At 42.1% G+C, this 71,325-nt stretch overlaps 2 protein-coding genes across 2 annotated transcripts in view; one reads left to right on the plus strand and one right to left on the minus strand.

The window, feature by feature from the left end:
- The first annotated feature begins 15,191 nt into the window (after positions 1–15,191).
- Positions 15,192–49,107, plus strand: MED14 (mediator complex subunit 14). Its single transcript, XM_027884998.1, has 31 exons — positions 15,192–15,367; positions 17,369–17,395; positions 20,522–20,627; positions 21,302–21,475; positions 21,897–22,026; positions 23,744–23,872; positions 24,239–24,346; positions 25,156–25,288; positions 25,839–25,989; positions 28,416–28,527; positions 29,149–29,274; positions 30,129–30,207; positions 31,763–31,922; positions 32,289–32,483; positions 33,094–33,228; positions 33,632–33,708; positions 35,055–35,215; positions 35,495–35,641; positions 35,729–35,820; positions 37,066–37,218; positions 37,422–37,691; positions 38,762–38,917; positions 39,449–39,560; positions 40,180–40,311; positions 41,378–41,560; positions 42,233–42,468; positions 43,142–43,321; positions 43,517–43,624; positions 44,095–44,220; positions 44,820–45,009; positions 48,492–49,107. The coding sequence occupies exons 1-31, from the start codon at positions 15,192–15,194 to the stop codon at positions 48,563–48,565; spliced, it is 4,338 nt and encodes a 1,445-aa protein (XP_027740799.1). The 3' UTR covers positions 48,566–49,107.
- A 13,823-nt stretch (positions 49,108–62,930) lies between these two features.
- ATP6AP2 (ATPase H+ transporting accessory protein 2) overlaps positions 62,931–71,325 on the minus strand; it is a 9,841-nt gene continuing 1,446 nt past the window's right edge. Inside the window, exons 2-9 of the mRNA XM_027885119.1 lie at positions 69,716–69,846; positions 67,965–68,093; positions 66,706–66,801; positions 66,374–66,511; positions 65,997–66,050; positions 65,413–65,562; positions 64,530–64,646; positions 62,931–64,017 (exon numbers count right to left, since the gene is read on the minus strand). Coding sequence (XP_027740920.1) covers positions 63,823–64,017; positions 64,530–64,646; positions 65,413–65,562; positions 65,997–66,050; positions 66,374–66,511; positions 66,706–66,801; positions 67,965–68,093; positions 69,716–69,846 — 1,010 coding nt within the window. The 3' untranslated portion in view covers positions 62,931–63,822. The remainder of the gene's footprint in view (positions 64,018–64,529; positions 64,647–65,412; positions 65,563–65,996; positions 66,051–66,373; positions 66,512–66,705; positions 66,802–67,964; positions 68,094–69,715; positions 69,847–71,325) is intronic.

The following is a 71,325-nucleotide window of genomic DNA, read 5'->3' on the forward strand; positions in this document are numbered from 1 at the left end:
CTGAATGCACATACTGATAATGGCATCATCATCCTCACAGCAGATGCCCGTTAAATTTGGGCATAGCCCACCGGAATGAAACAAAGTTTGTTTGTAATTTGGGATGTGCCAATGGGGAAAAAAATCCCACTTTAAAAATAATCTAAAAACCATGCTATATTTAGGCGAGTATAAGAGTGTATGTTTGGTGAATGATAAATAAAAAATACTAGGAATGAGCTGGAGGGTTATTTTTTAACATTTCCCTTCCACATGAGCAGAATGTTAATTGTGTCCTTGATGTGCCAATATCAGTTATACACCGAGGATAATTCCTTTAAGATGCTTTTTTAAACTTAAAAGTCAGAACACATACAGCAAGGTGAACATGCTGTTGAAGTAGGAACACCATCACTTCCCTTACAGTGACAGTGTCACTATCAGTGACACACTCCCAAAAAAGATGTATTCTTCCACAAAAGCTTTCCCAGTAACATTGGGAAGCTGCTGGCAGGATATTCTCTGAGGTCACATACCCTGATGCGCCAATATCAAGGGCATAAAACCCCAGGATGTCCCAGATATCTGTTAGTTTGGGTGCTGGTCAAAGTTACCCTTTGCAGGCCTTTGCATATCTATCAGAAATGGAACATGGAGTCTTGGAGTGTGTTAGAGACAGTTTTATAAACAGCAAGGAGGAGAGAGGTGCAAGTCTTTCCTTTTCTTCACTTGATTTCAGGACTGGGGGTGAGCTGGGAAAGCCTTGCCACGGTCTTTACAGTGAGTAAAGGCATTTTTCCCTCTGCTGTTATCAGCCAGAGGTGATATCCATGTGACTGCTCTGCATTCAGCTGGCACCTCTGACAGTCTTGCCTGCACTCTGTCCACCAGCACTTGAAAGTGGCCTTTAACCTCAGATTAAAGGGATGACTCTAGAGTGCTGAGGGACAGCTGCTCCACCAAGTCATGCCCACAGGAAGGTTGTGGTAGCCTAGAGAGAATTCCTACAGGTAGATAAGCACATTTGGAATAAGAGTTTGTGATGATCTGGGGGAAAATCCAGGACACCCACAACAAATCTGCAGCAACCTACTGATGGGCATTAATAAGAGAAACGTTTTGCCTAATGCCAGAGAAGATTTTAAAATGGACAGAGAAAAAAGAAATGGTTTTGCAAAATACTAAAACCTAAAACAAAACAAAACAAAAACCTCCACAATCCAGTGAAATTTGGTACAGTCCTCTGCTTACTGTGCCATTACACTCCCTGATATCAACTGTACAGGCGGCAGCTCACATGCACATGTGAGTGAGGGTGGCAGCACTCAGGAGAATGAGAATTGAGCCTCTTTCTCTCTGGCTGCCTTTTAATGAATGAAAAGTGAAAATTCAAAGCCTTGCCATGTGATACTGATCTCCACATTTGGCATCTGGGATTAATTCTGCAGGCCTGCTGCGTGTGGATCCCCCTCCACACCTCTGCCAGAGCAGCAGGCACGGGGAGTGCAGCATCCAGCCCCAGGTGCTGCTGTTTTCCTGCTTCCTGGGGATGTTGTCTCCTCACAGCCAGGAGGAAAAACAAAACAAACATCCAAGCAGGCAGCGGCAGAACTGGTTTATAGACTTAAAATGCAGAATAGGCTACAGCAACACCTGCCTACCAAACTATTGCATTTGCTAAATATTTAGGCAGATAATGCAAATAATTGCAGCTAAAGCCATTTCCTTCTGAGAAAAGAATAAGGAGTGACAGGGCAGGCCACTGTTTGGCTCATGTTAGGCATATTAAATGAATCTTAGCTGGTGTTGATAAGTCTGCCAATCCACAAGAGGGGGGAAAAAAGCCTTAAAGGAAATAAGCAGAGCAGGAAAAAGAAAATCTGTATTCAGGACAGAGCTCTAGGTACTGGATTGCAGCACTGATGGAGAGAGTGGAGGTGAAAGGGAAAAGCACAGACTATTCCATAGCCTGTCTTGATTATCAGGCAAAGTGGCTGAGACAGTATGAATTATTTGACTTTGAGTAGGTGTGTAAATAGCAAGTAAATGTTATCTCTGATCCTTTTAAGATTTGTTAACAGCTTTTTTAGATTAGGGTATTAAGAAACATACCGGAAAGCTGATGATATACCTGGAAAGAGTGCAGAGCAGCTACCTCTGCTGTTTGTCATGGATGGGTATCCAATACAGGGACAGGAAGACAATCCTTACCTGAAGGAGTGGAGGGTACTGAGAGGGTGGTGAGCTAACCCCACTTCCTTTGCTCTAGCTAAGGTAGCATTTTTAGAAGCAACCAAGTGCAGTCCTGGTTGAGAAGCTGTGGTGGTTTTAATCTAGGCCTTCCCTGGTTACCAGTTTGTAACCAAGGAAGGGGCAGTGTTCCCAGTATTCCATACGATTTTTACATAAATCATGGTATAAATAAGAAGGGAGGAACGGCCTTCGTTCTTCTTCTCTTCCACCGGAGTTCAGGAACAGTGGGTCCCTGCGTTGGTCTTGCTTATCAAGGCTGAGACCTGCAGCATCCACTAACCTGCCTCGTGGAAGATTGGAGAGTGCTGGCAGTGTCTGCCAATCCTGCTTTCTAAGGGATGTGGTGGGATTTGTTTTACTGGTTATTTTACTAGTTCTCGGGTTTGATTGCGCATATCTATTCGGTGTCCCTTTTTGTTTCCTTTTGTCCCTTTTTCCCCTTTCCCTATCCCTTTGGGGGGTGTTTGGATTCCCTTTTGCTGTGTACATAGCATCTTAACTGCAATATACATAAAATATATTTTTTATATAACTAGCTTGATTTTCGGATTCTTCAATTTGCATAGTTTTTTTTCCTTTGCCCTGGGGGAGGTAGGAAGGGGGAAGAGAGGGGCTGCTACTGGGCTTTGGGCATTTGGCAGGGAGCCAAGTCCGAACCATCACAGAAGCCAAATGTCTGAGTTAGATCCATGTGGTGCCAGACTTAATACCTCTGGCAGAGCCATGTTTTCATGACTGTACAGACTTCTGGACTGGAACTGGACAGTAAGACTTATGTCAGAGTAACTAAGTGCCATACAAAAGTAAATATTTAGACATCTACACGTACAAATGCACACTTGATAGGTTTATGAATGCGCTTATGCAGTTAGGCACTTTCTCTTTAATCAGTGATAACCTTAAGTAATGAAATAATTCAGAAATCCCACCACCCATGGTATTTGTTCTTCCACCTTCTAGTCTATAAGGCCCACCCCACTGACTGTCAGCTGTGCAGCTCAGTTCCCTCTGAAAATGGGATGGAGGCTTGTGCATCATGTACATTGTTTGTTTATTTTAATTTCTGTTGTTTTCAGACACCTGAAAAAGGGATTGAATTGAAGTTATGGTGCAGAATCTCTGACAGGGCAGCACTTGTATGGCTGCCCACATCAGCCTCAGGCCAAGACTCCCTTTCTCATCCATTGCTTCAAGACTTTATGCTGTGAGAAAAGACAGAAGATGTCCAAGGCAAGGAAAGATACAGAAAGGTGGTGGCATGTCCAGGGCAGCAAGGAGCACAGCTCTGGCATCAGTCCTGGCTGTGGTCCACGGTCAGTGGCTCAAAGCCACTTGGAAGGGCTGGCCATGCTGCTGCACAGCCCTGGCACAAAGCAAGCTTATGCAGTTTGCCAGGGATGTTGACCCATAAGGTCCTACAGAAAGCAGCATCTCCTGCAGCAATGGAGGGTAATGGTGTTTGACCTGGCAGAGATGTTTACAAGTCAGTCTGGAGACTCCCAGGTTCATAATAATGAGGTTTCTGGTGCAACTGCCCAAATTTTCCTTTTAACTCTCTCCTCCTTGCGTTAACTTAGGTAGGCTTGGGCTTACACACACAACTGCAACAAGCTCTAGGCTCAGTCACTGGCCTGGCTGTCGATAACAGTCAGATGACAGCCTGGCCTACTTTATATGTGAACAGCATCTCGCAGCTGAATAAATGGTTGATTGAGAGCAATCTCTGCAGAGCAATCTGTGGGGACTGTCCTACCTGTGACTGATAGGCAGACTGTGCCCCTTCCTTACCACCTGAGGGATTTGCACTTGACCAGAGTTATAAGTGTACTTACGAATTCCAAACTTTGTTATTGTAATTCCCTGTTCCTGCATATACAATCGCCAAGTTTAAAGTGAAAATCGATTCAGAACATCACATCTGAAAGGCACAGCCTGCAACCAACAATCCCTCATCCTTTATATCCCATTCTCACCACTGCTGCTACCCTGAACACTGAAAAAAATTGAAAAATCCTATTTTCCATTCCAGTGCTCTCCAGGAGAGAGCATAATCTATCCAAGGGCTGGCTGCCCAGCTTGTCATTTGGATCTCCCACAGCAGCTCCAGTGGGCAACTGCAAAGAGAAAGTCTGTGTCAGGGCAACAACTGGATCTTTCAGTAGTGGACAGGAACAAGCTACATTTGTTTTGAAGGGAATTTCAAGACAGTGTCTTCAGTTCTAACCCTACTATTTACCATTTGTGAGGGATTACCTAGAGCTGGATAATGAGTGCTAAAGAGCCACATACTTAGAAAAGGTGAGAAGAAATTGTAGACATACAAAATATGCAGGTTTGGACATACATTTCCAAGAATTCTTTAAGAAGCTGCTCAATCTACCTGGTATGATAATACAACTTTATATTCTAGGAATATCATATAAAGGTTTGAACTACTTCAGGAAAAAAAGAAGAGAGGACTGCTGCAGTGTCAGGATTACTAAGTACTTACTGCAAACAATGTTGATAACTAAACCACTTTTTCCCCCTACATTTATCCATTTAATAATGCAAATGCCTTTCTGCAACCAGTTGAATTCCAATTGGTCCACTGATTATTTTGAAAGGCTCCATGAAAGGTAATTATGAAAAGATTCATTAGGGGGGAGAAATCCTTAGGGACCTGAAAACTAATAAAAATGAAAATAGAAAGAAAAATGCTGAGAATCTCAGGTTTAGGCTTCTAACTTCTTCCTTCCTTGAAGTCTCTGCTGGTAAGGTTTGGAAATGCTTGTGATTCTCTCCAGAAGTGACAGAAGATGAAGGCACTCGGCACCTTGCACAACCAGGTACTCCATGTCCTTACCCTCCCTGGGGCTCAGCAAACAAACTGATGGCTCCTGCTGCTCCCACCAGCCTGGTTCCCTGTGTCATCCACCTACACACACACATTCATTCTTTCCCTCATGACTTATTCATTCGATTTATTTATTTATGTAGGTCATTTTTCCATAGTAGTTTTACAAATAATGGCGGAAGTGAAAAGGAAGAGAGAAGCAAAGTTAGGGAGAGAGCTGGTGGCACACGGGGAACTGCAGGGGAAAATCTACTGAAAACAAGATGCACTCTGCAGGACTGTTCCTGATTTTCTCCTCAGGCAGATCCTGAGCAAATTCCAAGTGACATCAGCTTTACCAGCCTTTGCTTGACTTCGCACAGCCAGTTCACCTGATGCTCGTGTTCTGCTCTCTGGGCTTGCATGGTCTTTCTGATTATACTTGAGGCCTTTTAGAGCTCTTTGAAAACTACTTCTGCAGTTAGAGACCATTGTTTTGGTTTTCCAGGCATTTAGTCACTCAGTAATTAACTGTGTTTTAAAGCTTTAACCCACAGGGGTCTTTGCAGTAAAGAACAGGCCTATTGACATTGCCTAATCCACGTGTCTAAATTAGATTACTTCTCTTTATGTCCTTTTTAGCCACTCTCTAAAGAAACTCCCTTTTCTACACTGACCCCACAGGAACTCTAAGGAAATAATTTTCCTAAAGATATAATCAGACAAGGTGGGATCTGCTAATCTTAAGGCTTTCTGCTATTTAAAGGAGCAGTCTTGTTCCTTTGCCTTGCTTGCTTTTTCCTGCCTTTTTTTCCTCTTACTTGCTCTACTTCCACCTCTGTTTCCCTCTCATGCTTCCTCACAGTACTTTTGACACTCACCTGACCCCTTGCTGAGCTGATTCAGCTCACTGAACTAACAGAAAATAAATCCAGAGAAGTAAAAAAAGGACAGTTTTCTGATGGGTTAATGAGCTGCATCAGCTCAGCGAATATGAAAGTCAGCCCAAGGGTGAGTCAGGATCATGTAGGAGGGAGTGTGAAGAGCAAGGAGGATTGACCCCTTTCACAGCAGAAAGTGATCAAAAGAGCTCAGTTTGTCTCCACTAATGGCATCCTTAGCTGGAAATACAAAGCAGATGCCTGGAAATAGAAGGAATTTATCCTCGCTGTTCTAGCTCTGCAGTAATGAATTTATATTTCATTTTCTTTCCCTTCTGTGCTCAGCTGGCATGTTCTACCACAATTCATAGCTTGAGAGTGCTATAGAGACCCCCTTCAAGCACAGCAGTTCTATCTATACTGCTTAGAAAATCTGCCCCTCGGGATGTTTCCCAAACATGAGAAACGCTGGGAACCATCAACCATCAACTGTGACCTGCCCTGTTTTGGAGTCCAGTGGAGAAGCACAGAAGGGCAGCTAAAAGCAGCAAAGTTGTCAAACTGTGAAAGTCAAACAGTGACAGTGAAAGGAAACTTTGGCTGCTCCATCTTTTGATAGCTCCAGACCAAGAAGGGGCCCTTTCTTCAAAGAAAGTACCTTGCAAAGATGAGGTACATAACACGTTCACTGAACGTGCTGTGCTCAGTAACAGGTTTAGGTCAGTGAAACTGAAGGTTCTGTAACATCCAGGAGGTCAAAGAAGATAATTTTATATTCCATAAATCTGCAAAGCACCGATTACACCAAGGGGAAAAAAAAAAAAAAAAAAAGATACTAAAGCAAGACTTTTTGGTTAATGAGCATAACCAATTCCCAATGTTCTTTCAAATTAAAAAGGACATTTCATATGTCCTTCACCTCGGATTAGTGGTTTATCCCTACTGATAACACCACACTTAACAGGAGTAGAACTCCCTTTCTTTTGATCTGTGGACACGAGCACCAAACCAGCAATTACAGAAGTTTCAGGTCCTATCTCTGTTTAGAAGAGTAATTTTTGAATGTATTTGTGACATCTCAGTGTCTTCCCATGTCCTGGAAATGCTTTTGTCATTTCTGCTTCTCCCATGACATGAGGAATTAGGTACTCTGCCCTGACCCTTCATGCTCAGGCTCTGATGGAAGCACATGCAGAGTGAACACTCCACAGGGTGCAAGATTACCTCCCATGTGGGGACCTTTACTCTGACTGCAAAATTTGTGGAAGATACTTTATTTCAGCAAGGCTCTTGGCCTCTCTTCATTGGTTAAGGAGAAATACATTAATTTCCTGCCTTCTTTATAACTTTTTGCATTCAGAAGGCATGCAGACAAATATAGATTGAACTAGAGATATTAAAGAGGTAGGTGCCTGCCCTAGTAATAGGCATCTTTTCATAAGATTCCTTGCATCAGAGTTCTCCACTGGTCTAATCAGTATCCCAGTTAGCTCTCATTGCCATCATTCATGACAAGTTATGGATCACATTTCTCCTGCCTCGATTTAAAAGCTTCCTGTGGCTTCCTGCAGTTTCTTCATTTCTCCTCCACCTTTCTCCCTTTTTCCTATGACTAACATATTTTTTTTCTGAGTCAAAATTTGTCACATGTTTCTACTCATGGTCCAGAACTACTGCAAACAGTGACTCTGGTTCCGTGGCAAGTTGGTTTCCTGTTGCAGCACCACACACGTTAAGGAAAACCACATCTGTTCAGAGATGGACCTGTTTTAAGAACAGTTATTTTTAGGTTGTAGAAGATTATCAGTCGTTGAAAGGAAGGGCACAGATGACTCCCCAGAAAATTAGGAGAGCAGGGAAAGCCTTCTGACATCCTGAGATGCTGGAATCAGATGAGAGAAATATCATTTGCAGATTCCTCTGCTTAGGGGAGTTAAACATTTCAAGATTTCAAGATTGTTTGAGAGTTTTGCGTTTGAAAATGAAACAGTGCTCTGAAAGGAAGGACTAAACAGACTACTGGGAGAAATTGTTGTGGGCTAGAAGACAGGCTTTTCTACTTGGGGGAGGGCAGGGAGGATGTCAGCCCCCATCTTCAGTTCTCTTTGCTACTTCTCCTGCGCATTCTGAATATTGTGATTTGTGACTCTTCTCACAGGAGGGAACGCTGCCCTGGCCACGTTCAGCCCTCTATGCTGCTGTGAGCACAGACAACTCCACATCCTGTGCCTGGGCTTTCCTCCCATCGGCTCCTTTGGCTCCAAGGGTAGATGCATGTTTAGTTTAAAGCACATGGGGCTGAAGTTCTCCCGTTCTCAGGCACTCAAACAAAATACTTATACTTGATAAACACTTGCCATGTGACTCACTCCCCTCTCCAAGATGTGGGTATATAATTCACCACCACAGTGAAGTCCTAGAATCAATTTCCTCTTGCAATGTAATGTTACAAAACCAGAAGTGACACAATACAAACATAAATTGTGAGTCTCTTCAATAGACAAACTTTGGGGTAAAACGAAGGGACGGCTCCAGATGAGAGCTCAGACTCAGCACTCTCTGGGGAAGTTTTCATTGCTTTCTTGACACATTTTAGACTGATAAATACCTCTTATGAATGGAGATTTGTTGCTCATTTCTGACTGTATTAACTGTAATTAAGCTAGAACTTCTTTGCATGGAGAAATGGGTCTGACCAGCTATTCTGAAGTAGATATTTTGCACAACAGGATCATTTGGTCTCTTTTCACCTTTTAAAAACAGACTAATCTGAACTGCAGGACACTCTTTGTACAGTATGAGAGGATCTATGCAGGGAAAGGTGCAGAATAATCAGCTTTTAAGTACATATCTTCATTAATTTCCAGCAGATTTCCCAGGTACACAAACCCATTCCTAGAAATGTTAATTTTCTTTTAATCTACATTCTAACAAATCAGAGGAAGAGGAATTGGTTTGGGTTTCCATTCCTTGCTTTCTTCCAGAAGATGTTCAGTTCTTATCTCTTGGTATTTTATGTGCAGTACCTCTGACTAGTGCTCTACAAGATGTTAAAGAGAAGGAGGATTTTTTTGTGTATGTCTTCGCAAGAAAGTATACATTTAGGAAAAAAAAATATAAAAAATACCTCTATAATTTCTCTCTGCTCCAGAGCAGCTTTAACACAAACTACTGATAAGTCTGGTTCGTATGCTTGTGCAGAGAACAGGTTTCCACAGGGCTGTTCCAGAGAGCCCTGATTAGATAACACATAACAGAGAGAAACCATGGGTTAGAGGACTTTTTGTTTTCATTTGCAGCTCATTAGAGGCAGCCCAGAGCTAACCTAAGCCTCCTGGCTGGGAGATACTGGATCAAGATAAAACCAGGCACAGACAAAATAGGACTGTTTACACCTGATACAGCCATACCCTGAGTTCCCTCGTGATCAAAAAATAATAACCCACGGAAGGAAGAGGCACCGACTTCAAAAGTCTCAAACCCCAGCCAATACTTGTGGGGGTTCTTCACTACAGAACTGGCCAAGAGAGGCAGCCCTCTGGCAAAACACCCTAAATCTATGAAGGTGACTTTACCTTCCTGCAGTTTCAGATTGCAAGAAGTTCAACCTGACCAAACTCTCCTCCTGCTGCAGAGGATCAGATGGACAAGGGAGGCCTTCACCAGCTCCACCCAGAGGGAGGCAAAGGGCACTCTTCAGCCAGAGTATGAAGGCCACCTTAGGAAGGGGGGAAAGAAGAGCGTGCATGTGTAACTAATTCCATTTCTAAATTAATTTAATTAAATCAGTATGTGTCATGTGAGCCAGGCTTATTGTCAGAAAGCTAATTCTGAATTAAAATGGGAAGGAGCGGTGTCATCCATTACAAAGGAAACATGGGCTCAAAGTCCTGCTGAATTGCATGATGGCTTCTAAAAATACCAGAATGCAAGGATTAAGTACAACTGAGTTAATAAGGTGGTGTACTGTGTTCTGAAGGCTGCTTGGATGTGGTTTTGCTTGTTCTAAATGCACTGCAGAAAGACAGTTGGTTTTTGTTGTGTTGGTTTGTGTTTTTTTTAATCCCCTTCAGTCTTTCTTTGAGCTGTCATACTCTGAAAGGTCTGGCTCTGTAGGTATTAGAGGGAGAGAGACCACTTTGCTGTTGCTCTTCTTCTTACCAAACTTGCTCTCAAGCCTGAAGGAGCCAGTTTCAATAAGTGAACTCCAGAGGTGAAACTCAGTCATTTCCCCACTTGATTTATTCAGTGTGGATGTGGCACCATCGGGCAGTGCTGTGCTTTCTGGTGAAAGGGTATTTTCACAAGAAATGCCCATTTTCAGGATCACATAATTTCCTATAAACCAAACAAACAAAGGACAGAAGGGACTACAGCTTTCCTGGCTGAACCTCAAGTAAAAATATAACGTTACTAGGATTTACTGAGATTCTGCTACGCCTTCTGCATTCCACAGCTGTGCAGAAAGGTAACAGTTTTTAGCATTTTGCACAGCAGTGCAACAAGCCACAGGTTGTTACTTACCTCTGCAATCACTGGGGCTGGGAACCCTCTTCTAAGCTAAACTGTGAGCTGCAAGAATTGTGGGCTGCGAGCAGATCTCAGGATGTGGTCTGTGCCCCACAAAAATCTCTAAAGGACTGCTCGGCCAGGCGCTGCCTGACCCCACACAAAGCACTTCATACCACTCTGGCACAGCAGGCTGTATTTAGTTATGTGTAAGACGTTCGTGCTTCCAGAAAAATACAATCCCTGCAGAGAGGTGACTCCCCCCTCAGCCTGCATTTTCTGATCTTCCAGAACTGGCACTGGCTGGAACTGCTGCCTGTGTGGATGCCACTGTGACATCTGAGAGCAAACCTGCTCCTCTTGCCCATGAGCAAAACATCCTGTAATCCACTGGAGGACCAATATTCCTGCACTGCCACAGATGTGACATTCTGCCTTTTCACCGTACTCTTCAATTTTAAGGAACAGTGAGTAGTTGCTGGAGTTCAGTAAGTCAAGCAAGTTTGCAGTCACGCAGTCAAACATGTAACCAGCTCTTCAGCCCTGGAGCCAAACCTGTTCTGTCATTCTCTTTTGTCAGAGCCGACATCTTGGAGCTTTGTGACACAGGTAGAATTTAGGTAGGTTTCTCCTAACTGCTACAAAAAGTGCTGGTTTATCCCTTCCGGGGAAAAAAAAGAACCCCATTGTAGAAGCTGTGCAAGAAGGAAACTTCTCAGATAGCACCTTCCCTCACACACAAAGTCTGGGTGGAGAAGGGCAGCTCAGGCACAATTCATACTCCTGAGAGTGAGGGTCAGCATTTAAACACCATCTGACCACAGCTGAGATCTACAAAGAGTTTCCAATTAAGCATTTTCTGGTACCCACCCTTGTCTTTAGAGGAGCGTGAGAGTTTGCTCTGTCTGAATGTATTACCCGGCAGCAGCTAAACACAATCGAGCCGTCTACTCCTACAGCCAGGACAGAATACCTCCCAGCTGCAGTCCTTCTCCCACTGGGTATGACTAATCAGATCCACTTCCCTGATATTCTCTCCATCTCTTTAGGTGTTTGCACAGATAAATCCTTTCAGCCAAGAGTACTTTCATGTTGAAATTAAGGGCTCGCTTTGTATTTTTTTCCAGCACACGTGTATTTTTTTCAAATTCCGAGTAACACCCAGGGATGGTGAGACAGGGAGAAACCACGGGGTATGGATGGTATTGTCAAGCTGTTCAAGTCAAAGACCGAACAGTGCAATTCATCACTTCACTGCCATGCGCCAGATCAGGGGCTCTTTCTCCTTTGTTAGTGTTTCAAAGATGCTGGGTCCAGAAAGGATGTCACTGTTTCGCTCACATTTCAGAATTACTTGTGAACAAAGCATTTTTTCACCCACAGAAAAAAGTGCAGCTTGTATGGTTAAAATGGTAAATTGAGTTGTAACTAACTTAATTACAATAATAATGAAAATACAGTCTCTTGAGGATAGCCAGGCCTTTAGCTAGCTCCAGTTCCAGTCTGACAGAGACAAATTAACTTAAAATTTACAGTGGATATCAACATTGTTAGTAAGGAAGCCCAAAAAGAAGCTCAGACTAATACAGCTATGTTCAGTATTTAAAAAAAAAAAATAAACCATTTTGCATTATTATAAGAAAGGGACTTTTGTAAATTCAGATAAAATCAAAGCTTCTATTTAATGACTTGGAGAATGTTTCTTATGTTGTTCACAACATATAATTGGAACTGTGGTGTACTTTACTAAGTGTCACATAAGAGATTCTCTGTCTCACAGTGGTAGTCTCACAAACCAAAGTGACTGACAGAGAACTCTCAATCTGTCACTACAGGTTTTCTAACATTCAAAAAAAATAGTTGCCAAACTTAATTCTAATAAAGATGCAGGCCATAAAATCATTTGTGATTAAAAGGTCATTGATGTTTTTCCTTTTAGCATAACATTATAGCAAGTGCTACAGTGGAAAAGTCTAATCTTTTTTGGTTATTGGTATGTGTTTGATCTAATACTGATGCATGATATCTCATTAGAATTTAAATACATATCTTGACTTTTATTGAATAGTAAGTTTTATAAGTTTATAATATGCAGCACTGCAATTGCTAGTATTATATGTGGGAACTCTCCCACACTATGCAATTCTCTGATGTCTTCTGAAAAGAATGAAAGACATCAAACCCTTATTACTCATAATTTATATAGGCATTTGGATATAACATTGCTAAATGTTGCAACACTGTATGGATCAAGCGATTAACAAGAAATCTTTGCACTATATTTGCATGCTGTTATTTTTTATTATTAAAAAAATTGCTTAAATGTCAACTCCAGGAGGTACCTGTGTGACTAAACATTCCTCTGACTAAAAAACCTGAGAGAAAAAATGAATGACCAAGCTCTAAAACACACAAACACAGGACAGGCAGGAGGCTGCCCTGCAGAGTGTGATATGCTCTGGCTCCCTCCCACCCAACATTCGTCCCACGGTTCCAAAGAGAAGTCAATGTTTAACTGGAACAGAAAGTCATCTGCTGTCCTTCCCATTAGCTCTATAACCCTGTCAGCTCCACAGCCAAATAGCAGCAGGTTTTGATTGACCAACAAATCCCTACCTGAAGTTGGGCTTCTGGGCTCCTCATCAGGGCTTCTCACATACAGAGCCAGACCAGAATCACAGGATCATAGAATATGTTGAGTTGGAAGGGACCCATCAGGATCATCGAGTCCAGCTCCTGGCCCTACACAGGACACCCCAAGAGTCACACCATGGTCCTGAGAGCATTGTCCAAATGCTTCTTGAACTCAGACAGCATTGGTGCTGTGACCACTTCCTTGGGGAGCCTGTTCCAGTGCCCAACCACCCTCCGGGTGAAGAATTTTTTCCTCATACCCAACCTAAACTTCCCCTGACTCAGCTCTATGTCATTCCCATGGGCTCTGTCATTGGTCACCACAGAGAAGAGATCAGTGCCTGCCCTTTTTCTTCCCCTCAAGAGGAAAAATAAAAAAAGGTGAAACTTAGGTATAAACACATTCTGGTGATTTTAGCAGTAAAAACATCCCAGCCACCCATCATCATCCACCCTCTGCTCTTAAGGCTGACAGGTTCACTTCCCTGTCACTGGAGCAGCCCACAAACCTGGCATGGCTCATAGCTGTAGTGACCCATCCCTTCCTACCTGGATGGGTTATTGTTATTGTTTTTGTTATTATTAAATGGATTACACACTTCTCAGGTTGAAAAATGTTTGCTTTTATATTTTACTTTCCCCTTGGAAAGATATGAGTAAGAGAAGAGGGTTTTTTAAGTCTGCACTTCATATAAAACAAATAGGACCTTTCCTTCTTTTTACTAAACTTTGAGGAGTTGGGATACTTATTGTCTGGAGTGTGTCTATTTCAGGGATTCCTCTGCAATCATAAGGCATGAATTTATGATTTAACACTTGAGTGAATCATGATACAAAACACCCAGGATTTACAGTTTCCCGGCACAGTCCCCTCTGGTAACCAGTAGGCAGAACATCCATCTCCTGCTGTTTACAGACCTTGCCTCTCTTCCTTCAGAGGCTTCAGTTAATCTGGAAGATGGAAATACATAAAAAGTTCCCAACGTTTTGTGTTTGTCAGCTGATCCCAATGACCACTCCGCTACTCATCACTCCCTTTCCTAAAGAGTGATCTTAGAGGGGGATGTACTGGTCATACCTCTCATCTGGATAACCTGCACCGCTGCGCACCTGCACAGATGCCTCACATCTCCCAAGTCGTTAGGAGGGAATCAGCCAGCCCAGCTCCCAGTAAAGCCCCACTTTCATTGACATCCTCAGGAACTGCATCAAAGGCTCTTTGAGGCGTTAAAGTCTGTAACCTGGTCCTCCTTCACCCCGAATTTCTGTAACGTGGACAGACACAGGGGCAGGGAGCTGATCCTGCCCCTCTGCTCAGCCCAGGTGAGGATCACCCGGAGTGCTGTGTCCAGTTCTGGGCTCCTCGGGACAACAGAGACACGAAGCTCCTGGAGCAGATAGAGGGTAACAAAGATTATTAAAGATGAATAAGGGACTGAAGCACCTCTCTTATGAGGAAAGGCTGAGGGAGCTGGGCTTCTTAAGCCTTGAGAAGAGACGTGAAAAGCGAACCCATCAGTATCCATCAGTGTCTGCAGGGAGGGATCAGAGCATGGAACAGGCTCTGCTCGGGGGTGCCCAGCAACAGGACAAGAGAAACGGGCAGAAACTGATGCCCAGGAAGTTCCACCCGAACACGTGGAAGAACTTCTTTTCTGTGCAGTGACCGAGCACTGAAACAGATTGCCCAAAGAGGCTGTGGAGTTCCCCTCACCGGGGATATTCCAGAACCGTCTGGACGCAACCCTGTGCCATGTGCTCTGGGATGACCCTGCTTGAGCAGGGAGGTCGGACCAGATGACCCGTTGTGGTCTTTTCCACCCCGGGATACATTGCCAGCACCATCCCCGTAATGCCGCTACCCCAGTATCCCCGTATCCCTGTATCCCAATATCCCAACATCCCGAGTGCCGCCGCCCCGCCCCGCCCGCTCCCGGAAGGGTTTCCCGTTCGCTTCCGTTCCCGTGCCCCACCATGGCGGCGGCCCCCGCGCCCGGCGGGCTCTGAGCGCCGCCGATCCCCCGGAGCCGCCGCTCCCTCCCCGCGGCCCGAGCCGGGAGCGCTGCCCGGGCCGCCCAGCGGCTCCTGCCCGGGGCCGAGGCGCCGCCGCCGCCGCCGCCATGGCGCCGGTGCAGCTGGAGAGCGCCCAGCTGGTGCCGGCCGGCCCCGCGTCAGCCCCGGCCCCGCCGGCCCCCGGCGCCGTGACAGCCGCCGCCAGCCCCGGGTACCGCCTCAGCACCCTCATCGACTTCCTCCTGCACCGCACCTACGCCGAGCTCACCGTGCTGGCCGACCTGTGAGTGCCTCTCTCCCTGCGCGGCTGCCGCCCCGTCCCGGCGGGATGCGGGGGCCTCGCCAAGGGATCTGTCCCGGAGCTCTCCCGGGCATTCGGTGGCGGGGGGTGGTGGTTGCTCTCTCCCATTCATGGAATCATAGAGGGGGTTGGGTTGGAAGGGAGCTTGAAGTTCATCTCGTTCCAGCCCCCTCCCCGCCACGGGCAGGGACATCTCCCACCAGACCAGGCTGGTCAGAGACCCTTCCATCCTGGCCTTGGACACTTCCAGGGATGGGGCGTCCACAGCTTCCCTGGGCAGCCTGTGTGAGTGCTTCAGCACTATCACAGTAAAGAATCTTTTCCCAATATCTAATCTAAACCAACTCATAATTTGAACCTGATTCCCCTTGTCTTGTCACAACACACTGTTGTAAAAAGGCTTTCCCATTCTCCTGTCCCGGGGATCTGTGCATGCAGGTTGGTCTCTGCATGGGACTGTGTCCAGGGATGCAGTGAAAGCTGATGAGTGATCTGTCACAAAGGGAGAAAATGACCATGAGAAGTGAGAGCAGCTGTAGATTGGCTGCTTAATTGCTTAAGTTTGCCCCCAAGTTACTGCCAGAAAATCCCAGCTGTAGTTGGTACATCAAAATACACGAAACTGAAATGTGTCAAACAGATATTTTCAGATGCTACAACTCATTGACTTACCCCCGTGCTTTTAAAAGTATAATTTGATTATACTTTTTGGAAAGTGTTACTTACATTTACTTTACTTACAGTCTGCTCTGCTGATGTTGTGTTTGAAGTGGCAAAACAAAGGAATGGTTTTTGGGCCAAGAAAAACCTTCCTGAAAGCGTTTGAGCTCTGAATAAACCTGTTTCCCTCTTACTTTGTTTAACCATAGAGGTTCTTGTGGGGAAGCTGGTGTGTTTTCAGAAGTGACATACAGAAGAAGTGGGAAAAAATAGGTATAGCTCTTGCACAGTACCGTGGTGAAGGTGCAAAAAGAGGTTTGCTTGACTTGGGGTTAAGAGCGTCCAAACTTTGGAAAAAGGACAAGGAATTTTAGAGTTTGAGTTCTCTTTGGAAGAACTTTCTAAAATGTCAGTCAGGAAGTCTTTCCTATATGTTTAAGGTGTGGGTAGACAGTAAATGACTCTGCGTGTATTCTGGTAGGAGCACGTGCTGTGGTCACTTTTATTCTTCTAAGGGGTAGAGCAGGTCCTTTTCACCCAGGTACATAATTAATGTGCAAAATAAATGGGTGGTGTGGACAGCACACGGGCAATGCTTTTGGCATTCCAGTGATTCTGAGTAGTTTACAAGCCACGTGGTGTCCCCTCAGTGAGCAGGGAGATAGATTTTTCACTGTATTTTCACCATAAAGTGTGGATTTGGGTAGTAGAAAGCCCAGCTGGAAAGTATTCTTTTCCTTCCCTCCAATAAAATTACATGTTATTCTTTTACCAAGACCAGTCTAGTCCTAAATAAAAAAAAATAACTTTTAAAATGAGGTGCCTGTGATACCTGTGTAACATTACAGAAGGACAGGGCCCTCTCTGCAGTAATATCTGGCACACAGGTCATTGAATATGCTCTGGAATATGGCATTTCTCCACTTTTAGACTGAATTAAAAAGGAAAGAGAAACTCATTTCAGGCAAGTCAGGAAACAGCCAATTTTAATACCTTCTGCAGATGCTCTGGAATTGCTGTTATGAATTAAATGACTGCAGTCATGGATGCTTAGCAAGAGTCAGCAATTAGAAAGCACAAGCACTGATAACGGTGTGGCTCACTAGATTAGCACCCTTCATCAAGCTTTTAAATTAATTTGACCAGTTCCAGCTTACCTTGTGCAGGGTAGTGGCAGGTGACATGTGGTGCTGTTTATTTTGTGCTTTATAGGTGTGTAGAAGTTCTGGTACTTGAAGGCTGATAACAACATTTCTAGTTGTCTGAAATTTAATAGAACAATATATAATCTGCCTTTTTTTTTTTTCCTCCTCTTTCATGTAGATTACCAAGAAAGACTGATATGGAAAGGTGAGTTATGATAAGAGAATCTGTAATGCATGTTAAAATATAGAACTTTGTTTAGTATGTTAAGGTGAATATAGAACTGTGTAAATAAAGTGTTTTTCTCCTAATTTAGATTTTATGCAAGAAAACCAGCCATGTCTGTCTTTCTGTCACTACAGAGTTTCAAGATTTTTCTCAGCATCATTGACAATATTGGAGGTTTTTCATGTTTGGTTTTATAGTTGTTTGGGCTTTTTTTGTTGCTGTTACAGTAGGTGAACTCTGTTAATGGCATTTTTCGTGAATCTTGAAGCAATGAAGTGACAGTAAAGCTGATGTGAAAGGGAACAGGAGAATTTAAATAGATTCTAGTTAGTGTGATAGAGAAATGTTTTGTTCAGAAGAATCAGTTCAACAGTGAAAACAAGGTAAAAACCTCTTTTCTGCTTTTGTCCACGTTACCTGATCTTTCCTATCATGAGCACTGTTTTCTGCTCCTGCTCTATGTGGTTTCAAAGTGTGAAGATTATTAGGGAACAAATGCAAGAGACCAGAACAGAGCCCCTGCCAGGATGAAAAAAATCCACTTACTTTTTTGTTTCTCGGACTAAATTTTATGGAAGTTGTCAAAAAATTGTTCCCTGTATTTGTGTTGACATATTAATTGACCTCAGTTTCTTTAGAGACATATAGCAGCGGTGATATTTTTAAGAATGTTAATAAAAAATTCTGTGCACCAGGATGATCATTAATTATTATCTGAAAGCTTCCAAAATTCTCATAATGTGTTGTGGAATTAATCCCACTTTCGGGGAATCATAAACTGGAAGAATTCCTTTTTCCCCTTTTCCTTATGCATAATATTTTATTAAGAGAAACAATGTGGATTTTGATTGGGTTTTGTTTTGTTGTTTTTTAATTATCACACTGTGTACTAGTGAAATTATGTTCAGCTGAGGTCCAGAGCTCCCTTGTACTGGGGAGGGGATTTTTCCATCTAGATGTTTAGCATTTCTTGGTAAAGCTGGAATCTACCTTGTGGGGCACGTGGATCTGGAGCAACAAGCTAAGTGCTAATGGATTATAGATAAAAGAAAAGATGGCCTTCAGTGGTTACAAAGGGAACAATGGAATTGTCTTGAAATTAAATGTTCACATCCTTGTTAGCTTTGACTTACAAGTGTTCTTGGTGAAATGGCTTTCCAGCTTTTGGAGGAAATCTTTAAGGAATTTAGTTTAAATTATCCATATTTTTTCTAGCTTTGAGAGCTGTAATGGCAGCAGTAGTTGGGCTTTAAGCTCTGTTTTACGAAGCAAGATCCTGGTGACATGGCATATATACTTGGATGAAGATGTGATGATATTGTCCTCTAATAAAGTTGGGTTAATGTTTAAGTTCCTGTCATCCAGTTCCTCCAGCCAGCTGAGGTCCCTCTGTTTACTCCCACCAGTTTGGCAAACTTCCAGAGTGCATTCTTCTCGTCCTGCTGGTTGTTGATGGAGGTGTTAAATTGTGTTGGCACCAGTACTGACCCCTGAGGGACACCATTAGTAACCAACATTAAAGTAATCCAACTGTAGCCTTTTATTCCTGGCAGTTTTTCCCCTCCCTTGTAGTCCACCTACCCATGCCATGTCTCACCAGGTTGGCTGTGGGCAACCTTGGTGAAAGCTGTGCAAAAATCAGTGTAAATGCATCTCCTGATCTCCCCTTGATCACAGATCAGTCCATCCTGTAGAAAGGCAGTTTTTTGATCATAAAGTTTTTCTGAATGTTTCAAAATTCTCAGCATCTTGTTTTCATAGAGTGGTTACTGTTAGATCAGTGTGTATGTACAGTGGTCTGTCCACCACTTGAAATCTTAATATCAGGCTGCATGCCACTTCAGAATATATCTCTAGAACTCAGAGAAGTTATTGGCTTAGTGCCCAAGTTCTTGTAGTGGGTGATGGAAGGAGCAGGACCAGATGGTGTTAGTTGTGCTTCTGACCTTACACGTTGATCTGCTACAAGCAGATTATGCTTCTTGCACAAAAGAGTTAACCTCACTACACCAGCATTTTGGGCAGGAACAGGCTCTAGCTATATTATTAGTTCTATCTATATTATGTGTTTTAGAGATTAGGATCAGAAGTTGCAGCTTCTGTACAGTAGAGACCAATATCTGTTGCACTGATTAATGTTCTTTTTGTCCAAATGCTTTTGTTACCTTAGAAAAACCATATGAGGAAAGTAGCTTAAAAACTGTGTGGGGGAAACAGCTTAGGTTTGGGGTTTTTTTTCAAAGTAACTAGAAAACCATGGTGAAATTAGTAAATTGAACATGTAGAAAGGGAGGAAACCTTCTATAAATGGTAGAGGAAATGGTATTTCGGAGTGTATGGTATTATAGATTTACATTGTAGATCTAATACCTGTACAGTGTAGGTCTGTAATGAAGGTTGAAAATCTGTGTGTGCCTCTATTATGTTCTCTTTAAAAAAAAAAAACACCTGTAAGACTTGCAAACATGCACTCCCTCACTTTGACTATCTCGTACAAAGAACGGTGGGAGGAATACTGACAGTAAGTTCTTCTTATCTCAGTTTCTTTGCAAGGCAGGAATAGAGAGGACAGTTGAAGGGTAGGCTTTTTGGAGCCTTCCCCACCACCACATTTCCTGGCAAAATGGTAGCGCATTGTAACATACTGGAGTGATTTTTTGTTTAGTATCTGATTTATTTCTCTATTGGTAGTGAATGTCAGTGTCATGTTACTGTCAGGTCCCATAACCCTTGGGTATTTTGCCCTCTCTATATTTAATCATAAGCCTTGGGGAAATCCTATAAAAGTTATTAAAAAGTTCACTGTGGAATTGTTTCTCTTAAAATCAATGATTAATTCATATGAATAGGTTTCTTTGTTTCCCCAGAGAGTCTTGATTGGTTAGAATCCATGTATCTTGCTTAACATTTAGATATTCACAGCAGTGAGCTTTCCCCCCCCCCATGTTCTAATCAACCAAGCCACATATTACTGATGCTTCTATTAACACAATTAGGAGTTATCTTTGCAACTTTTTTTTTTTTTTTTATTAGCACGCAGTCAAATTGCAGCTATATCATATATCTGAGCACTGGATTAATGTACATTTGTGGGTTTTTTTCCAGAAAAATAGAAATAGTGCAGTTTGCAAGCCGGACTCGTCAGCTGTTTGTTCGTTTGTTAGCCTTGGTCAAATGGGCTAATAACGCTGGAAAGGTGGAAAAGTGTGCGGTAAGTGAGTGACTGAGTGTGGTGTGAAACAATCTCTAGGGGATATGGCATCTTGGTAAATCCTAACTACTTCTTACTATAGAATTTTTTTTTAAAATCCATTTCATAGGCAAATCAACTTTCGTATATAACCAATTTCTTCCTGTTCAGAAATCTAGTGTAATCTAGTTTTCTAGTGAAATCTAGTGTAATCTAGTGTAATCTAGTCTTTTAACTGTTCATGTTCCCAAAAACTCAGCAGTGGCAAGAAATGAAAGGCTTGTCTGGCCATAGTTTCAGGAGTGCTTTGAGGTAAATAAGGTAACAGGACCGGGAAGATGGTGATCTCAGTGTGTTAGTTCTTAATATCACTTTCATCCCACACTTGGTTAAATAAGAATAAGGTCCAGAATGTTGCAGAAAAATAAGCCCCTGGTGCTCACAAACAAGTATGGTTGCATTCCGGTGGCAATCAGCAGATAAAGAACTGTGAGGCTGTACAGATCCCCCACAGCATCAGGAATGGCATGTGGATTTAAAGTGTCCTTGCGGCCAGAGTATTCATTCTTTCTTTGTTTTGTAAATGTCGTTATTTGAAATGGAAACGGCGGATAAACCGAATATAAAGGGAGCATTGATTTGTGCCTTTTTTGAACACATACTTCTTTTTTCCTTTTGCTCCTTGCCCTCTACAGATGATATCCAGTTTTTTGGATCAGCAGGCCATCCTGTTTGTGGACACTGCCGACCGGCTGGCATCACTAGCCAGGGACGCCTTGGTCCACGCTCGCCTGCCCAGTTTTGCCATCCCCTATGCCATTGATGTCCTGACCACTGGGTCGTACCCTCGGCTGCCCACCTGCATTAGGGTAAATAACTCTGCTGTGGGGGGGTGGGGTGGGGGGAATCCCCTGCACAGCATCGAATGCACCTTAATGAGACTGATTGTCCCCGTGAGAGGTGAACTGCAGTTCAATACAGGCCTTGTGCCAAACCTCTGTAGTGAGGGTTTCTCATGCAGAACACTTCCTATTTGAACAGATCACGCTTTCCCCTGTGAAACGTTCCCTCCATTTATTTAATTGAGGCGAATTTACTGATCTTATTCAGTGGTCAGTCTCGAGTAAAATGCAATCAACCAGAAAACAAATCTGAGTGTAAGATGTAAAACTTGGCTGTGTAATGGCCTGTAATATTTATATTTTCAGACTTCTGGCCTGGTTAGTTTTCACAATTGCTCCTGTTATACACGCTTGAGATACATAGACTTGTTTGTGTTTATTCTAACAGGATAAAATAATCCCTCCTGACCCAATAACAAAGAGTGAGAAGCAAACCACACTTCATCAGCTAAACCAGATTCTTCGCCATCGACTCGTGACCACAGATCTCCCTCCACAGCTGGCAAATCTTACAGTTGGTAAGAACTGGAATTCTTTTTGAAGAACACATTATTACAGGCTGATTTAAAATTGTTGCCTTAGTGCTAAAGCAAAGCTAAAAGCTAAAGCGAGACCATTAAGGATGCTTCATCCATTAAGACTGGGATCCTGTCTCTGTATGACATCAAAATATGTGTTTTCCCCTTTTGAAAAATAAAGGCAGTGATAATATTGCTGAAATATTATTTACTTTCCAGAAGGAATCCCATGCAGGGAATGGCAAAAGGTTGTAGACGTTGTCTTGCTCTTTCAGCAAATGTGTTATGAAGGACTACCTTATCTTAATTTAATTTTAAAATGCAACTTAATTAAACTGTTGGACCTTTCTGGAGAAATTCTTTGAACTTTAGTTTAAACAAATCACTCTAATGTTGCTTTTTTAATCTGTTTTGATATTCATGTTCGGGCGTAGAATGTGTTCATGTTTATACATGCCTTTTGTTCTGGTGGCTACTGTGGTACCAGATCTCCTAATCTGTTCTGAGATCTCTGTTTTCATTTAGCCCAAGTAGTGCTAAACATGAAGACAACCTTTTTGACAGGAAGGATGGCTATAAACTGGACTATTGCAGAATCACAGAGAATAGGGTGGGAGTGGGCCTAGTTCGTGTTTTTAACTGAGAAGGATAGCCTTGTGTAAACGATACCCCACAGACCTAGATCAAAAATGTTTCTCAAAAAACCCTAGCACTAGTTTTCTCTGCTCCCTGTGTGAATGCTTGCAGTATCAGTATTAGAGCTGGTTTTTGTCTACCAGAAATATAAGTGGATACATGTCTAAGTTCTTGAGATTTTTCAGTTAACTAACCATTTCAATAACAATCAGTTTCTGGTTTGGAGTGTGGTTTGTTTAAAGCACATGTCCGGAATGTTTTTGAAAAGGAAGCTTAATGAATCAAATGGTTAAAATTTTTATAGGAAAATTTCTATATGTGTGTAATTACAAATGTATACGGTATGGCATAGTCTGTTAAGTGATTGAGAAGAAGGTCAATCCCTGGGTTATAGGAAGGCCTTGTACTAAATTGTTTGCTCTGCCACTCAATCTGTTTATATCCTTGCTTGTGTCTTTGTTCCCAACTCTTTAAACTGGTAGCAATGTTCCCAAAGATCTGAGGATACATATGTCAATTCATTAAATAGGGTGCATTATCTTTGCTTGTGGGCTTATATATAAATCATGCAAAATATTATCTTCCTCACATGAAAATGGAGTTATAATATATTAATCTTAAACAAATACTTTGCAGTGAGATATGTTTCCAGGGCTGGATGTCAGCCTGGGCTGAGATCCATGTTCTAAATGACTTCTGAGTATTGTTGCAATACTCAAAATACTCAATGAATACCATTCATTGTTGGTAATAGCAAAGAATAGGAGAAATTCAGCCAGATATTTTGTTTGTCAGGCTGGTAGTCAGCTCAGTGTTCCTCTGTGTTGTAGTAGCAGAAGTGTTAACAAGTTATCAGAGTTAACAGGTAAACTTTGGTACGGTTTGGTACCTCTGTCTGTGCTGCTTATTGACACTGACTCTGTTGAGGAGCAGCTGTGAAGTCTTCAGAGTTGCACAGAAACATGTACAACAGAGCAGAAACGTCAGGGAAATAATTCATTATGAGTGCCAGGGCCCCCACACTGATATTTTGAGGCATCTTAGGAGAGTGAGTGAAATTAAACATTCCTGTCTTCCTTAGCCAATGGCCGTGTGAAGTTCCGAGTTGAGGGTGAGTTTGAGGCCACCTTGACAGTGATGGGTGATGACCCTGACATCCCCTGGCGCCTTCTCAAGCTGGAAATTTTGGTTGAAGACAAGGAAACTGGTGGTAAGAAAAAAAATCAAAACTTTACGCTTTGTTTTTAACGTGATGTTTTCCTCTGACACTGTATAAGCCTTATTTATACTGGGTCTTTTGCATATCACAAGAGAATGAAGTTATATATACTTGTCCTGTTTTGGCCTTGCTTTATATGCTTTTAATACCTTAGCAATGCTATACTGTGACACAGTGTAATAGACTGACTGAAATTTCCAGAGTAAACCAAGGACTTCATTGTTTTGTCAGAAAATCTGGTATGGGAATTGCTCAGTACAGTTGTACCATTTTTGTTTTTGATTTATTAATTTATTGAATTATTTTAAACACCTAGTTTCCTGATGTCTAATGTGAATTATTTTTAATCTTCAAAAGATGGTCGAGCTTTGGTTCACAGCATGCAGATCAACTTCATCCATCAGCTGGTCCAGTCCCGGCTGTTTGCTGATGAAAAGCCACTTCAGGACATGTACAACTGCCTACGTATCCTTCTGGAGGTGGTTTTTGAATGAGCTGTTTAGTGTGGCCTTGCACATCCTAGTAGCTGGAGGTCAAGAAAGATGGATTCCCTGTTAATCTTGGGGGAAATGTCTGGACATGAAGTGAAAATGATGGCATTGGAAACAATAATTCACAGGTGCCTGCGAGTAAAATTCGATTGCACACACTAAATCAGCGAAGGTAAAGGTGAGGTGCTCAAGACAGCAGGCTGTGTGGTAAGTCAGTGCGGCAGCAGCTGGCTTCACGTGCTGATTTCAGAGATGGAATACAGAGCTGACTTGGAAGCTCTGGGAGCTGACAGTTCTTGCATACCAAGAACTGCAGTGAAGTGCAGTTGAGGGGGATGTGTAAACTGTATCATACCTGTGTGAATAATGAGAGGAGATACAGCGTGTGCAGTGATTTGTTACTTGCAAAGGGCAAATCACTTGACAGTGTGAAATGGTTTTCAGTGAAACAGTTTCTGCAGAAACAGGGAGAATCGTGTTATTTTGAGGTGACTGCGGGAGATGGGTTTAGTGGTAACTATGTCATCATTAAAAGATGACAGCAAAAAATCTATAAAACAAAGCTGTTGTGACTCTCTTGTCTAACAACCTGCCCTAGATAAGAGTTTTAAAAAAACCAAAAACCCTTTTGAAAAATATTTGGTGCTGTTTGTGTGTCTTCATCTCTGGATTAGTACATTAGCGTGTTTTTGGACAGCATCTTGTTTGACTTGGGTGACAAGTGGGTTTATGTAGGGTACAGATGTTTTAGAGGTCTTATATTTCCTTAACTCCATGCATTAGACTCCTTCTGCTTAGCCCTTCAGTTGGAAGTCCTGCACTCACAAACACTAATGCTGATTCGGGAGCGCTGGGGTGACCTTGTGCAAGTGGAACGATACCATGCAGGGAAATGTCTCTCACTCTCTGTGTGGAAGTAAGTTGATTTCAAAGGGACTGCTAACAAACAATACATGAAGTAACAGGAGAGGTTATATTTACCAAGCTTGAGCCATAATTGTCAAAATTGTGCTTTCTTTTTGATGTGAGAGTCGTAAATTCTTGTAATTAAGGGCCTAAACATGTTGCTTGATTTGCAAAGAATTAAGGGTTGTACATTAATGTACAGGAGACCAGTGGATACAGTTATAAATCAGTTTGTATTTACACAGATATCTAAAAATTATTTAGTTCTCTGTCAGTCTTTTACTAAGTTTATTGCTTGACTTGAACTATATAAAAATTTTTAAAGCAATCCAAGTGCTCTTTTGAGGGTGTTGAATTCGCAGTCATCTAAAACTTCTTTATGCAGTTACAGTTTACCAACCATTCTGCATTAAAATGAAAACTAAAATAAATGCTTTTTATAGTTCAGCTAACATAATGTTATATTTTTAACCAGAGCACTCAGAATCAAGAATCAGCTACTGAAAAACGTATTTTCTGCTCTTCTAGTTGCATGGTTTAATTATTCTCGTCATTTTAAGTCAACAGGTGCTTGGCAGGAAAACAGGGACCGCATCTGTGCACAAGGTCACCATTAAGATTGATGAGACTGATGTCTCAAAACCCTTACAAATATCTCATGAGCCTCCACTGCCAGCCTGTGACTCCAAACTGATGGAAAGAGCCATGAAGGTAAAGGTTGGCTTTGCAGTAAACATCAAATAGTGAAGTGCTTTGCATTGTCAGTTTGTTTCACTTTGATTCTATTTAAAGATCTGTTTCTAAGATTTCTAATGAGCAATTATGTTATTTCTAGTTGTGTTTATGGTGGGACCTCAAATTCTTGTTACAAGTTACTGTCCTTGACTTCATCTTTTAAATTACACCTACTCCACAGTGCATTATATACCACTTCTGACACAGAATGGTGAGGCTGGGGAGAAACAACAGCAAAGTTTCACTTCCTAGGGTTTGACTTGAAATGCTTTATAGAGAGTTCTTCCCTTTCCTGTCTTGGAGATGCTGTAAAAATGTCCTCTGAAAATCAGTTTCTCCATGTCACTTGAGTTGGCTACCCTGCACTGCTGTCCACTTCAGAAAATGTTACATTATGACTTGAAAATCTTGTGCTAAGGAGTTCATATGGTTTGCTGGTTAGAAGTGTTAGGTGAAGCTTACTTTTACATTATCACTAACCGGATTATGTCATGTGGCCTATTTGAATGTTCAAGTTCCTGTATTTTAAAGGTGGGATTATTGAAATGATCCAAGGTGAGTCACTGCAGTCGACTTCCTACTGGGATAAGGCTTCACTGGTGATAATTCTGGATATTGGTTATGATAGCAAAGAGAAGCTGTACTCTGGATTTTCTAAGTCCTCTGTCCTCAGCAAGTCTGGCTGAGATACACTGTCAGGATGTCGACTTGACGTTATTTCTTACAGGGTTTTGGTTTAAGAGAGTTAATAAACTGGAGTGAACAGTGTAGTCTTCACACTTTTAGTACAGTTTTTCCACAGGGAAAAACTCCCCAGCTCAGAGTCTTCACCTGTCTCACAGAACTTTCTACTGGTGGTAGCCTTCTCCTCCTGTACTTACTTTTTACTTGAGCCTCTTGGCCCATCTCGTGTACCAAGGCTGACAGACAAGTCTCTGTGTGGTGAATATCAAGAACTACCTATATTTTAACTACAGAGGGATGTGGGACCCTAGTGAAGCATAGTAGCCTTCTATTCTATTTCTAGAATAGAAATTCTGCTTTTAGTATAGTAAATGTATGCTACATTTACTATTTAATAGCCTAAATTAGCATATTTAGGCCACTAAATATACAGTTAATTTAGTGAAGATACTGCATTTATGTGTAAATCCAGGGAAATGCTCTTTATCTGGAACATCTGCTGAAGACCCGCTGGAGCTGACGCAGTGTGAGCTCAGTGCATCAAGTCTACAGTCTGTAGATTAAGATACAAGGCCTCTGTAAATTTGAGATCCAAGTTAACGCTGACTCCCTCTGTAGCTGCTTGCTCTGAGCTTAAAAAAAATTATCAGCTGTGGTCTCTGCACTGCTGTTGGAGTGTTTGAATAATGATCTCAGCTGTAGTGACGTTGATGGCACACGGTGTTTCTGTTTGCTTAAGATACTGTATAAAACAGTGGCACAAACAAATATGTTTGTCTAAGCAGGTTATTCTGCATTAACCTACTGAAAATTGGATGGAGCTATAGAACAGGTAGGCACTGCTTAGTGAGGAAGATTTAACCCATTGCAGCTGCTGAGTTGAAATGCTCTTGTGGATGGATAAACGCTTGATTTTTAAGGCCTTGTCTTGGAAAGTGAGTCTTTAGGGAAGTTCACTCATTTTCAGAGCAATGTGAGGTCAACTAGAAAAAGGTTTTGCAGTAATCTGTAGCTTTGCTTATGCAAAATATGTAAATAACATGACTGTAATGTGAATGGGTAAAAATGCAAATGTTTTAATTTAGATTGCACAGGTAAGTTACAGTGAATATAAGTGGTGGCATTAGAGCTTCAGCACCAGCAGTGCAACAGGATGTAGATACAAGCCCTCAGATACTCCTGAGTTCAGTAGGGTTGCTCCTATTTCGTGTCTGCCACTGCATTGTTACCCTCTTGGCAGGACTAAAACTGCTGTATTGGATTACATGTTACTTCTGCATATGTGTTTGTGTAGAGTCAACCATATCCTAGTAAGGTATTGCTTTGGGAGGGTTGTGTTTCGATGGTTTTTGTTTTCCTGAGCTTAAACAAGTTAGAAATGGGTGCAGGTTAAGCTGAAAATACTCCAACCTTGATCCAGAGCAAGTAGGTCTGCACAGGGAGTGGTAACAGCATAGTCTGTGAAACTTCTTTCACATCTTATTCTAGTCTTAGATCAAAAACCCTCACACTGCCTGCTGTTCAATCAGAAGCTTATGGGACCTTGTTGCATTTTATAGTCATTCAAATACTCAAATTAATAGTTCGTTTGGCTCACCACAGTTCTAAGCAAACTATTTCTGAAGTGACTGTTTTATTAAGTAGCTTTGTTCCAGTGTGCTAATGCAGAAAGTCTACACATCAAATATGAGCCTCCTCAAATACGTTCTTTTTTACAGATTGACCACCTATCAATAGAAAAACTCCTAATAGACAGTGTCCATGCAAGATCTCATCAAAAACTCCAGGAGCTGAAAGCCATTCTGAAGAGCTACAATGTTAATGACAATTGTATGTGTTTTCTGCTGAAGTTTTTCAAGTTAATTTCCATTTCTGTCTAGGAATGGTTTCCTTTTTTCTTGCTGTTTCTTGTTTTCATTAATTCAAGTAAAAAATAATGAACAAACAAAGGGAAATGTTTTCAGAATTAATGAAACTTAGCTCTAAATTATTCTGTGTTGATAACTGTAAAATAGTCAGACCTGTAAGTGCAGTATAGTAGGTGAAACTGGTAGAACATCATAGTCTGGGTTGAAGGGTTAAAATTTGTCTACTGTAAAATTTGTTCAGAATTGAAAGAAAATTTTTTACTGTTTTGGACTAGTTTTGAATGAAACTTTCCTTAAACTGCTGTTGAAACTTTTGGGATTTGAAGTGAGCTTATAATCGTGAAGCAGTGAGTTAGAAGATATTCAAGGATTAATAGTCTCCTTCAAATTTGGTCTATCTTTTCTCATTGGTTTCTCAGTTTTCACAGAGCAATTACATTCAGTTTCCTCTTTATGATAACAGTGTAACAATGTGCAAGTGAAGATTGCTTCTATAAAAACATACAGGTTTTGTGATTATAACAGGCCAAGTTTTAACAGGATTTGAATTTTCTGTAAAATTAACAACATCATTTTTCTTTAGCATTCATTGAGACGGCTCTTCCAACTCTTGTAATTCCAATTTTGGAACCATGTGGTCGATCAGAATGCCTGCATGTGTTTGTTGATCTCCACTCTGGGATGTTTCAACTGATGCTGTATGGTGTTGGTAAGTGGATGCAAAACCAGGGTGTATTTCATGTCTTGCAAAAGTCGTGCGTTATTGTTTTCTGTGAACGGTTTTGTCAAATCTGCAAAGTTCTGTGAGCAAAGGAACACCACACTTGGATCATCGCTGAGGTATTTGAGTTTGAGGAATGGGGAAGAGGGTCTTTGCTCAGTGTCACAGTTCAGTCAGGTATATTTTAAGAGGACAGCAGACTAATTATTGTTAGGGATTAATGCAATTCATATTCTTTGACTCTTGATTCCTGGCTTGTGCTGTTCATGGATGCAGTCATTCCACAAGGATCTGATTGAGAATGGTATTTTATGACCTTTTACATCTTGAGTTACTACTGCTCAAGTCTTAACTTCAAGTTTCAGGTTACTTAAGAAAGTGATTTCTTCTAGTTTATTTGCTCAATAAAATACTACTGTGGTCTTACAAACTATATGGATCATCTGTTGTGTACCCTAATTTCTCTCTTCACAATGAGCCTCATGGAGGAGACAAGGGGCAGCAATTAGCAGTTGCACCACGAGAAGTTTCATTTCAGTATAAGAAGGCAATTTTTTGCAGGGAAAACAATCAATCCCTGGAACAGTCCCCTCAGAGATTTGATGGAGTCCCCATCACTGGAGGCTTTCAAGATGCAGTTGGGCAGGGTGTTAAATAATGTCACCTATGCTCCCTTTCCCACAAAAGGTTGGACCAGATGATCTTTCAAGGTCCCATTTCGAGCCCCACCCTGGGCTGTTTTATGATGCTGAGATTAATCAGATGAGGCGCTTTCAATGAAAGTTTGAACTCTGTTTGAAGGACAGATGTTATGACCATTCACTCCCCTGATGTTCTTGCAGATCAACTGACACTGGATGACATAGAGAAGTCTGTTAATGATGATATGAAGCGCATCATTCCTTGGCTCCAGCAGCTCAAGTAAGTGACTTGAATGATTCACTTGGTTTGCATAGAATGAATCACCACATTTGTATTTTGGATGATCACACTTGCTTTGAGTTGGCTTTGAGTTTTACCACAGTAGGGGTTATACTTTCTCAGTGTTCAAAGCAACCTTGAGTATTTGCCGTCTCCTCTGAACAGCTGAGGAAATTCTGATTTTGCTTGGAGTTGATTCCGTAATCCTGCTTTAGTTTTCCCCCTTGGCACATTGCCTCCTGCATTGCTGTGTGCACAGTCTGCATGAAGTCTTTTCACTTTTAGTCAGCAGCAGACCACTTGCTTCCTGAGGATCTCAATTGCTGCTCATGTTCATTTTCTATCTCCTTTATTCCACTCTGTTTCAACAGCTGAACTCTGCTTGTTTCTCAGCAAGAATGATCTCCCTTATCACAATACAGAGCTAAACCCAGGAAGTGGCCTAGGATGATTTAAATAATACCTGTTTATCTTCTAACACTTCAGCCCTTGCTGGTTTAAGCCTCTAATCTTCCTACCTTAAAGCCCTGAGATTGGAGCACAAGATACATTTGGCTCCCATAAGAGGTTGTACCAAATAATACAAACGCAGTTTGCATCTGCATGAGAACTGAGTTCCACCTGCTCTGTTGTTTTGGAAATTCCCAGTGCTCGGAGTTAATTGCAGGGCAAAATCTCTATTTGAGGAATTCTCCTTCTAAAAGAAGCTTGATGATGCATGAAGCACTGGCACCCTGGAGAAACTAATCAACCTCCCTTAGTTATAAATAATGTACTTGAGATAATGGCCTGGGTAGTGCTGCAGTTTTGGAGGAAGCTCGTCAGTCTACACAGTGTGTCTTAGACAGCTGTATCTGACATTTATCTGTGAGAATAAATGTGGTGTGATGTGATGGAGAGATGCTGAGCACCCACACTTTCCACTGCTGTTGTCAATGGAACTTTGACTGCAAAACCAAGCATTTCTGAGCTAGGCTTCCTGGTTTTGCCACCATAGCCAAAATCCATTGGAGCAGGACAAAGTTTAATTCCAAACATGAGAATAAATTTGGTGTCTTGCATGTGGTTCTTCATGTCCAAACTTATTCAGGTGAATGAGTTTGTAACATTAATCCAGAGTGATATCCAGCTTTGGTGACTTCTTTTACTGGATTGCTTACTAGCATATGGGAGCAAAGATTTTGTTTTCTGTACCAAAATGTAATTGAAGATTCCATATTGTAAAATAACTGTAATATGCATGCTGTTTTAACATTTCCCTTCTTTTATGTTGTAATTTCATGTTGTAGTATATAAAAATTTATTCAGTGAATACATTTCAGGGGCTTTTCTTCTTGAATTAACAGCTGTCTGTTAAACTGAAGACAAGATGCAAAGATAGTAATAAGGAAATATAAAGTAATGACATTTTCTGTGTGATTTTCTGTATATATGCAGCAATGATAGATGTTGGCTTAGAATATGAGTGACAATTTGACACTAATACTCAACACAGCACTGTACTAGAATATTGTAAACCACTCTCAGGGTACTAATACCTTTATTTCAATGCAAGGTTCTGGCTTGGACAGCAACGTTGCAAACAGTCTATAAAACATCTGCCTACAGTGAGCAGTGAGACTCTTCAGCTGGCTAATTATACCAGCCATCCTGTGGGAAACCTTTCCAAACACAAGTTGTTTATCAAACTCACTCGCCTTCCACAGTACTACATTGTAAGTAACTGGAAATTGCTTCTGTGTGTTGTTCCCAGTCATGGTTATCCCAGACAGTTTGTTGTACTCTGAACTTCAGGACCCAAGTGATTGGTGTCATCCTCGACTTTCCCCTCTCCCTCCTCCCATTCAGTGGGTTTGTTAAGCACTTGGGCTTGTAGAGGTTTATTACCCTGCAGCCTTCCCATTCTCTGCGTTGTCTGAAATGTTTGGTGTCCCTTCTCGTCCTGGATCCCTTTTGTAACCGCAGTATCAATATGTTGAAAAAGACTAATGCCTCTGCTTTGAGGGGGAGAGGATAGGCCCGGAATTAGACATACTATTAGCTTGAGAATCTTCTCAATTTGCTGTTTTGTTCAAATGTAGGTTGTAGAGATGTTTGATGTTCCTGGCAACCCCACAGAACTAGAGTACAAGTACCATTTCCTGTCTGTGAGCTATGCTGAAGGAGATGACAGCCCTGCTACTGCACTTTTACTCCAGCAGTTCAAACCAAACATTGAGGAGTTGGTACTAGACACAAAAAGTGGGAAACAAATGAAAAGTGGTGTAAAGCGCAAGGTAAGTGCTCCCAAGAGCCACTGGGATAGTGAAGGTGCCATGTAAGGTCAACACGTGTTCTGAGCATCAATGCCAGCTTTAGGAGCATTGTTTTCAAAGTTTATGTGGCTGACAGCTTTCTTGTATTGGTTCTCTGGACTTCTTCACTGGGGAGATGCTGGGAAACTGTTTTGCAATAGTTGTCTTTTAATTCATGCTTTTAGTTCTGCACTCTCCGCTGAGCCCAGGCAGAGCTCTGAGCAGAGGCAGCTGTAGTAGCTTGGATATACAGAGTGCTGGTATCTGTGTGATACACTTTGTGCTGTGTGAAGTCTTTGGAGGAGTTGCAGGGGCTGATAAGAGTTATTTCTTAGGGTCAGGCTGAAATGGCTTAGTAAGACATAAGTCCTGTTCTAAGGACAGTCTTTAACTGAATTGCTTCAGTCCTGAAGAGGACCAGATCCTTTCAGGAGTTTGTGCTCAGGGTGTGATTCATTTATGACTTAGATGAATGAGGTTGTTCTCTGACATCTCTTCAAATTGTTTACTCCAGATATGCGAGAACATTTGTCTTTATTTAACTTCTGGTTATCTGGAGATCCATGTTCATTTGTCTTTATTTAACTTCTAGTTATCTGGAGATCCATGTTCCATAGAACCCAAGAAGCCAAAACGGTCGGGAGAAATGTGTGCCTTCAATAAAGTGCTAGCTCATATTGTAGCCATGTGTGATACAAATATGCCCTTTATAGGGCTTCGGATAGAGGTATGTGTTAAAAAATACTTTGTTTCCTTGCTTCCCTCTACAACTCCTGATTCTTGTGTCTAGACGTGACTATTTGGGCAGCTTGTGGTCATGTGCTCACTCTGGAGTTCCCCTGCCAGCTGAGCCTGGGTGACTCAGTGTTCTACACTGAGTTGCTCTGGTCCTGTTGGAGCTGATTCTCTAATTCCAAGCACTGCAAAAAGCTTGCGAAGTCAAGAGAAAAGGGAAAATGAGAATGAAAGAGACACCAGATTTGCACAGACCATTTTTTTTTTGCTCTTCAGTGCTTGAGGATGTGAGACATCTATCACCCTTTGGGGTGGGGGGGGGAAACCTTGAAAAAGTTGCAGGTTTTTTGCTGGACTTTTTGCTTGGGGTAACATTTTTCTTTGTTCACTCCTAGTTATCTAATATGGACATTCCTCACCAGGGAGTACAAGTAGAAGGAGATGGCTTCAGCCATGCAATACGCTTATTAAAGTAAGAGGATATCCCCCTGTGGCTTTTTTTTTAATTATTGTGTGTCTTGGTTGTGAAGTGGGGCTATAGAAGAGTATAAATAAGAGTAGACAAAGAACCAACTGCAATTGTTTCTTTCATTGGCCTGAACTGGGGAGCTTTGAAAACTATTGCCTAAAATCTAGGCAGTGCTAAGGAAGATAGGGTGATGATTCATGAACATGCAATTTTAGATCAGATCAGAGGCCTACATACTCCATATGTTATTTAACAATGTGATACTGCAGAGAAAAATGCAGGGAATCCCAGAAAAGACAATTGCATGGTAAAGAACTTGTAGAGGAAACATCTGAGAATCCTACGGTAATTTAAGAGCGGAAGGGACCTGTGGAGGTCATCTGCTCCAACCTTCTGCTCAAAGCAGGGTGGATCAGCTGCATTTCCCAACCTCCAAGGGTCATCTGAATGGCAGCCCTGTCCTCCACCTCCCTTCAGTTTGGCATTACCTGCCAACTTGCTATTCCTTTGTATCGTGTGTTGAAATTGTTAACAGTAGGCCAATAGTACTCTTAACCTCTGTGTTAACCATGAGGAATGTCAGCCACAACCAGCCACTAACTGGACCTGCAGCAAATCAGTTGAAAAGAAAAGACCACAAAGACCCAAAGACACCTCCTTGAGTAAAACAGTCATAACTCCTTTTATGCTGCCGAAATGTATAGTGACGTAAAGGCAATCAGTCTCTAAAATGCATCAGGCTTTTTAACTTTGCATAGAAGCAGAGACCTTGTGAAGCTGAAGTTAAGGGTAGAACATGAAATTCCTGGATAGATCCTCAAGGGATTTAAAAAAGAGTTTGGCATCTTTTTATTTAAGCTTTATTTAGTCTGTCCCCTGAGATCCACTCACACATTGTGATAGGAATAAATTAGTGAGTACTAAGGGAACTGCCAGGTTGTTCATTGTGTTTAAGGCAGGCTTGTTCTACAAGGTGAATTAATTCAATTTGCCACTGAATTTACTTATTTTCATCTTTTTTGGCTTGTTTCTTTGTATAAGAGCTTTATATTGGTGGGCTCTTAGTTCACCAGGAGAGAAGGGCAATTCAGCAGATCCCTTCACAGTTTATAATTTCCAGGTATTGAATCCATATAAAAATTAGTCTTAACTCAGAGAGCTTTTGTGACACACTTAGTCCTTGGAGAGGAATAGGATATCTCACTGTGCAGTCCAGGTCCCTCTGCTGTTGATTTGTTCATTCTTTCATGTCCAGACTTGGAAGTCCTTTAGGAAATACTAGAAGGCACTATTGTTACTTTTGAAAGTGTACTGTGTATAACTGGGGTTTTGGTTTTTATCTTGTCTAGAATTCCTCCCTGTAAAGGTGTAAACGAGGAAACGCAGAAGGCTCTGGACCGATCTCTTCTTGATTGCACTTTCCGATTACAAGGTAGAAATAACCGCACGTGGGTGGCCGAGCTGGTGTTTGCAAACTGCCCGCTTAATAGCACTTCATCCAGGGAGCAAGGCAAGTTTTGTTCAGGAAGACTGGTAGTTTTTGTTTCGTGGTGCTTTGCATTGTCTCTTCCAGTAGTTTTAAATGTCTTGGAGTTCCTGGATGGCTGTCTGCTCTTTGACTTCTAATAAACCACATTGTACCTGAATCAAAATTTTGAGTGCTGATTTGATGCATTTTCATTATTTAAAGTTTGCTTCGTGGTTACTAGCTGCAGTTCACTCAGAGTCTGTAAGCCACAGGTCAGGAACCATTAATTTGATCGGTATTTACCATCTCCTAACACTGCAGGACCGACCCGTCACGTTTACCTGACGTATGAAAACCAGTTGTCTGAACCAGTTGGAGGTCGCAAAGTGGTGGAGATGTTCCTTAACGACTGGAACAGCATCGCTCGGCTCTACGAGTGTGTCCTGGAGTTTGCACGGTCCTTACCAGGTACAGAAGTCACCTCCTTTGTGTTGAAATGATGAGTTTACAGATTACTGTGGTTCTCTCACTCTAGTTTTCCTCCTCTCTTCACAGACATACCCAACCACTTAAACATTTTTTCAGAAGTTCGTATCTACAACTACCGAAAGCTTATCCTTTGTTATGGAACCACCAAGGGGAGCTCAGTAAGTAACTCCTAAATGCACTTTAAATGTATGCTTGAAAACAGAATGGGTAGGCTTAGAGTTCTCAGAATTTTTCTTGCATTACATTGTTGTGGAATTAATATAGATGAATATTAAAAAACCAGAAATAGAAGATGTTGCATTGCTACTTTGATGGGTTGCTGGAAGTTCAGAATGTTTGAGAATTTCTGTAGGATACTTTATTTTGTAGAAGGGACAGTTCTGTGCTTCTGATTGTGAAAGCTGGTGTGGCAGCCTTTTTTTGACAAACTTATTTTAAGTGTTGTTACCAGTTACTGCTTTGCTTGGATATATGGATACATTTAAGCTGAGTGCCTAGTTCTGCCTTAGAAGAGAGGACTCTAATATTAAAGTTTTAAATGCAATACTGTGCTTCCAAATGAAGTGGTCGTTAATTATTTTGTAGCAGTGCTGTTCCCTTGTTCAGGACTCTAGCTTCCTCTGTAGTATTTGAATTTACAGCTTATTAATTAGTTTCATAACTGATTACTTGCTCACACCCTTGCTTTAAATGCAAGGTAGAAGAGGAAGTAAGTGCACATTTATTACAGACTCATTTTGTGTGCAACTGCTGCAGAGTAGCTGATACACTTGAAATGTGCTTCCTGGAAGGTTTTTGTGTTCATATTTTGAACTGAATTTTTAATGAGCTTTTTATTGGAGAGTGTGTGTGTATGTGTACATATATATATATATATATATATATATATACACACATATATATATATATATACATATATGCACACACACACACTTATACATATCTAGGTAGCCAGAGCAGCAGTGTGCATTTTGCAGGTAACTTCCTTACACAGTAGTATGTGCAATTCTCATTTTTGTGTGATATGATTTAAGAAAACCAGTCCACCTCCAGCAACTCATTAATCAGTTTTCTACAGCATGAATCTCTCGAGTTTAATTTTCTCCATCTCACCTTTGGCAGAAAAGACTTTTTTTCTTTTTGGTTGAGTTGCTAATATAATTGCCCAATTCTGTGGTTGCCAACAATCCATCTGGCTAAATGGATGTTAAAGCTAACGGCGCTATTTTTTTTGTCTTCACAACCTCAGCAACTTTTGAGAAAGGTGAATTGGGAATCTGTTGAGGTTAGATGAAAAACAGGGGAAAAAATGAAATCAGACCAGCTTTCTTGTTATAACCTCTTGTTATTACAACCTAGTTGGTTCTAGCTACCAAGACCATTTTATGTTCATGACATTGCAGATCAGCATTCAGTGGAACTCGATACTCCAGAAGTTCCACATTTCACTGGGAACTGTTGGCCCAAACTCAGGATGCAGTAACTGTCACAACACAATTCTGCACCAGCTCCAGGAGATGTTTAATAAAACGCCGAACGTGGTGCAGTTGTTACAGGTAATGTTCTAAAAAAATTCTTTCAAGCAAATTGCAAGATATTTAAGAGCTGAGTTCTGATTAAACTGTTCTCTTCAAAATTACGTGTGTGCTAGGGTTGTTTATGGATTTCATTGCTAGAAGGTGTCTTGGGGAAGATTGTTTTCCCCGACCTTTACTTTTTGGTAAAGCTGCCTGATCTCTCAATATCTGTTCTCCCTCAGGTTTTGTTTGACACTCAAGCTCCATTAAACGCCATCAACAAACTTCCAACCGTGCCCATGCTGGGTCTGACTCAACGCACCAACACTGCCTATCAGTGTTTCTCAATCCTGCCACAGTCCCCCACGCACATCAGGCTGGCTTTTAGGAACATGTACTGCATTGACATCTACTGCCGGAGCCGCGGCGTGGTGGCCATCCGGGACGGGGCCTACAGTCTCTTTGACAACAGCAAAATAGTTGAAGGGTTTTACCCTGCACCTGGGCTTAAGGTGAATGTTTCTGTGTTTTCTGGCATGTTGTGAAAAAATGAGCTTCTGACTTGACGTGTGGATCTGGCGTGAAGAGCTTCGTGAGATTTTTTTTTTTGTGAAGAGCTGCTGCCCTTCCAGAATTCTGAGCACAGAAGGAAGTCTGTGATTTATCAGTAGATTCGTTAATGAGTTTGAATTTAAACATTTTGTTTCAGAAATCTAACGTCAAGTGTTAGAGTTTGTGGGGTTTTTTTCTTATCTGGACAGTAAAATAACTTAGAGGCTGCTTCAGGCATCCTTTTATTAAAACTTGCTGAAGCTTTTTGACTAGGCTATATGTGTGCTCCAGGATTAACAACTGCTCCTCACAAACTATGATGGGTGGCACTGCAGTGCTCATACGTTGCAGATCAAAAAATGCTCCATGTCAGTTGATTCTAGGTAGAAACTTCTCTTTTAAAACAGTTCCCATCACTGGCAGGAGCCTGTGGCTTTGCTTCGAAATACAGCTCTGGTCTGCTCATCCTATAAAATGAATCTGTGCACCCTGACAAAATACCAGAGGGAAACTTGTACCAGTGTTAGTTGTACTGACATACCGGAAAGTGGCACCCGTTGAGAAACAGGCTATTTTGCTAATTTTTTCTTCTGACAGTTGGGTTTTGACCCAGTTTTGACTCTGGGTACAAGACAGTGCTATGGAGGAGGTGACCTGGGTGTTCCTACTCAAACAGGAGAGTTTTAGGGGTGATACAGCAGGTTCTGGCTACTTGAGAGTTGTTCTGGAACAGGTATTTCCAGATGTAGGGTTTCCCCTATCTTTGAGGAGAAAAGAAAAATGTGGTATTTCAATTTACTGGAGGTAACTTGTGTTAATGAGCAAGGCGTCTCTGTTTATGAATTGATACATTTTGCAAACTAATTATGCTGTAATTAATGAATGCCCTCTAGTTGTTAGTTCCAGAGACCTGCCTGTCTCTTATGTGCTGTAGATAATAAAGGTGGTGTTAAAGCTCGGTAAGTACTGTGTTCATTTAAGTAATAAATTTTACACAGGGAAATTGCTAACAAAACTGACTTTTCCACAGACATTCCTGAACATGTTTGTGGACAGCAATCAGGATGCACGGAGACGATCTGTAAATGAAGACGATAACCCCCCTTCTCCTATCGGGGGAGACATGATGGATTCTTTGATATCACAGCTTCAGCCCCAGCAGCCACCACAGCAGCCACAACAACAGGTACCCTTCAGGCAAAACAAATGTTTATTGTCTTCCACAACGGCAGGTTTCTAAGAACTTTATGTTCCGAAAGGATTAGCAGTAACAGAATGGAAAGGGAGACTGTAAACCTGTTCTGCTGTGGAATTCCCCTTCGGGCAAAATGTATTAATTTATTTTGCCATTTCTCATTCCAGTGTAAACAGCCTATAGCATATGAACAGCAGCTTTGGAAGGTCACATGAGACCTGCTGCCTAGAAGCGAAGGACTGAGGGAGGGAAAAAAACTGTCTCAGATAAAAGATGGGAGGGGGAGTCGGGAGGCTTTGCTGTCTCGGGGTGGCAGATAAAAGGAATGAGGTACAGAGGTGTTATGTCTTGAGCAGAAACTGAAAATAACAGGAAGCACTGAACAACATGATACAGAAAATCAAACAACTCACGTTGATGGACCTGTAAGACCCAACTGTCATTAGTCTTCTGCACGTGCTTAACTTCAGTTTTAATACAAAATGATCAAAAATTTTCGTTGTCCTGTGTTGACAATTTCAGCCGTTTGCAAAACAGGCGGGAGCGTCGGGAGCGTATCCTCTCACTTCACCACCCACCTCCTACCACAACACGGTGACGCCGTCCCCGTCCATGATGCACACGCAGTCACCAGGTAGGATGGCCTGGAGTCTGTGTGCACCTGCAACTCTGTGTGCGTGCATGGTTTTTCTGTTATTTGAACTCTGTTTAGCCCCAAGTGAGACAAGAGAATGCACCTTACACACTGTGTCAAAAAAGAGCGAAGTCCTGCCATGCATGTTTTGGAAAGTACATTTTGAAGCTAAAAAAACCCCCAAACATGAAGCGAAACTGTTGTCTTCAGCTGTGTATTACCCGGGACTGTTTTGTTCTTGCAGTTTATAACTTGCTAAGGCGAAAAACTGTTAATTTTCAATAGCTGCTTCTTCAGAAAAGCTTTTCACCACCAAAGCTCTGCTTTCTGCTCCCAGCTGTTGTAGCACAACAGCTGAAAAATATTTGAATTCAGGGAAGGCCTGGGTAGGAGGGAAATGCCGTTCTTCAAGCGAAGTATTTTGGGAGGTTTCCTTTGTGTGGTAAATCAGTCTGAAAAATATAACACTCATGCATGTACAAAGTAAAGCCTTAGCAAAAACAAATTCTCTGGAATCTTGTTTGCTGTCTCCACTAAAAAGGAGGGAGCAGTTGATAGAAAAAATTAGAACAGAAAGATGGGAAATGTGTATGTCAAGTGATGTGATGTCTTTGATCAGGAAATTTGCATGCTGCAAGCTCACCTAGCGGGGCTTTAAGAGCACCATCACCAGCATCCTTTGGTCCAACTCCTTCACCTTCCTCTCTTGGAATCACAATGGGACAAACAGCTAACTTTGCCAGCCCACATGGTGAGTTCTTTACTAACAGATGTATATGCAGTTACAGGGAGGGCAGATTGGCTTCTTGAAATCTCAGGCAGACCTAAGTTAATTGAGAAAAATTCATGTTTTGTAATTGGCTCCACTTTTCATATATGAGGGTGTAACTGTTTAACAGTAGTCCAAAGAAGCTGCATGGCATTTTGAGGTGTTCCTAACGTTTAAAAGTGGACTATCAGTCACTCTTTTCTGCTTACTAATGTGGGGAAATTCCATGTGGTCTTGTAGCAGAACAGTGGCTGCAGCTTTTAATGAGCATCGTCTGTTGTTAGATTAGTTAATAGATTTTCACTGCTTACATTCCCTGGAAAAATAAGTGGAACAGGTTAGAAATTCAAATACTTGCAATTTGAAAACGTTGTCAAAGTCTGGCTGGTTTGACATACATATATATGAGCAACATGCCTCTCAGTTGTTTCCTTTATTAATTAAGTTGAGTTTTTGGAAAGCTTCCAAAACAATTGTTTGTGTAATCACAGTGCATTGGAAACTGTTCTATAGATCACAGTAAATGAACAGTTCAGATGGTAATTTTGGCACACCAGTTTAACTGTTAAGATGAACAAAGTGAGATAGATATACAACAGACTGTTTAAGGAGCTTGTTCTGATCAGTCTCTGTAGCAGAGTACAAAACCAAAGATATTTTTGCAGAGATAATTGCAAGATACTGAATAGATGAGGAGCAGTCTAGCTGAGGCTTCCGTTTGCTGAGGAGCAGTAGAAGTCCAAGTCTGTAGGCAAGAACTGCTTTTAGTTTATAACTTGTTATGTGTTGAACATGACAATTTTCCTTAATATCCAGTTGTACTTCACTTTTTTAAAAATACAACCTGAAAACCCTTGAATCTGTATCTTGATTTTTTTTCTCCCTTCCCCCCACTAATGTTTTTTTTTATGTGGTTGTAAAATGTGGTCTAAAAGCTTGCGGGCACTTTTTCCTACTTTACAGATTTTGGTAAGAGCTTTTTTAGATTTCTCTATTAGAAAGCCTTTTACTTTTTAAAGAAATAACAATGGTCTTGTAACACCTGTAGGTACCATAGACCCAAGCTCACCATACACCATGATGTCACCCAGTCAGCGTGCAGGGAATTGGCCGGGATCTCCCCAGGTCTCTGGGCCATCACCAGCAGCACGGATGCCTGGAATGTCACCAGCCAACCCTTCCCTTCATTCGCCTGTCCCCGATGCCTCTCATTCCCCACGAGCTGGAACAAGTAGGCTTCTTTATCAGTGGTATAACTGTGAAACACTCATGTTTAGCGTTTCTAGTTCTGTTCCTTTTTTTCGGCAGTTGTGTGTCAGCATGACAGTCCTTAGTGCCCTTGTGCAGTAAAATATCTAAGGAGATTAAGTCTTTATTCTTATCCTAGTTCAGATCTTCTGTAACAAATTTGAAAATGAGCTAAATCATACAGCACAAACGTCAGCAGGATTGATACCTCTTGTTGCAGTGCAGAAATCTCTGAAAGTATTGAACTCTGTGACTGAGAGAAAAGTCTTCAGAATGAAAGCAATGATAAGGCACATTTGCCAACCCAGATACTAACTTTTCACATCACAGATATGTAATGCTGCTCTTGCACGACTGTTTTAGCCATCTTTACGTCTCATTGAGTTTGTTGTACCAACCTGCTGTCTGCTGGCATGCTGCAGAGAGAGGAAAGGGGAGTAGGGTTTTAGTGTTACTGAGATTCTTTGCATGGGCGGAGGGTCGAAACTAACTCTTTGTCTACCTGATGCCTACCACTAGGCAGCCAGATTCTTAAATGATTAGGCTTTGGCCCAGAGAACTCATTGATGTGTAGTGACACCAGTTTAAGTGAGCTCATACCTTGTGTTTCAGCTTAAATCCTCCCTTACTGCAAGTCCTTTCTGTGCCCCAGCAGGTTCCCAAGCCATGCCGACGAGCATGCCTCCGCCTCGGAAACTACCTCAGCGCTCCTGGGCTGCGTCCATCCCCACAATCCTCACCCACAGTGCCTTGAATATCCTGCTGTTGCCCTCTCCTACCCCTGGGCTTGTGCCAGGACTGGCTGGCAGCTACCTGTGCTCCCCTCTTGAGCGATTCCTTGGATCAGTTATTATGAGGAGGCATCTTCAGAGGATCATACAACAGGAAACGGTATGGTTTGGGTTCAGTGATCTGTGTCACAGCTGTTCTTTTTCATGCCTCTGTACTCCCCACATCTTTCAAATCGGTCACAAACTGAAATGCGTCAAATATAAGAACTATTTGCTGTTAGACTTTTTGCTGTACTTCTGAATGTTGCCATCTAAAGCGGCAATATTTAGAAAAATAATTTAGTTCTGCTGCTTTTGCACACAAATTAGAAGTGGAGAACCTGTTTGGTGAGGTGAAGTTGGGTGACTGGTGTGGTGGCAAGACTGTGACCAGATTTTCAGATGCCATGGCTTCTGTGAGTTCAGCCTGCCCTTTGGGAGTTAACTAGGACAGCCACAGGGTTACTGTGGAACCCGCTACTTGGCAGGACTGCCCAAGAAATTAGTTACTAGTTGACATTTAACTGAACCACTCGGTCAGGAATGTTGCTTTAGGATTTGGGACAGACCCTGTGTGTGCCTCTTCTTTGGTGTGGATTCAGTGACAGAGAAAGAAGCCAAACCTTGCATAAATTTAATTCTCAGGGCAATTTTACCTGTATACAAATATCATGTGTTTCTTTCTGGAAAGAGAGGCTGAACACTGCACTCCAGGGAGGGAGTGAGAGCGTGTATGTATGTGTGAGTTCACACTATTTAATGAGTGACTAATTGTGCTTCTTCTTTTTATGCAGCTACAGTTAATAAACTCCAATGAACCAGGTGTAATTATGTTTAAGACGGAGGCACTGAAGTGCAGGGTTGCTCTCAATCCTAAAACCAACCAGACCTTGCAACTGAAAGTTACACCTGAAAACACAGGACAGTGGAAATCAGAGGAGTTGCAAGTGTTGGAGAAGTTCTTTGAAACAAGGGTATGTACTCAAACTGTGAATGTTTAAATTTTTTTGCATTGCTTTTAGTCTCTGGTGGTGTTTGGAGTGGTACTGCTGATCAGTGGCATGTGTAAAGGCTGCAAAATATAACATTAACAGCTGTGCATGCTGGTTACATATTAAATGACATAGCTATTATCTAAATAGGCACTACTGAAGTGGGTCTTTCTTTAGGTTGCAGGACCACCTTTTAAAGCAAACACCCTGATAGCCTTCACCAAATTACTAGGGGCTCCCACTCATATCCTGAGGGACTGTGTACACATCATGAAATTGGAGCTGGTAAGTTTAGTTCACCAAACTTTGGTTATATTTTTTTAAAAGGTGTTTTATCTTTATCTACAAATGCATGAATTACTCTTAATTTATACATTATCTTTATCTACAAATGCATGAATTACTCTTAATTTATACATATGCTACTTAATGTTATTTAATACGTTTTCTTTTCGCTGCTAGCTCTCCTGGAAATTCCCAAAGTTTCTCCTTTAAACTGATGATTTGAGAATCTGCAGCCATGTTACTGCACAGCAGGCATATGCATTGGCTGACTGGAATCTTTCTGATTGTGTTCTTGTTTGCCCCATGCTCAGTTCCTTCAGAGTTATTCTGACTTTGCTAAACCTGGCAGCATCTGCAAGTTTAGCTAAAGAGGCACGTTCTGCTTTGTAATGTTTCCCTGGTTCATAGCCATGTATGTCACTGACATGAGACCTTTGCTGTTCTTTCCCTGTGCTGCTCTTTGTGAACAGTTTCCTGATCAGGCGAGTCAGCTGAAATGGAACGTGCAGTTCTGTTTAACAATCCCTCCCAGTGCTCCGCCAATTGCGCCTCCAGGAACGCCTGCCGTGGTGCTGAAATCCAAAATGTTGTTTTTCGTAAGTGGAGATACCTGTTTTAAAATTCTGTGGGCTGCACGTCTCTGAGATCATCAGGGGTTGGGAGCAAAACACACACCTGCTGTGTCTGACAGCTGTAATAGCTGAAAGTGTTGTGCTGTTTGGAAGCCTGGATTTACGCGCATCTCTTGTAACGAGTATTCCTGTTCTCCCTTCTATAAAAGCACAGCAACTCCTCATGTTTTGTGTCCTTGGGGAGGTGTTGACAATATGTAAAGTTCAGCTCCCTCTGGGCTGCATCTTCCAAGTGCTCAACCTCTGGGTATTTTGTTGTTCTTTGAGGCACGAACCACCTAGATTAGGTGATGTGCACATTAGTGGTGCTGGGAGCAGGAATTAGATGTTTAGAACAAATCCATATTAGTGTTTTCTCTGAGGCAACTCTCACTGCAGGGTGCTTTTGAGAAGAAAATAGTCTCCACCTGATTGATAATTTCTCTGTTACAGAACTGATGTCTGAAAACTGGGGGGTTGGAAATACACACTGGCTGTAGGCCTGGAGGGTTTATTTGTGTCAGAAGTTGCACTGACGTACGTGGTCATTCAATTTAACACACTTTGGGTTTTTTTCTCCACAGCTCCAGCTAACACAGAAAACAACAGTCCCACAGGAAGCTGTTAGTATTATTGTCCCAATTATTTATGATATGGCATCGGGTACAACGCAACAGGCTGACATTCCCAGGCAGCAGAACTCTTCTGTTGCTGCTCCAATGATGGTTAGCAATATTCTAAAGAGATTTGCTGAACTGAATTCACCACGACCAGGTACTGTACATGTCCAGTAGATATATTCTCTTCACCCAGACATCTGTGACAAATCTCCAGTGTAAAACTAAACCTCTCTTAAGTCTGAATTCCTCTTGGTTTCTATCTTACTTCTTTAGTAATTACAAACTCCTGATGTGACAGGCAATACATAACTTAATAGCAAGTACTGGCAATGCAGCAGAAGGTTTCACTGATGATTCAGGCTGGGTTTTGCTGTTCTGCCCAGGTGACAGAATGCACCTCTTGTTGGCCCAACTGTTGTTGCTCAGTAGGAATCACACTTTTTAACAGGGCTCAGAGTGAGTCACGAGAAATATGCTATGGTCAAGTGTCAGTTTTCATGGTTAATTATGAAGTTATTCAGCTTAACAGTAGAATATAGAGGGATGTTGAAATAGTTTTCAGAACTTTTCCACGTGCTGTGAATGATAAAAAAGTAGTTGGAGTGGCTTTAAACTCCTTTGTCAGTGTGTCCACTGACAGAGGCACGTACAGTTCTGTCCATCAGACGTGCTGTGAAGTGTTTGAGCTAGGCTGTTCTGAATGTTCACTGACCTGTAGGTAGTGCACTGTGAGCATTGTTGTGCTTTGCTTTCCCTCTTGTTTGTCATGCTTTTTACTCTTATTTTAGTGTCAGAAACACCGAACAACAGTAGCAGGTTCTTTGGGCAGCATGTTGTCTGTAAGCTACTAGTAGTTTGGGGTCCTAATACACAGATGGCTCATAAGAACAATAACTTTCAGTTCTGCTGAAGAACAAAATTTTTCCAATAACCCAGTGAATAGATTGAAGCTGTGAATCCAGAGGTTGACTCTTAACTTCTGTTCTGTATAATTATTCAACTTGTTGTTATGTGGTAATTTTAACTCTGCTTGATGGATCATTTTGATTGCTAGAACATGACAGTGTCTATCTCAAATTGGTGTGGGTATGCATACATTTCTGAAAACGGTGATGGGGTTTAAATTAACATGCTTTTTCTGTTTAACATGTAGTAATAGTGTAGGTAAATAGGAGAGAAAATAGCCTTGAGGACATGCGGGGTTCCCTGTAGGAGTTCTGTATGTGGTACAGAGCTGTTGTTTGTATAGCACTTTTATTTCAAAATAGGTTAACTAAACTTCAGGTGTTGCTTTTGGAAGGTGCTTCCCCACCGAGTTCCCCTGGCATGGTGAAGGGTAGATACTTGCTTTGCTGTTTGTTGTTGTACTAAGTTGTGTTTTAAAGTAAACCCTCCATGAAATGCCTCAGCGTAGCAAGTGACTGTCAAAGCTGTTCTTGCAGTCCCAGGTGAGATGCTTTCTGGTGATCATTAGGTAGGTAAGAATGGACATTTTTTGTTTGTCATGCAAGTTTTGAAGCAGTTTGGGAATGCAGTACGGGGAGCAGGGTATAGACAGGGGGAAAAAATGCATAGGAAAAGAGCTTCTGGCCCCAAGCAGGACCTTTTCCAGGAAAAGAAGAATGTAGATGGTTGAGCAGAGGACATTTCTAGTAGTCCTTTCTCTGACTTCTAAAAGAAACAATGAATCTGTATGGATTGCTTGATTGATTTGTTTCCACCACCACCCAGCCAAAGTAGGATCTTCCACAAGGACGCTTGAAATGCAGTTTCCTGTGTTCTTATTGTCGAAACATACATTATTATATCTGATAAAAGAGAAGAAGATACCTTCTTTTCTTGGCTACTGGAAGCTGATAGGGGAGCCAAGAGATGCAAATAGATAGCTGGGAGACTTCTTTTACAACAGCAGTACACAGGAGATCCCAGATGCATATCCTTTCTCTTCTGGTCCTATTGCGCTGTACCCGGGATTCTTCTGCCTGTTGGCTCTTCTGCTGCACTCGTTGCAACCTGCTTGGTTAAGGGGATTTTTCACTGTTGGGGTCAGGAAGGAGCAGGGCCTCCCATCGTGCACGTACGACATTACTGGCACTTTTGTTGTAACCCGGGATCAGTGTTGCCTCATTCTGGCTGTACCTTTTTTACCTTTCTCTCTTTGTGAGAAAGTCTTTTGTATTCAGCTTAATTTTCCTCTTAATAAAATGGCAGTGCCTGAAAAGTAAGTTCTCTTGGAAGAGTTTTCTTTTCAGATCTGTGGGCAAACACATTCTGCTGTGTTTAACAGTAAAATGTTGACTCTTTGTGAGTCATACACTTTCTGAGATCACTTTACCTATGCCTCCATGGGAAAAAATACTTTACTTTGGGAAAATAATTGTATGAACTGAGATGGAATCAATGCCCTGGAATAGTAGGTTTAAACTTGAGCTGTAAGTCTACAGTGTGCAAAGTATGTAGTGGACATCAATCTGGTAAGGAAATGAAAGTCCCTAAGGACTCGTGGTGTTTCTTAAAGCACTTCACAACTAAACATTTTTTAGCTTCTGATTTTCATTGATTCAGTGGATGCTGCTTAGCCCAGATTTGTAGCTTTGATATGATAACGACTTGCCCAAAATAATCTTGGGAATCCCTAGTTTGGCAGTTAAGATTAATGCATCCCAACAGGCTCTGCTCTTGTCTCTTTGTTCACACTGTTGCTCCTTCAGCAGCAAAATTCAGTGTCTTCTAATTGATGTGTCTTGAAATATGCAGGAAAAATGCAGCCCACAGTGACCAGGGTATGATAGTAGCTATTAATTGTATTCTCTTACCAGGAAATGGTAGATGAAAATCACAGCTGCCTGATACTTCACCTTTTGTTGTTCTAATTAAACCCCTTTGCTTCTGTCAGCTTGAATTTCTTTAAGCTATTCAGAATGTGTGTGTTTTTGTCAACAAGTGCTGGTATTCAAAACTCGAGGTAGCTGTGGCTGGTTTTTCCTCTCTGTATTAGATCTCAGCTGTTGGAAACAACAGTCCACTCGCTCTGTATTTTATTTTGCAAGTTTAAATGTCAAGGGTAGAGCCAGAGCAATTTGGTTCAAAGAAACAGATTTCTGACTTTTGCCCAGTCTTGGAATTAGCGCTGTTTCCAAGACTAGGCTTAGGACAGAAAACATCTTCCAGCTGTTTCAGACTTGAGCCTTTTGAAATGCTTAGTGTCTGCTCATAACCAACAGAAATAAAACTTGAAAAAGTTGGGTTATTCTCCTTACAAGATGCGGTGCTTTTGATTAATAACATACAGAATAATTCGGACTGCGATAAATTCTAGCGTAGATTCAATCTGACATTCAAAAGCAACTAAAAGTTAAGAGCTTTTTGCAATTTCGTGACCGCCCAGAGCAGTCCTTCTGGGAAAGCCGGAGCTACTTCAGCTGATGACTGTTACGAATCCCAAAGCCCCTGGAGGTGGCTGGGATCTGGGACATGTGTGGTGCACCCTCAGCCCCTGCCCCGCGGGGTCCCGGGGGGTGCCAGGGTGAGGAAGGGCTGTTGGGGTGCGGGGCTAACCTGTCTCTTTTCCCTGTTCCAGAGTGAGGAAGGGCTGTCCGGGGCGCGCTGCTAACCTGTCTCTTTTCCCTGTTCCAGGTGAATGCACAATATTTGCAGCCGTTCGTGATTTGATGGTTAATCTTACGCTGCCCCCTGGGGGGCGTCCCTAGACACTTTTAAAAGAAGGCTGAAAGTGAGACAAAACAGCAAAAAAAAAAATATATATATATAAAAAAAACCCATAAAAATAAAGCCTTCGGTTAAAAGAGGACGTTTTAATTTTACCTTTTTTTTCTAAGAGCTAAATATAAACTGGCAAACTTTCAGGGATGCACTTTCATCACATGAGTATCACCACGACTTTTGTATAGTGCTGTTGTATAGTGTGTTTTGATGGGAGACACTTCAGACTAGGTAATAGATTGAAGTATCAGCTTGCTGGTAATAGATTTAATATTCTGTTTTATACTATAAAGATTATGAAAATGCCAAACTTGTTTGTTTTTCTGTTTTTCTTATGTTTTGGTGTAATAGTCTTTTTTTAAGGCAGGTCTGTCATTTTTGAATACTGTAAAACTGTGACAAACTTTATATTGAAGCTGTATTTTAATATGACTGCTTTGAATCCTTAAACAATTTATTTGGGCTTGTTGTAAACATGTCCCCAAAAAGCAATATTTAATAAACTGGATTAAAAAAATCTTAAACTGGATGTTGTATAATCTTAAAATTAATTCCTCTCCACTGTAGCCACTGGCCAGATCTCGTGTTCACGCTTACTTGACTGTCTCTGTATGTGATCTTGCTTCCATACTCACCACACACACATGTGACGCTGACTTAAAAACCCAAACAAGCCCTTATTTATTTATTCTGCAGATTTGATTTGTTCTAGGTCAGAGTGCAACAGAGTTCATTAATTTTCTTGGTTGTACAAATAATTACTAATTACTTCAGTGCTTCATTTCTTTACAGTCACAAGGAACTACACCTGTTCTATCCCAAAAGCAAAGTTTAGTGGAAGGATAACCTTTTTTCATCTGTCATGGAATCTGTAATAACAGATTCTTGTAGAAGCAGATAAGGTGGGAGCTGGAACTGCATACCACAAAATTGGAGAGGCTGATCCAGAAGAGAAACAACCTCACATTTAATTTTTTGAATTGGATGTATATAAATAACTTTGGTCAGTGATCACTGAAGGCTCTTCTAACTGCATAAAATGTCCATCTTTAGGAATTACTCTGTCATTTAACCATTTGTCCTCATGGATCAGTATTCTCAATTTTTTATCGAGTTCAGGTTGTTTTCCTGACTTCCTGCAAGAGTGGCTTTCTGCTCTGCTGCCTCACTCCTTCTGCAGAGCTCTCTCAGCTCCCTGCTCAGCTGAAAGGTGCTTTAAAACTAATTTTAAATATCTTCTGGTGGATGTATTCCAGCCTGCCATGCTGTCTTTAGGGCTCCCCATTGCCCCTATGACTGTCACAAGGATTTTCTGTGAGCTTTTTCAAAGCTCTTGCTGTTAGAAACCATCTTTTGATTGGTGCCCAGTTTAGATTTCGGCCTTGAACCTGTGGGTTTGGATGTGGCTTCTGCATCACTGCTTCTCTAACCTGCTTGTATACAGCAGATGGTTATGCAGTTTCTACTTCTGCAATACCATACTCATCCCCCTGAGTGAAAACCTGCAGCTTTTAAATGTTCCTGGTTGCTACTCAGTTGGAAAGAGTCTGCATTTCTGTCTTTTCACAACTAAACCAGTGTTTTAAAGTTAACAGGTGATACAAATACTGTCCGAAAAACACTGGCTGTTTTGCTGGCTACTGGTCTGGATTCAAGGTCAGAGCATTCCCGTGCCTAAAAGCAGATTTTTGATACACAGAAAAGTACCTCTTGCCCTTTGTGCTGAGGGGCAGGGGGGTGTGATCGTGGGCAAAGGCTCCCCTGTGGGTGCTGAGAACTTCAGCACTTGAAAAGGAAAGGGGAGGGGAGAGGCCTCCCCACAAGGCAGAGAAAACAAAACATGTCTGTACTGACAGAGGGTCGTGGACTGACACTCCAAACCTGAGGTGATGGGCAGATTCAGATTGAGTTTTATTTTGTGTTACCCACACCACTTCTAATACACACCACATTTTGAACCTTTCTCCTAAATAATTAAATTCTTAAGGAAAAACATTATTAGTAAAAAGAAGCATTTCCCACTGGCCAGAGACACACATTCCTTTCAAGGCAGTGACTGTATTTACAAGTGCAGTGTTAAGTTTTATTTTCCGTGTGTTCAGTCCATCTTTCTGGTGACCAGATGATGTACCCACCTGCTGCAGTGGGACCATTTGTAGATTTTCATCCTTACAGGACATTTGTTTGCCCATTTATTTCACTAAAAGTGCTGCAGTGACTCCACGTATTTCTAGAGGTTTCTGGATTTCTCATCAACCCACCTGCGGGACAAGGATGAGGGAGTTGAGTTGTACAGAGTTAAAATAGCAGTTCTGAGCTGATCCACAGCTTTGGCACAGCAGTGTTAGCCAGGATCAGATGGGAACACATTTTAAATATCCAAAAAGCCATCCAGATGGCAACCACAGGCTTTGTGGCTTTCCAGGTAGCAAATACTGATCCTGTTAAAGGTTTCCTCAGTATGGAAAGAGTGGAGAAGCCTTTTTGAGCCCTGCAAACACGCAGACAAGGAGCTGAATCAAGGTAAGGTTTTGGGGGTGGGGGGATGTTGGTTTGAAACTAAGTTATTTGTTATCCTTACACGTTTGAGTGTCCTTTGAGACTGCAGATATTTAACTGAGTTTGCAAAGGCTGCAGGAAACAAGTTCTGATAATCAACTGCTGAGACAAAACAAAGCTCCATAAAACCAGAAGCTGTTTTCCTTTACGAGCTACAGTTTGTCTTTTAAGCATGTGCTCGGTTTCATCTGTCAGTTGAAAGTGGTTAGCAGGCATTTGAATCTTCTGTATGAAAAATAGACTACTAGGAGAATATTTGGGTCATGTTATTCAGATTTATGATTAATCTGTTAAAGGTGTCACTTCGTAAGTTGTGCTACACTGGTTATTTTAGCTCAAGAGGTTGTAGTTGTTCTCCCAGCTCAAATTTTCCACCTACTGCACAATTTCAAATGATTTTAAGGTAAGAATGTATTTCAGTAAATTAACATGTAGTTGTATTAACTGTATGTACCATCTAGGCTGTAATTACAAGGCTGTGGCTGTGTAACCCCATAACACCAATATAATGGAGACGTTCACATTTAGATTAAACCCTTTTTGACTTCAAATATGTGTCGCTTCCCCGCAGACGCTCCAACAGCTGCTGGTGCTTTGGCGTTCAGCAGGTAGACCCTTCTTTTTGGGGAATGTTTTGAAGCCTCAACTTTGGCTCCAGGAGCATCACACGCCTGGGAAGCGGGTGATGTGCTGCCCCCCCACTGTGTGACGCTCTGCCCGTGTACTCCCAGCCCCTCACGTCCTTCTCCTAGAGCAGTAATTAACAATTAACTTCTTTGGGAAATGACCCCTCTGAATAGGTTTGACAGGAAATGTTGGGCTGCTGCTCTGGAAGATAAGAGAGGCTGAGTGGGGAAGGGTTGTACTCCCGTTGGCTGGAGGCAGGAGCACGGAAAGCTCCAGCAGCTTAAACCTGGACAGATTGAATTCCTGCCCCTAGGAATGGAGCTCAGAGGGGCCCCTGGAGGCGGTGGAGGCAGAGCCTCTGGAGCATCCCCTGCTCAGTTTGTGGGAGAGCTGCTGCGCACAGCCAGGAGCCACCGGTGTCAGCAAGTGCTGGGGGAAAACGGGGGAAAAAGTCATGATTAGGCTTGTCATGGACTGAATTTACTCCCCCTATGATTCCTACCACCACCATACGTGGCTTTGGAAGGCCATTATCGAGACTGAAACTACCTGAGCAGTGGGAATTTCAGCTGCACGTGGGACTCTCTTTTGGAGATCAGAGTCTGAAGAGAGGGCTTGTCAGAAACTACAAAAAAGGGAGGTGTGAACTGGCTGCTCTGGGATGGGGAAGGGTTTTGTTGACATCCATTCCCTATGTTAGGGCAGGCAGCTCCCAGGGCAGAGCGGGTTCAGGCCAGAAGGGGTTCCTTCCCTCTCGTTTGCCATGCCTGGGGATGTGCTTAGAATCACAGAATCATAGAATCAGCCGGGTTGGAAAGGACCTTTGAGATCATCAAGTCCGACTTCCTCCTGGACAAGTGGTGTTGAAAGCAGCTGGCAAAGCAGCATTTAAAAGACACAGAGAAAAGCATCCTTGTCCTTTGAAGCTGATGTTGCAGCAGAAGGAGGGAGGGGGCAGCTGGGGGGCTGCAGGCCAGTCTGGGTCCTGCTGTGCTTTCGGCACAGACCTCTGCAATGTCAATCCCAGAAAGCAGGGACAGAGCCAGCCTGGAACAGGGCTGGGAGCTGCTGGTGGTGCCTCTGGTGCTTCTCTGTACCTGAGCTCCTGCTTTGCTCCTCCAGGTTACATAGGATAGGATAGGATAGGATATAGGATAGAATATAGGATAGGATAGGATATAGGATAGGATATAGGATAGGAGATAGGATAGGAGATAGGATAGGATAGGATATAGGATAGGATAGGATAGACGGGACAGGACAGGACAGGACAGGATAGGATAGGATAGGATAGACTGTTTCAGTTAAGAGAGTGCCCACAAGGATTCATCTGGTCCAACTACCTGACCAGCTCTCTTAAATCATGTTAAGGGCATAGTCCAAATGCCCCACTTGGGGCATCGACCACCTCTTCAGCAAGTCTCTTCCAATGTTCGACTGCTTTTACTTTCCCAGTAAAGAAATGCTTGCTAGTGTTGTCTAAACATCTCCTAAGGATGCAGATTTGAATTGTTCCCATACATCCTGTCACTGAATCCCAGAGAGGAGAGATCAGCACCTCCCTCTTGGTGTACCCTCCTTAGGAAGCTGCAGAGAGCCGTGAGGTCTCCTGTCAGCCTCAGATACAAAGGAGATAAATCCATAGTCCTCAGCCTCTCCTCACAGGACATTCCTTCCAGCCTTTTCACCAGGTTTGTTGCCCTCCTCTGGACACACTCGAGGACTTCAACACCCTTAGATGGTGGGGCCCAGCACAGTGGGATAATCGCTGGTGACTGTCTGCTTATGCCGTATCTGCGGTGATGTTTGCTCTCCTGGCTGTCAGAGCACACGCTGATGACTCAGTGAGCTGCTGCCGACCAGCACCCTCAGATCCCATCCTGCAGGGCTGCCCTCCAAGCCACTCCTCTCTTCATTACACTCATTATTATCAGGCCTCTTTTTTTGACGTGCTGTAGTCTAGGAATCTGTTGTGATCTCCACGCACAGGCTGAGAAGCCCCACTGTTCACTCTCTGTGTACCCCCACAGAAGCTGTTCCACAGCTCTGAACACTGCGATGATCACACACTGGTGTTACGAAATAAAAGCCAACACTTTGACTTGCTGATCTGTGTAAAACATCAGCGAGCAGGACAGACTACATCTTGTTTAATTCCATTTATCCTCAATCCTCCCAACAAAAGAAGAACAAGGAAAACGCAAAGAAAAGATGTGTTTGTATACATGTGTTATCAAGAAAAAAAAGAAGAGGTAAAATGCCTATTTGGACAGCCTGCAAAGCTGACTGATTCCTAGGGATTTGGTTACATTAAAATAGCTATTTTAATAACAGTACTGTGTGAGAACTGAAGTGTAACTTCAAAAGCTACAGAGACATCTTCCCCCCACGCTGAAGCAGCTGGTTGAGCCCAGCTCAGTCATGAGCCCTGCTCAGCTGTCACCTCAGTGCCCAGAGGAAGAGCTGCCAGCTCCTAGCTGAGACCTAACCTGTATCTGAACCCAGCTCTACCCTTTCACCTACTCTGCACTCTCGGGTTCAAGTTTTCCAGTTCAGCTCTCAGTTGTCAGGACACCGTATGAGAAGCTGTTCACTGAGCAGCTCTTCTGGCAGCTGCTGCCATGGAAAAAAAACCCTCTTGTGTTCCCCACCATCACAGTGCTCCAGCAGCCATTGCTGGGGTGGATTAGAGTGAAACAACACTGAATGAGTGCTTATATATATATATATATATATTTATATATGTATATATATAAAAATATATGCATATATATAAAAATATATGTGTGTGTGTGTATAGGGTTTATTTTAGAACAATTTGGTTGCAATGCAAAGGAGGTATGTAGCCTTTTTTGTTATTTTCCATTGTAATATATATAGTGTAAAAGCATAAAAATATCACTTAAGAAAATGTTTGAGGGAAAAGCAAGCAAGAGAAAGAAAGGGTAAGAGTGGAAAGATCTCACCACCCATGGATCCCCTGACGGGACTTGATTGTTGCACTTCTGACGTCTGTTGGTCAAAGTGGTGATCGCAGTCTTGATCCATTGGGCGTGGTAGAAGCCCGTGGAACACAAAGTCCGATGGGTTAATAAATGTTCAGGTTCAGGTGGGAACACTGAAGCAGTGCCCTCCAGGGGAGGGAGTTTTACACTGTGAACCTGTTGCAACACTTTTGGATCGCTTGCATTCCTCTGGCAGAAGGCCCCAGAAATGAGTCTGGGGGCACTTTGAGGGTCTTCCGTGGTTTATGACATCTTCCAAGACAAGACAGCTGCCTCCTACATCAGTGTAGTTGAATCAGTCACGCCCCATCAGAAGGGATTAGCACCTTCATGGGAGTGATAAAAGCCGCCATCCTGTCTCCCCAGGGTCTGCTCCCCCTCTGGCTCAAAGCCCTGCTTGAGCCGGCTTGAGGACTCATGTCCTCCCTCTCCAGCAGTGAAAACCTGGCCCCAGCAAAGCACCCTCCGCAAATAAAAGCAACATCCTCCATCCCAAATCTTTGCCAGAGTGTCCCATGTGCTAAAATATGGGGGGGGTAGGGGGGGCTCAGCCAAGTTCAGGGATTGGCAGAGAGCAGGTTAAAGCTGATGAAATGAAGATCCTGTGAGCTGTGCAGGAACAGACCAGCCCTGGAGAATTAATTTATGTGTCCTCTTGAGCAGGAGAGGAGCCTGTTCCTGGCTGGCATCTGAAGCAGCACAGAAGGAGACCTGTCTTGGCAAGAGCAGGTCTGGACCTGGGGCTGGACAGAACCTTCTTTAACATCATAAACACTTTCACTGTGGGGAATAATTTTTTTTTTTTTTTTTTTTTTTTTTAAATTTGGCTTTGAACTCAGGGGGAAAGGAGGATGTGTTTAACCCTTAAGTTTCCAGCAGTGAAAGGATGCTTGACATACACTCACACACATGCATACAATTTTTACTTTGGGTGAACTCATCTGCTGGACATTGCAGCCTTATCCCCAAATGTGACCGTCTTTGTCTGCTTTGATAATGTTTTACACAGAGAAATTTAGTCTTCATTTCTTTTCCCTTGCTTGTATTTCATTCTTGCATCTTGAAGTCTTTGGGCAGAAGACGTCGTGGGAGCCTTGGAAACAAAAAGGCAAATAATAGCTGGGGTCTGGTTGAACCAAGGCTGCCCATGTAGGTAATTTCTGACCTCTAATTTTGGATATGCAGTCACAAAAACCGTGCTGTCAGAACAAATCTAATTTTACCTTTAGCAAGTGGGGTGTTTTTTTCGTTCTTGGGTTTTTTCTTGTTGTTGTTTTAAACAGCAATTCTTATAATGACAGTAGAAATGTTCTTTTAAATGGAAGTGTTATTTTTCTGGGGAAAAATACCCTGCAGCCTAGCTTTCTCTGCATTACACATATTTTTCCTAAAATTTGTAGTAGGTTATAAATTTCTGTAAGTACTTTTAACCTCATAGTTACTTGGGGCACACCTGGATCCATGAGAAAATTAAAATAAATATTTTTCCCTTTAACTATTTATTATATCACAGTTACTTCCTCTCTGGCACTCCGTGTACTCAGTAGGGACACAGAAGTATCCCTTCAGATGGAATATTTTCAGTATTTCAAGACCAAGATGTTGTATGGGAAGGGTTTTCTGCTTCCATTCCCCTTGTCTGCTCTGAGAAAGTGTCCACCCAGTGCGTGGTCCTTCCTCCATCCCTCTCCATCCTGACCATCAGCTCTCCTTTGCCAAAATTCAGCATTTCATAGACTTTAACCTGAGAACTTTTTCTGCACTTCACAAATTATCTTCATAAATTTACTTCTGACATGGAAACTCACTTTCCCTGTATTCTCAGCACCAAAAAAAAAAGAAATCTTTTCAGTGTTCCGGTGTTGGATACAGCAGAAATTTTGTTGTCTGTCTGCTGGAGCTCTCCTGGAGCACAGGGATGTGGTCCAGCACTGCCCCCCAGCACGTATCCATTGCACAGGCTGATCCTGCTCCCAGGAATTGTCTGGTGGTGGGAGTTTCCCAGGTTTGCCAGGTCAGAGCAGGTTTTCCTCAGAGCTGGCGTCCTTGGCAGCCTCACTGCTCTCATGGACAACTTGATTATAGGATTGGAAATGGATTTTCTTTTTCAACACTGTAGTACGAAAGAAAACTTTGCAATATTGGGAAGCTACTTTCTCTTGACCACGAACATTGGATGGCCCTTTATTCAGTGTTAGTTTACTCTAGTCCATGTTCACTAACAAGGCTCAGCAGCCTTGCTCCCGCCTTTCCTGGGTGTGCAGGCAGCAGGGGAGCTGCCAGGGAGAGTTCAGGCTGTCCTGGGGCAGGTGCTGTGGGACACAGCCAAAAATTAGGGCAAGGAAAGCTGAGATTGCCTCCCTCTTTTGGTAGGGGGGACTCCACATGCAACAAAACGTTCAGTTATGGATGTAAATTACAAAACTGAGGTGCCGGAACATGTCCAGAGAAGAAAAATGGGTCTGGAACACAGGTGCCACAAGGAGCACCTGAGGGAGCTGGGGGTGTTCAGCCTGGGGAAATGGAAGCTTGGGGGAGACCTTGTTGCTCCCTAAAACTCCCTGAGAGGAGATTGTAGCGAGGTGTGGGCCGGTCGCTTCTCCCAGGTAACGAGTGACAGGATGAGAGCAAATGGCCCCAGGTTGTGCCAGGTGAGGTTTAGACTGGATATGAGGAAAAATTTCTTCATGGAAAGGATTGTCAAGTGTTGGAACAGGTTGGGAAGTGGTGGAGTCACCACCCCTGGAAGTATTTAAAAGATGGGTAGATGTGACACTTGGGAACATGGTTTAGTGGTGGGCACAGCAGTGCTGGGTTAACAGTTGGACTTGGTGACCCTAAAGGTCTTTTCCGACCTAAATGATTCCATAATTCTATGACTCTGAGTGAGAGGATGAATAATTTGTGCCATGGGCAGCTGGGTCAGTGGTGTGGCAAAGCAGGGCAGTTTATTTCTGGTTTATTTTCACATTAGACATCAGAAAAATGAGGCATTTTATGTAGTAATACATCATTCCACCAGGATATTCTCATCTATTTGTGCTACTCCAACATTTGAAAGAGATGCAGATTATAAAGAACTTTTTGAAGGACAGGAGTGCAGAGGCTACAGTGCTTTGAAAAATGGAAGCATGGCCAAACCCAAATTTTAACAGAGACCAGAGAGGAAGAGCTTGAGGAGGAAAAAAAATGAAACTAAGAATGCAAATATGTTTATTTTCCAGCTAAGGCTATGCTGCATGTTACAGGGACATTTCGTAAAGGAATTTGGCAGGTAATAGTATTTAAAGACTTCAGCTTTTTATATTTCTTACTCCTCAGCCAAATAGTTAATTTGTAGGCTGTAGGAACCAATGACTCCTACACAAGATTGGAAGTGATGGAAAGTGGGACTTGTTTCACCATGGCAAACAATCTGAATATTCCAGCAGTTGTGGAATTTGTTAAGAATCAGGTCTGTGGCATGGAAGTGGAAAGAAGAAATAAACGTGACTCCCGTGTTGATGAATTCCTGGGAACCTCTGGGTTAATGGGGGAGGGGGGTGAAGAAAAAAAGCAAAAAAGGAATAAAAAAGAGAGCTGAGGAGGAACTAAAATGCAGAATGGTTGTTTCTAGTGTTTAAATCTGGGCAGTCGGCTCAGGACAGGAAGCTGGTCTCATGACACGATCATGACTCCTATTGCAACATCTCCGAGGCTGCTTTTCCAAGTGATGTTCCCGGGATGGAGCAGTTTGTCTGTCAGTTTAGCTGCTCCAGAGGAGCACAGGAGGCTCAGGCCCTGCCCTGGGATGGCAGGGGAGGCAGACTTGGAGAGAGCACTGCCCTAAAACCACTTTCTAAAGTTTTAGGCTTTCCACTGCCGTTTGGGCCACGGGGCAGTGTGGGGAGGCAGAAGTGGGCTGGGGGCTGCCATTTCTTTCAGTCTTGGGCCTGGCCCCTTTGACTCCCTCTGTATTAGCGCTGACTCTTCCATTTCCTTGGATAAAACACAGTAGTTAAGGGACAAAGCCAAAATTAAAATGACCACTGTGCTGCAGGTTGACACTGAGGCTGTTATGCTATTTCTCATTGTGATGCTTATTTTCCTAATTAACTTGTGCTTATTTTTGAGGGGTTATTTTGATTTTCTCCATAAGTAACAGGCATCAAAGCCAACTTCTGCTAATCAGCATCACCTTTGGGTTGTCAGTGGTACAGGCAGTTTTCCTGCAGATCTTCTTACTGAACATCTTTTTAGGTGGATGTGTTCCTATTCGCCTTCTGAGATTCATAAATCCTCATATTTACAAAATATTGAGCATCCTTTTTTTTAAAAAAAAATCATTTAAAATATGTAAATGATTTAGAAATACTTTCACTTTTTAATAAAAGTACTGTTTTTCATGGGGGAAGGAACCTTTTTCCCATTCATTTGTAAAGACCAATATAACATCATGTATGTGTGTGTATGCAAACATGCAAGAGAGAGATCAACATACACAGAGAGAGCTTAATTTTGCTGTTTCCAATTAAGCCTCCTCACCCCTCCTGCTGCTCTGCACGACTGACAGCTGACTGCACTTCCTTTTTCCAGCACATTTTCCTGTCAGGTTACCCAGAGTTATGACCATCTGGGTGCCACCAGGCTTGCCTGGAAAACACAACAGCATTCAGCTGTGCAGCAGAGCCTTCCTGCTCCCGAGGGCATCCATCACACCCTAGGGCACAGCTCCCTGAAGATTTCTAGAGGGGAGAGCTGCAGAGGTGGCAGAGGTTACACAGACTCACCTGTTTAGCTGATGACTTTCCTGGGGTTGGCTGCCCCAGTCAGAGGTGCTCCAGAGTTTGCAGCTCCGCTATGGGAAGCACTGGCACTGAAGTGGAGCTGCCTCCTCTTGGCTCTGTCAGCCAGATGAAATATTGGGATAGGTCCAATAACTGCTACAGATGTTTTTATGTATTTCTTCCTCTTTTTTTTTTCTTTTGCTATAGCAGAGACCAAAAATGACTGAAATCGTTGAGAGCTGTTTTTTTAATTCCAAGCTGATGCTGTAGCACAGTCAAGACTTTGATTGATCACCTACTGTAGGGTGTGGCTGGAGCTCCTGTTTAGCTCTGCAGTGTTCCAAATGCTCTAACTGATCACTCAGGTGTTGTAGCAGACTTTTTTTTTTTGTATCAATTGCTTGGGTACTCTGACCATGGCATTGTAAGGAAATACTTAAAATGCAGGGGTTGATCGGCAGGTTGGCAGCACTGAGGTTGTTCAAGTCAGTGCCTTTACAGTGCTGGCCATAAGGTACCAGCTGATTTACTGTGAGTTGATCTTAGCCACTGTGCCCCATGGCCCAATGAAAACTAGATAGGCTCACCAGATTAAGAGCATGTAAACTTGTCATCATAAATTCATGCACTGGAGTATAATTAGGTGGAAATTTGACTGCCTTTATAATTTTGTGCAACGGTGAATTCTGTTTCCCTTATGAAACATTTGAAATATTTTATGATGTGCATTCCTGCCAAGAACTTAGCTACGTGTTTTTGGTGATGGCTGACATCAATGGCCATACTAAATTTGATTGCCAGAGTCCTTTGGTGCATGTCCATTCTTCAGCAATAGAGGAATCTCTTTAAGTTCTGAATGCATACTAGTGAGGTAAGTCCCCATCTAAGGTGGGGATTTATGTTCTGTTCTGGGATATGGCCTCCGGACAGTGTACTCTGTTCCTGCTTCCACTAATTCCTCTTCCATCCTTCACACAATGAGCTGTAGAAGCCCTTTAGAACTTAGTTTCTCCACAGCTACACCTTGCATTAGTGACAGGACAGGAAAAAAACTTCTCTTTTTTTCCCCAATGTCTTTTGTTCTGCTGGATTTGAAATCCTGTAGATCCACTTCTATTTTCCCTGATTTCTCTCCTTTTCTGTCCTGCAATACCTGTGTGGATATCCACTCCCTCCTCCCCTACACAGATGAAAATTCTTAAGAATGTGGTTCAGGGCCTGCAGAAGAGAAAGTAAAAAATGCAGGACAGTCCTCAACTCTTACTTGAGCAAAAAAAATAATTTTTTCTAGAGATCATCTGTGAATTTTAGCTCTAAGCACCCACCACACCAGAGCCAAAAATTGTGCCAGCAGAGGACCCAAAATATTGTTGCTGTGGGGCTTTTTGTTTAGTTTTGAGGCAGCTGCCTATGTCCCTAGGTTACACTCTGGCAGTGTCCTTGTGATTTCCATCAAGCCTGACCTGTAAATCCCAGCAACCAATTGCCAGGTTGCTCAACATTTGCATTTCAACGTGGTTTCTTCATTTCCTCTTCCTTCTTTCAGACAGGAACATACCATTTCCACACTTCAGATCTGCTCTAGGCTTGCCCTTGCCTGTGTGTTGCTACAGCTGGAAGAACTCAAAGTTGCCATACCTGCCACAGAGAAGCCTGGAAAGTTGAGGAACATGCAAAGCCCGATTATACCTCCCTCTGCCAAGTAAAGACTTAGGGGGATTATCTGGAAAAAGCAGCGTACTGACTCTTAAAGGAACTCTTTGTTTTATGGCTTATTTTCTCTTTTTAATCTAAACATCAAAAGCAATGCTCAGTCTTCAGTGGTGACTCAGAATTCTCTCCCTCAGAGACGTCAGCACTTCTAGAGGACAGCTACCCCCACTCCAGGTACTCCCCAAGCCAAATACTGGACACTATAAGACCAAGGTTTGAAGAAGACCCCAACAAGTACACCTCACCCAAGGAAAACACTCTCTTTTGTGACTACAACTCACCCTAAATCCCATAGACAGCACTAAATGGAGCCTTCCCCAGCCTGGCTCAAAGCTGCCTGCTGATTAATATTGTGTAATGGCCTTCCTGCCCTTCTCACTTGGGCCACACAGGATCCCAGTCCAGGCTGTATTTTCCTTGCATCCTCTCCCTCCCCTGGCCTCTCACTGTTGCCTTCCCTCACAGAGCTTTAGGTGACAGTTTTGTAGCTTTCCTCGTAGCACCGCACACAAAACCTGTGATTTCGGCCCTATCCCATAAATATTTTTTAAAATTTATAATTCTTGGGATGTTTGAATAAAAATAAAATCCTCAAGTAGCTCCACAGGTGCTCTGTTGCTTTGCACCTGTGAATTCTGGAAGGCCAAGTACTGTAAACATGCAGGTTTCCAGCCGATCCTGCTGACATTGTAACCCTTCAGACACAAGTTGTTGAGCAAACCTGAGTCTGCAGAGACCTAGCCCCACTGAGAATTCTCAGAGAGCTTTAGAAAGCAAGGGGAGGGGGTCTCACTGAAGCTTGTGACTCAACAGGAGGGACCACGACCTGAGGACACTATAATCTCTTGTTAGAGACTATAAAGTTGTTATTTAGATACTGCATTGGCAATATTTAGGTACTGTATTAGCAATAAATCTAAACATAATCATGTACATAATCACTCTGTCCTACTTCTCACACCTGGCCAAGAGCCTTCCCTTGACTGCTCTGCTACAAGCACATTAGAGAGTGTTCAGTAATTAGAGCACACGTTCTTATCAGAGAAAGTGGCAGTGCAACTCTCCCCTTCTATCTACTGATATAAATCATCCAGATTAACTTTAAATGCCATTAAAAGTTATGTCAAATAATTGTAACATATACTGAAGCTGGACTTCCTGGACTCGGGAAAAGCTGCAGAAAATCGCTCAATTCCACATGAATCGCTCTCCAGGACCTCCAAGACACGAGCAACTTCCAGGCCACCAATTCAGGCAGACATTCCCAGTAAATTCCAAGAGTAATTCAGTGAGCAGATCTTTTCTGGAAGTGGAACAAACATCTCCTAATAGCAGGGAAAGTTGAGCACATTAGAAGGCAACAAGAAGCAAAATGCAGTTCCCGTTCACGCTGTTGTATCGGGAAGATCTCCCTTTACCACAAGAGCAAATGAGTTTCTAAAAACTAGGCAGTTGTACAAAAGACTCAACCCAGAGATCAATCAGTTTTTTTAAATACACTCACTATTTGGTTTAGGAAAATTAATCCGTACAAGATCATCTTTCTTTTGAAGGACAGTTAAAACTAAACTGCTACAGGCTTAGGGCCACTGTCACACATTGGATGCTGCTGGAACCTTCCCTAGACAACTGAATAAATACTAAACAGAAGTAGCCACACCTATGAAACCACAAAGCATAAATGCATTCAAGAACAACTGTTCTTTGCTTTATTGAATGGCTGAAGCAGGACTATAATCCAGGTATACTTAAATCAAGTGTTGGTCCACTCTTCTCATCAAAAAGAATCGTTGTGGGTTTTTTTTTTAATAACAACATCAACACAAATGGAAGGAACATGAACCATCATAACAGGAACTTTCAACTGTATGTGACATTAGACCATGACCAGACTGATGCTACCTCAGTATTTACAGACTCCACTGTATAGACCAGCCACACTAGTGTTATTTACCTCCAAACCATTGAAGTTCTAGGGAAAGGATCCTTCTTTGTACAGCTCACCTCTGAGCCACCAACATGAGATCGAAATGAGTTGCAAGTCTTCTAGAAATATTTCTATATTTAGTATTTTACTAAAGAATATTTACTATCCTCTCTGAAGTTACGTATAACCATTATAAATATTTACATCAAACATTTACAGCTGGTTCATAATATACAACACAACAATTTAGCTGTAATTTCTAATTGTCCAGTGTAAAAGTTTCAAACAACATGTTGCTATCATAATTTGAACTTCTCTGTTTTGCACACAGTCACAGGCAGTACAGGGCTTTTCAAAAACTCATGTTACATAATAAAAAAAATGGAATGATGTTACTTTAATGACAATTATTTCAGGGGTAGTTGTTTTGGGGTTTTTTTAAACAAGCAGATTTCAATTCCTAAATCCCATCTGGTGCTACTACTAACATTTAAAATAGTTTTGGAGAGAGAAAAAATAATTAAGAAATAAATACACCTTTAAAAGACTTCCACAATTAACCATGTCAGAATATTTGTTTTCCACACAGTTTGAAGGAGACCCTACTCCTCTCATCATCATCCTCCTGTGCTGAAATACGGTGCGGTTCAATCCATTCTTATCTTCTGGTTTGTCATCCTATAAATAATGCTGTCATACCCAGGATCCATGTTCCAGAGGTTGTAGGAGATAACTATCACAGCTAAAGCAAGGCCTATCATCATCCACAGAATAATGTTGAAGATTACAGAGTAGTTGTAGTTATATGGGTAGGCAAGGTTATATGGATTTTCTTTTTCGCTCTGAAATAAAGAAAATTTGTGTTACTTCAGAGTGAACTCGCACACAACACATTCTGACTCCATGGAGAGTCGAGGCAACCTGAACAGGGCAACTCCATCCTGGGCTAAGTCTGGAGTCCTGCCAGCAAGCCAAGGAAAACATGTTTTCCCACACCTGGGAGGCAGGACTTGCAGGCACTACTGCACAGGGGACAAAACGCAGAAAAGGAAATTCTGCCAAGGCATAAGGGAAGTTTTCAGGGAATTTAATTGGACAGCCTGATTTAACACCTCAATTAGTCCTGGCTCTGAGCAGTAGGTTGGACTAGATGACCTCCAGAGCCCTCCTCAACTTCAATTACTCTATGATTAAGTGAACATCAAGACAGGCAGATAAGCTGACCTCTCTGCACCCACACCTAAATCATAGTCAGTATTTTAGTCTTTAAAGAAAAAGTTACACTCAAGTGAAGAACTGATGCAATTTGGATGAGTTTTAATAAATGAGATATAAAAAAATGGGCCTCTACTACCTGTGAAGACTGGAGAATGGAGCGAGTCTTCCTTATCAGGGGGGAATTAAACTCCTTTACAGCCACCACTTCTACCACTGCATTCCCACCATACAGATTAAACATCTCATCTGCAAACTGGAAAAGCAAAAGTTATTTAATTAAAAACCTACACTGTAGCCAGGAATTAAGCACAGTTTTGTTAGCAAGATGTAGTAAAACATAAGATGTCAGCTTCAGGAATAATCACGGAAAGCTAAACTATTTTAGAATAGCTACACTATTTAAGAATTTCACTCAGAAAGTGTGAACTTTCTGCTGGTTTACAAGGCCTCTTTCAAACTCCTCAATCATTGTTCAACAGACTGTAGCTTATGCCTGCTTTCTGGCTTAGCAAACTGGTGCTTTTACACTTTTCCATCAAGCTTACTACAAATTTAACTGATGATTACGAAAGACCCGTTGAAGAATTACTTTGTTGAGCACATTGATGGATGAACAGCAGTTATTTTAAAGGCTTGGAAATTTGGATGTACACATTTCCACGCTTCCAAGAGCCAGTTTTTGTGAGACGTACTGGTGGTTTCAAATGCAAGGTATTCATTTAAGAAAAACAAATATATGGAGTCATGTTGGTACATGGTTTCAATACGACCCCACTCCTTTATGCAAACTATCTAAACATTTTAGAATCATGTCAACACTTTTCAGAGAGGTAAACTGTAACATTTGATTTTATAATTGAACAACTGCATTTTAAAAACCAAGCATCAGGCAAGCTATCAACAATGAAGTGACAATTCAAAGCATAAGGCAGTCAATAAACTAAATCCCTTGTCATTAGCAAAAAACATTATTTCCTTAACATTACCGTGAAGTTTGTTCATTAGGTAGAAAAACATACCTTTTGCAAGGAGTCTACAAGAATTTGAGAAGCATCCTTGAACTGCTGAGAGTCTTCCCCATACCGCTTTCCAACCTCTTCCAAGCCAGACAGTTCCAGAGAATACAGGTCTGGAGAGTGATCTTTGGCCAAGTGCTTGTGTCGAGACAGCTTTGGCACAACCATTGGGGGCAGAAAGAAATTAATTCATACACAGGTTACTTTAAAAAAAAACACATTTCACAGAGAACATGTTCTTAACTGCCATTGTACTTCTCAAGTAAGAAAACAAAGGAAGCCCCAGTAAATTCTTCATTGAGTACTTCCCATGTTTTTGGGTATGGAGAAACAGCAGCTCAGAATTCCCCCTGCTCCCACCAAACACAACACAAAAGACCCTACAGATGCCTCTCATTCACAATTGCAGTGACAGGGCTGACACAAATTGCTTCAGAATGCATTTTTTAAACTGATGCAACCAACTGATGACACACTAGAATATGTATCACTGGTTGCCAAGTGTGCTGGTTACAGCTTCTCTACCCTTTAAAAAAGATCTCTGAAGTTTGTGACTAAAATGAGGAAAGCGTTTCAGAAAAACTTACCAGGCTTGTAATATCATGTAGGACTTGCAGTTCTGACAGAAAAAGCAAGTCAACCTGGGGGAAGAGGCAAAAAGGGACAAGTATTTGTTTTGATGAAACCTAAGGTAGTCTTGTTTTGCTGCAACTCTCAGTATTTTATAGCAGGTCATGTCTGCTACAGCATCAGAACATGCTAGAAGGAGACAACTCTTTCACTGAAATTACAAAAAATCCTTAAAACTTAATTACTAGAGTTCCACTAGAAAAAATTAAGAGTGGGTTCTCCTAAGCAAAGAAAGGGGGAAGAAAAAGGGAGGAGGAAACAAAAAGCATAAACTTAACTAAGAATATTAGGAAATAATCATAAAAATTCCCACGGATTGATGGGATTTTTTTACCTCATTGTTTCTGCTGAGGGAGTTGAGGGGAAGGGAGCTGAGAATGGAGTTGTCCTGGAACAGGCGGTTCCGCAGCTGGCGCAGCGTGACAGAAAGATCCTCGAACACGGAGTTTGCCTTGCCCGCCATGTACACCCTCTGCAGGAACAGCCATTGCTTAGTGACAACAGAGGTTCCCTTCCAGTTTTATCCAAAGACACACTAATAATCAATCACATTCCCCCTTTCCAATGCAAAATTTCATACAATCAATCGGTTTTGCTCCGGCCACACAAGTGGAAAGAGGTTTAACCATTTAGAACATCTGGAATCAGAAGTGAAGCAATACTCACTTCCTCACTGGGGGCCAGCTGCAACACCACAGGCGTTTCCTCAGAGAACAAACTATGAATAGCGTTTGCAACACTGTCAAGACTGAAAGGAACAGCCTGGAAGACAAAGGTCAGTTACATTTTGGGGTTAAACAAGGCCTAGTGATCTAAAAGGAGATAATTATGCATGGTAAACTGGTGCAAAATAAAAGCTTTCCAAGTTGGGCAGCAGCAGAATTAACTAAGTAGAAATAACCTTTAAAACAACTTATTTGAAAAGGGTTTGTGGGTTCATGATGGACAAAAACCAGCTCAACATGAAGAATTCATCCAATACTGCACTAAACTGGATTACAGCAGACAATGTAATTATAAAGGAGAATGAGCAGGCACTGCACAGTTACCAATATTTTTAAGTTACTGTGTTGTGTTAAAAGGTGTCTAGAAGTCCTATGACTGAAGAGGCACCAGGCATAAATTTAAAACCAGAAAATTTTATCTGAACAGAATAAAGTTTTTCACTCTAAGGATGGTCAAATACCAGCAGAGGTTGCCCAGAAAGGTTGTGGAGTCTTCATCTGTGGAGATAATCAAAGCCTGACTGAACACAGCTCTAGCTTATCCTGCTTGATCAGGAGGTTGGACCAGATGATTTTGAGAGTTCCCTTCCAACCTAAATGACTGTGGTGCTGTGATAAGCCCGAGAAGAGTGTTAGCAAAGACAGACAGTGGTAGCTGAATATAATGTTGTCTGTTGCTTTCTTTTTGATGCAGTGTAATGGAATGGTGTCTCAAAGTGCTGTATTTCAGTCAAGCACTTGAGGAAGACTCAAAAGACCACTAAGAGGGTGGTTCAGTACATCAAAGAACCAGCACCGTATAAAATGTCATCACACACTCAGCTTGAAGCAAAAAAATTCAGTAATTCTGATTATGAATCAGTTGCCACGGGAAGCAGTGGATTCTCTGCCTCTTGGTACAAACATTTTAAATAATATTAAATATTAAATAAAACTAGATGTCTTTCGAGGAGAACATGCTTTGGTGAAACAAATTACTGAACTCAACACAGAAGGCCCTGGGTGCTCTCAAAGGCTTTTCCCCTTGTACAGGAGTCTGACCAAATTATTGATCTATACAGTCTGATCCATCATTTTCGGGGATAAGTGAACCCCAAGTGAAGTAAGAAGTAAGTGAACAACCAGGACTATGGTGTAGAATCATGTACTTGTGATCAGACCAGAAGAAATCCCGTGACAGTTCCAGCTGTGGATACTCACATTCTCAATGGGGTAAGAAAACCCCTTCGCAGGCAGTGCCAGCTTGTCCACTCCCTTCACTGTCACCAGCACAGTAGCTCGTGGTCTGTGAAACAGATCCCCCACTCCAAGCCCAGGCCAGGGAAGGTCCTATTACAGAATAATTTAAAAAAAACTGTGTTTAACAGGGAAAAAAGAGGAGCCCTCCCCCAGTATTACAGCACAATAACTTACTATCTTGTTAATATCTCTGTGCAGGACAACCTACTGGGAATTTCATGAGGAAGTAAGTTAATACTAGGCTGCTTTCATCTTGAGTAATGCTGTCTCAAGTCAACCATGAAGACATTCCTAATTTAAAAGCTGTCAGTAACTTCACAGCAGTCTACACTAAGAAAGCATTATACATAATGAATATATGAAGTTATCTCCCATAATTAAATTAAAAATATTATAGTCTGTATTTAATAAGTGAAGGCTGAATTAAAAAAAAAACAAACAAACACAAAAACCCCCAAGAATAAACCGAACTTAAACCCTTTCACAAAACGCAACAGAAAGAGGTTTAGGCACACTAAACCACTAACAGCTTGGTATTTTCAGAACCAGAAGGAAACAGGGAGATAAAAACAGAGGGGTGTCAATCATACCAACAACTTACTAATCTAAAATTTACAAATTTACAGAGAAACAGAGAGATTCCTTAGTAGCTTACTACAGTTATGAATCAGTAAGGGCACAGTGAAGGATAAGCATGACAAAATATCTTTGGATAACCAGTATGTCAAATGTCAAGTGGTCAAAATGGGCCAAACCCTATTGTTTTGCTGGGTGTCTTTACGTGCAACACACACAAAACCATTCAATGCATTGTTTTTTCTTTATAAAATAACCCAAATTTACTTCTTAGGCATATAGCTCTTATGAGTTTGTTACTAGTTTGATGACAAAAAAACTCATAATTAACTGACAAGATACTTTCAGACTAATTCCAAAAGGCAGGATAAACAGACCTGCATTCAAACCTTATCAGACCTCTTCACTAGCTGCAGACTGGAAAAAGCAGGAACTGGCCTCCCACACCAGCCTGTAGGTTTGAGTATCTGGCTGCACACAGACACTGCTAGAGATGCCTGGCTATCACACTTCCAGGTACTGCTTCAACAGCCATCCCTGCTGAAGCCCAGCAAAAAATTCAGCAGGCAAGACTGGAATCAATCCAAGGGCTCCTTCTCATGTGCCCCACTTTAAACATCACCAGAGCTATATCCTAACACTTAACGTTGGAAAACACTACCACAAATCATGTTTTCAAGTATTTGGATTACTTCTCAAGCAATAACCAGCCTACTTGTTCTTACTAACTCGGCTCAGCAGACAGGTCTGCTGACCTGACAAAGCACCTGCCTTGCCAAGGCATTTCTCACAGACCTCAGAGAACGCAAGAGCAGAGCCCTGCGGGGAGTGACAGGGTTCACTCGGGGTGTGACCGTGGATGGGGGGATACAGCACACAGCCGGGTCTCAGAGGAACTGGAAAGCCTCTGCAGGCTTCCTTCTATAGCTGATGATTCAAACTGGCCAGCACAGCCTCTGGCTGCTCACATGACAGACACAGCTCCCTGCTCAGAAACCACCTCGGACAAGTCACGCATTCCCCGACACAAACAGGGGGGTATTTTACATATTCCAGCTCATGACAGGAAGATTTGTGTGTTGAGCGAGCAGGTCTGTAGTTCCAGAGGTGTTTCAAAACCAAGACCTGAAAAGTACCTCTTCAACAGAAAAGCCCATGGTTAATGCGGCGACATCCGGGATCCGCTCGCCAGGAATGGGCCAACTTCCATCTCGGAAAACAACCGACTGAGGTGATCGTAAGACACTAAATTCATCTCCACAGACACCTGAAAAGCAAACATAAGAAGCTGTCAGAGTTCTTTCAATCTTTCCCGTACATAACATGGAAAAAGGGACATTAGAGCTTGCTTTCATTCCTTCTTTCTCCCTCTCATGCCTATCACTTTGTGTAGAACAAGAAATGAGAATCCATCATTTTGGTGCTCTGGAATACAAAATAAGGTTTCTATACAGCAATGACTAAGGATAAACAAACCCATATTAACAAAAGCAGAACAATTATTCAGGCAACAGCCCAGTTCTGTGTACTCATCGACAGGCTGCAAGCAGTGCTACAGTTGAGACCTGCTAAAGCAAACTCTCAGTGGAGCCAGGTAGACTCCAAAATCCTCTTCAGCTCAGAGTGCACCAACACAGCCCTGTTTGCTTCCAGGACTGCTCGGCATAACACAGACAACAGTCTGAGCCACTGGGCCAGGAAGTCTAGCGGAGTCTGTCAGTGCTGGATTAAACCGAACACTGCCAGGACAACCTGGATCTGCAGAACAGCTCCTGTGTTCCTGCTCTGCCTCCTCCACCACATGACACTGTGAGATGCTTTCCTTCCCCTGGATGCAGTGCTGGACCTGAGCTGACTGTGTGAAGCTCCAGCCTGCATTACTTCCTTCACATGTTGGGTTTTCACTAATCTGGGATCCCCCTTCACTCTCTTCCCCATTACCTCAAATAGCAGAGTTGAATAAAAGCACATTTTTCAACTGTTTTGTGGTGAGAGTAATTTACTGTGTAATAAAGTCAGAAAGGACTCCACAGGTGTAAGACATGGGCTTGTTTCAACCTGGCTTCCTCCTTTGAAGTTGCTTTAGCAGAGCTGCAACGCTGTACACAAAAATTTGTGTGAATAAATTTTAAAACTAATTTAGTGTATATAAGCAGTGACACATACACAATGCAAAATTTCAGGCATGTGCTCCTCAACAACCAATCTGAGAAAGTTTCCAACAGAAAACTGATCTGACATAAGATATGAGAAAATCAGGTAATAAATATTCACAGGCCTCTAAGCTGAAGTTCTAATCATAAAATGTGTCTGACTGCATGCTTCAAAATTATATGAATAACCATCTAAAGAAAATAAAGCCATTTAGTCATATGATCACTGAAAACTGGTTACCAATCCAAGCAGCAATACACAGTAGTTTTCCCAGGCATCTACAAATCTAAAAGCTATTTACAAAAATAATGCAAGAGCAAAATGAGGTGCTGCGCAGCTAAAATCTTCCCCAACATCAAATTTAACCTAAGTGACCTTGAAGATGCTGTTTTAAAGCCTGGGTCGTGACCATGCATACAAATGCTGACAGTAAACCTGAGCTGTGTTATGATAAACACAGGAGAGGACAAAGTACTGCCATGCAGGCTGGGCAAGGGCGGCAAAAGGAAGGGAACAGGCCAAACCAACCCATGCATACGAAGCAAATTTGAGCACTTTTTGATTTAAATTGATGCGTTCACTGGATGGCCTG

This window comes from Empidonax traillii, unplaced genomic scaffold (genome assembly GCF_003031625.1).
Source record: "Empidonax traillii isolate 1590-97213 ecotype Southwest subspecies unplaced genomic scaffold, ASM303162v1 scaffold1:size7828297, whole genome shotgun sequence".
NCBI classification, from domain to species: domain Eukaryota; kingdom Metazoa; phylum Chordata; class Aves; order Passeriformes; family Tyrannidae; genus Empidonax; species Empidonax traillii.

Excerpts from the sequence above, each read along its gene's own strand:
- MED14 (XM_027884998.1), top strand. The coding sequence starts at position 15,192 with ATGGCGCCGGTGCAGCTGGAGAGCGCCCAGCTGGTGCCGGCCGGCCCC. Across the intron at positions 25,990-28,415 it reads TGATGGAAAGAGCCATGAAG|ATTGACCACCTATCAATAGA; the intron begins GTAAAGGTTGGC and ends TCTTTTTTACAG. Across the intron at positions 45,010-48,491 it reads ACTGAATTCACCACGACCAG|GTGAATGCACAATATTTGCA; the intron begins GTACTGTACATG and ends TCCCTGTTCCAG.